The 70,964-nt window shown below is 45.8% G+C and overlaps 1 protein-coding gene and 1 long non-coding RNA gene across 2 annotated transcripts; one reads left to right on the top strand and one right to left on the bottom strand.

The window, feature by feature from the left end:
* Positions 1-10,513: 10,513 nt before the first annotated feature.
* Positions 10,514-39,943, bottom strand: FBXL19 (F-box and leucine rich repeat protein 19). Its single transcript, XM_083378073.1, has 13 exons — positions 39,118-39,943; positions 38,883-38,933; positions 32,344-32,548; positions 30,378-30,521; positions 30,213-30,299; positions 28,748-28,957; positions 26,462-26,494; positions 25,226-25,366; positions 20,425-21,137; positions 16,373-16,536; positions 14,671-14,832; positions 12,025-12,243; positions 10,514-11,126 (listed from the first exon to the last, which is right to left on the bottom strand). The coding sequence occupies exons 3-13, from the start codon at positions 32,515-32,517 to the stop codon at positions 10,912-10,914; spliced, it is 2,262 nt and encodes a 753-aa protein (XP_083234199.1). The 5' UTR covers positions 32,518-32,548; positions 38,883-38,933; positions 39,118-39,943; the 3' UTR covers positions 10,514-10,911.
* A 7,366-nt stretch (positions 39,944-47,309) lies between these two features.
* LOC310648568 lies at positions 47,310-50,235 on the top strand. Its single transcript, XR_014494107.1, has 3 exons — positions 47,310-48,064; positions 48,423-48,484; positions 48,575-50,235. It is a non-coding gene; the product is annotated as an uncharacterized lncRNA (long non-coding RNA).
* Positions 50,236-70,964: the final 20,729 nt, after the last annotated feature.

Below are 70,964 nucleotides of genomic sequence, written 5' to 3'. Positions count from 1 at the left end.
AATAGGAGGAGGAAAAGATGCTGGATATTATTGCTGCCTAGAGTTATTTGTAAAAAAATAATAAAGGTGGGATGTAAATAAATAAAGTAAACCTGGAAACCTCCAGCACACCCAAATTAAAATCTTTTCCTCCTTGGGCTTCCTTATGACCACCACTCGAATTCTCAGAGATGGCTTTGTTCATTTGGCTGGGTTTTTTTTTTTTTTGGTAGCTGGAGATCAGTTTTGTAGAATCCTGCATCTCATCTCCAGTCATGGAAATCCACCCTCCAGGTCCAAAGAAACACGTTTCTCTGCCACTTCAGTGTTTTATGCAGCTATCATTTGTTATTGAAAGCAGGCCAATGTGGGAAGCCAATCTGGGAGAGAAGAAAGAACTAGAGAGAGCAAATGAATGGGGCGGGAGGGTAACAAACTAAAAGATTTAAGTTCAGTGAAAGGGAGGAGTGTCTCTGGGCACGGAGTGAAAGGGAGGTAAGTCAACAGTTTTCAAAATCGGGTGTTTGGGTGTGAATTCAACAGAATGAAACTTGAAACAAGGGCGGATCAACTTCAAACTGCGACCGCCCCCCCGTGGCAGACATGGGAACTGCAGGGAACTTTGAAGAAGCTGCCATCCCCAGGACAGCTAACACTTGCCATGTTTTTCCCCCAGTTCAAGCAGCTTCTAATGAATTTCACACTTTGTCTTGTATGTTCAACAGACAGGTATGAGCAATCTATCCAAATGGTAGATACAGGCTGCCTTGCCTAAACTGTCAGAGCAGAGAGAAACAGATGTCATTGTAGAAACAGGTTCCCCCTCCACCATGCCATCACTCTGCTGAACAACTAAGCAATTCCCACAACACTGTTTTATGCCATGGGATGTCCAGTTACTAGTAGGGCTGTATTACTATCCTTCTCATCTTTCCTATTACCTATTTTCTTAGCTTCTTATGACTATAACTTTGCTGTTTGTATCTTATGATTTATGTTGATTGCTTTTATTAGTAGTCTACTATGATTTATGTCTATAGTTTATTTAGTATCCTGCAACTGACAATGAGTGTTGTATCTTACCATTTATGATGATTGTATTTTATAATCATGATTTATCATTTGTTACTTGTATGTGCACTGAGAGCTTATGTACTGGAGTCAAATTCCTTGTGTGTCCAATCACACTTGGCCAATAAAGAATTCTATTCTGATCCGTTCCGTTCTGTTCTGTTGTTCTGTTTTATCCTACCCTATCCTATCCTATCCTATCCTATCCTATCCTATCCTATGTCAAGTCCACACCTACAACTTCTTAACATGGGGGGAGGGGGAAATAATGAAATTCATTTTTTACACAGTATATATCCTCTATGAAGCTTTAAACTTATAAGAACACCAGGAGACAGCATGTGACTGGTTTCCTCCTATTATTGGGACTTGTCAGGTGTATACAAGCAGATTTGAGGATTTGAGCCTTGGCTAGTTTTGAGTCTGATGAGTCCCAATATAAGGCTGGAACTAGATATTTGCTGCCCCCTGGTGGTCATTTAAGGTAAAGGTAAAGGTTCCCCCGCACATGCGTGCTAGTCGTTTCCGACTCTAGGGGCCGGTGCTCATCTCCGTTTCAAAGCCGAAGAGCCAGCGCTTGTCCAAGGACATCTCCGTGGTCATGTGGCCGGCATGACTAGACGCCAGAGGCGCACAGAACACTGTTACCTTACCACCGTAGTGGTCCCTATTTTTCTACTTGCATTTTTACGTGCTTTCGAACTGCTAGGTTGGCAGAAGCTGGGACGAGTAACAGGCGCTCACTCTGTTACGCGGCACTCGGGATTCAACCCACCAAACTGCCGACCTTCTGATCGACAAGCTCAGCGTCCTAACCCACTGAGCCACCGCGTCCCTGGTGGTCATTTAGGACATGGCAAATGTATTTATATCAGCTCTCATCTGTGGGCACCAACCACTCAAGCACTGGACAGTATTTATTGATCAAGCTATAATCTCATCTTTCATTCAGAAGCCCAAAAGCAGCATATACAGCTCTTTCCTTCTGTTTTCTTGCAGAACAACAACCAAAGGGGACCTAGGAAATCCATAAAGTTACTGAATCTTTCCTGCACCTATTGGTCATCTTGGTTGTTCAAGTTCGATGATGACCGATGTTTCTTGAAGAACTGGGTTGAGGAGAAGATAGTCTTCACAGAAGAAAACTAATGGCTACCTTAAGAGCGATCTGAATTTGAGCAAAGCAACCACAAGTCTTGCAGTATTATAAAAAGTTCCTTCTGATCTAATGCATCATTGATTGCCATCAACTCAGCCAGAAATATAGGGTGGGATCCCGAGAGATCTCAGTCAGACTGACATTCAAGCAATGGATGAAAGTGAACAGCCTTCTGCAAAAATTAGCCCTCCATAAATGTGCTTTGCCTCAAGAGACCCACCTGATTCCTGGTTGTTTTTCCTAGCACTTGGAAACCTCACGGAAAGTGTAGAAAGTCACAACTGGACATGGGGGTATAACTTCAACCATTACCCATGAAAATAGGTGCATGATGGAGAAGACCTTAGGAACAGAGGCAACTGCCTCCATGACAACAAGACCTTTGTGTCCATTAGGCTCAATATTGCCCAGATAGGAAGGTGGCATCTCAGCAAGATTTCAGAAGGATGTCTTCTTCATTCTTACCTGGACATAACAGAAATCAAACCTAGGACCTTTTGCTGCCAAGTATGCCCTCTTCTGCCAAGCTACATTAGTTCATATTCCATTTGAACAGGTTCCTAGAACCTCACCTTGCAAAGTCAGGTCTCCAAGACAGCATTAGCTTGTAGCCTGCCATCAAAAGTCCCTCGTGTTGTTGTGACAGGATACCAACCTGACATTGCAAGGGAAACAAGTAACAGAGAATTAAAGAGGTATGTCACCTCTGACTTTCCTTAGAATTTTCCTTCTTAGCAAAAATATAAAGTAAAAACTGGATGCAATATTCCACGGATGGCCTTACCAAGGCATTATCAAGAGGTATAGTCACGTCATCTTGATTCTATCCCTCTGTTAATGCAGCCTAAGACTTCAAGCATATCTGATCCAGCCTTGTTCTGAATGCATCTACATCTCCAAATGGACTGAAAAGGACCACTGCTTGTAAAATTGTGCTTTAGAGCCATGCAAATCCCTCCCCAAAGTCCTGTGCAATGGATTGGAAACCAGTCTTTGAAAGAAGTAGCCCCATTTTTTTCCCCCTTCAGAATTGCATACAGCAAGTCACAAAGCTGCTTCTTCACAGCAAGGCCAAGGGGCTGCGTGCGCACATGCAGGGGAGCAGCTTGCAAAGGCTGGGGGTAAAAAGAGGTACCTGCTTTAATAATTCAGGGAAAGGTATTTAGTGCACACTGCTACCCTTTGCAGAATAGTTCTTTGGAAGGACTGACACAGACCTATTATTTTTATTTTTATTTTTATTCCATTTATATCCCGCCCTTCTCCGAAGACTCAGGGCGGCTTACAAGCTTAGCAGTAGCCTTCATTCTATGTATGTATATTTATTTATTTATTTATTTATTTATTTATTTATTTATTTATTTTAATTCCATTTATATCCCGCCCTTCTCCGAAGACTCAGGGCGGCTTACAAGCTTAGCAGTAACCTTCATTCTATGTATATGCCTGCTTATTAGGGCTTTCACACACCCCCAAGCAGCATTATTACAAAGTCAGCTTAATTGCCCCCAACAATCTGGGTCCTCATTAGCGACATTGGTCTTTGGATTTTCCTTTTATTTTGGCTAATCCCCCCCACACACACCCCTTCTAATGGGGTAGATTAAATATCACTTTTTTCTTGCACTGCTGCATTGGATTCATCCTAACCGCATCTGGAGTTTATCTTCCACATCTCACATGTAAGGAGGGGAGGGAGATTGAAAATAATGGTAATAAGCCCAAGTCCTGCCAAAGCATCACACAACTAAGAGTGAAAAATTTGAAGAGCGTTATTGCTATGTCTTAATCCCTTTCAACTGGAATCTTGGTTTTTGGCATGCTTGCAACTGTCCCTATGTTGTTGGCCAGAATTGCACCACCTGCTCTCAGCCATAGAGCATAGAATTAAGGGACCTTGCAGATCGTCTAGTCCAGGGGTCTTCAAACTTGGCCCTTTTATGACTTGTGGACTTCAACTCCCAGAATTCCTCAGCCAGTGTGCCTGGCTGAGGAATTCTGGGAGTTGAAGTCCACAAGTCATAAAAGGGCCAAGTTTGAAGACCCCTGGTCTAGTCTAGTCCCCTGACTCAAGGCAGGAGACTTTATACCATCCTGGACAAAAGGCTGTCCAGTCAATCAGTCAGTCAATCAATACATCCTGTTTTGGTCACCACATTACAAAAAAGATGTTGACACTTTGGAAAAAGTGCACAGCAGAGCAACTAAGAGGATCAAAAGTCTGGAGACTAAAACATATGAAGAACAGTTGCAGGATTTGGGTTTGGCTAGTGTAGAGAAAAGAAGGACTAGTGGTGACAACAGCAGTATTCCAGTAATTGAGGGGCTGCCACAAAGAAGAGGAGGGGGGGGGGTCAATTTATTTTCCAAAGCACCAGAGGGCAGGACAAGAAGCAATGGATGGAAACTATTCAAGGAGAGAGGCAGTCTGGAATTAAGGGGAAAGTTCCTAACAGTGAGAACAATTAACCAGTGGAACAACCTGCCTCCAGAAGCTGTGAATGCTCCAACACTGGAAGTTTTTAAGAAGAGACTGGACAGCTATTTGTCTGTAATGGTATAGGGTCTTCTGCTTGATCAGGGGGCTGGACTAGAAGACCTCCAAGGTCCCTTCCAGCTCTATTCTATTCTAAAGATACAAGCCAGGTTCTGCTAAGACTTACAATTAGGTGGATGGTAGTGAAACATTCCAAGCTGGGTTTTGCTCATTCAACTTTCAGTTGAGCTTCAGACTCTGGATAAGAGACATTCAGCATTAGAACTCTTTCATTCATTCTTTGGATCGGAGTGCTGGGACAAAAATGAACATGATCAGAAACTGGCCTCCATATGAACAGGCAAGGACTTTTCATTTCCCACTAAGCTTTTGGCTAATTCAACGCAGAGGCAATGCAGACAAGTGAAAATGTCAAAATAAGCTTTGTGTCCTTTGGGGAACCTAGTGAGATCTTTGGATCTCAAAAAGACATTTTACTTTTATTCATGGGACCAAATTACAAACTACGTGGAGGGCGTTGCAGGTACACAATCTTAATCAAATCTGTAAGACTGGTTAAATTTTCTTACTCTGAACTAGCTGATCACAGCCTAGGGATAACAAATCCTGCTGTTGTTCTTTTGATTCGCCGTTATGCCAATCCAGAACATCAGGCTTGATGCCATCATGATTAATACGTGGGTAGGCTAATCATAGAAACACATCCAGGGTGTAGAACTAAGCCCAAAGAGAGGAGTGCTTCTAATTGTTCCTAAAATGAATTAAAGCTACACTGCAGTAACAGCTGTCATCCTAACCAATCCTCAGAAGGCTGTTGTGAGAAAAGGAAGGAGGCTTTGTCCATCATCCTTTGCTCTTTTCAAGATGAACATTTAATCCAAAACAAGGGCTGGGAATCTTACTGATTCCCTTGCCCTCTTTTTAATTTCCCTTTGGAAGTGCCTAATTTTGGTGCCAATATACGGAGAATGCTAGAACCTCTTCATCTCATGCTGTGACTCTTATTCTAACAGAGCCCACCCCCCTTTAAAGAATCGGGGCACTGATCCACACCTAAGGCTTTCCTTCGATTTTAATTTTGATTAAAGGTACCCCCCTGTATCATCAGCCCTGAACCAGAACCCCCTCGAGGCAGCATGCTAACAATAACAGAAACGGAAAACAAAATAAAACCTTTGAGAAAACCAAAAGAAGAGTTTATAAAAAAATATTTCCAGAAAATATAAAATAGAAACCCATCGAAAATGAAAAAAAGAAAATAATAATTAACATTCCCCCCAAAACATACTTTTTTTTTAAATTCACAACATTTCTTTTGCAAGGAGATAGAACTGAATATATGTTTGAATGTGCATGATGTGTGTGTAAAGGAAGGGGGAAGGGAATAATGAAAAACAAGACTTTTAAGATCAAAACACTTTCGTTTTTTTGATATTTTTTTTCTTTATATAGCAAACAGTTATTATACAATAATAGAACCCCTGAAATTCAGATTGGAACCTGATCTTACGTCCCCCTCCCTCCCCACCTGTAGAGTCCCAAGGGGCCGGGATGGAGATGTGCAGATCAAACATCACGGAGACACATCGTTCCAAAAAAACTGGATTTTTACATGTTTATTTCACCCCTTTGCTTTATTTCCCATCCCCAGCAGTCTTTTGTCTCAATTTCTAGGTGAGGAGCAATCCGAGTCTATTGAAGATTAAAGTTGTAGCTGGAGGATAAACAATTAATTGGTGGGAGATGATGGTGGTGGAAATATAGCTTTGGTCCACTGAGTTGGGGAGATGCCTGGGCATGTGTGTGTGCGTGTGTGTGTGTTTCTGTGGGCCTGGGAGACCTATGGAATAACTCAGCCTTACCCAACATGATCATCTCTAAGGGACGGTGGACCACAACTCCCACCACTTGCAGCCAACAAACATGCTGGTTGAAAACACCGGGAACGTAGACTCCAACCCATCTGAGATTCAAGGTTGACGGAGTCTTGGAATACTTTCTGAAGCTACATCTGGGGGTAGGAGAGACACCGGACGTTTTTCTCCATGTTCCTTTTCCATTGCGATTGAGAGACGGGCCTGCACACTGTTGCAAGCGCCTGTCTTTGGAGTGATAATGGGTGAGGGAAACTGAGGTGAGGGCTCGGGCGATCACTGGTGTCCATCTCTACCCAGCACTGAGCCATGGATGCCTCTCCACACTAGTCCAGTGGGCTTCCCGCCCAACACGTGCAGTCCCTAAAGCGGCCATCTAGAGCAGGAGCAAGCAACTACGGACTTCAACTCCCAGATTTCCTCAGACCAAGGTGGCTGGCTCAGCAATTCTGGCAGTTACAAGTTCACGGGGTCGTAAGAGGGCCGTCATCGCCCACCCCTGCTCTAGAGTAGTGCAACCTTGGGAAGACATTCCCACATTTCCCCTCTCACTCTTCACCGTTTCTTTTTAAACCTGAGGTATTTTTCTTATCTTTTCTTTTTTTTCAAGAGCTAAACATCCATTAAAAAAAACAACACAATGGTTAAAAAAAATAAACAAAACCTCAAAAGATATGCTTGAAAAGAGCACTTCCCCTTGGCTGCTGCCATGCTCTTGTGAGGAGGAGAAGCTGACGATGGGAGGGTCACCATGGCAGAAACCCACCCCCCCTCCACAAATATCTGAAGCTAGATGGCTCTTCCCCTCCTAGTGTATACTCCTCCTTTTGCATGAAGGAGAAATGAAGAGTGGAGGCCCCAAACCAACGAGGAGGCTGGCTGCGTGGAATGAAACCTAGTTTTCTTGTTTGCACCATGGGAGTGTAGGAATGGGACTGGGGCAGGACAGTAGGAATGGGGCTGGGCCACTAAACTGAAGGTAGCCCATACAGTACATATTTATGCTGTGCCGTAAGATCTGGAAGAGGCCCACTGACACCTTCCCTCAAATATACAATATTTGCACCCAAACGTAGCCCCAAAGCCTCCACTCCTCAAAATTGTTTAATACTTGCTCTGTAAGAGTTGTGAGTAAAGGAGAGAACTCTTAGGCAGAAGGGGGGTAAAAAAAAATCCTCCAGAAATGGAGGTGGAGGAGGAAAAATGGATACCTTGGCCCTCTTTGGTTAATGGAGAAGAGAGGGAAGGACTTTGTTGAATCAGACAAATGGAAAAAAAAACCAAAATAAAAAAAGTAACGACAAAACCAATTTTCTTAAAATAATAAAAAAAGCACCCAACAGAACCGTAAAAATAATAATAAAAAAAAACACAACCCAACACCGAAAACCTCGCCTCCGATTCCACAAGCTATCGCTGCGTTTTTTTTTCAAGTAATGCTTTAGTAATAAATGAACGTTCAAGTATATATTAAAAGAAAAAAGAAAAAAAATTAGATACGTGACCAAATTGGGAAAAAAATCAAGTCTTGTGCCATCCTCCCCTCTCCCAACGTGCACAGGAAGGTCGTGCGTTGTCTCTGATGCCACCTGAAAAATCCAGATGAAGCACACAGGGTGAGGAGGACGGCGGGCAGGGTGAGGGAGGAAAAAAAAGAAAAGAGAGAGAAAGAGAGGAAAGGGAAGGGATAGAAGAAGGAGGGAGAGAAGAACGGCTTCTGAAAAAATAAAGAAAAAAAACAACGTTCAAGCCGAGAGAGGATTTAGGGTTTCTGGACCGGACGAACCGTTTGTTTGCTGCATTTCTTCCCCACTCCAGTCCAGACTGTTTCTAGCGAGACGAAAGAACAGGAAAAATTTTTTTAAAAATTTTTAAAAAGGGAGAGATGGGAAAGAAGAAATGAAAGGGTGAAAGAGAAATGGACAGAATTGGGCACCTTTTAAGAGAGCGCGAGTCCCCCACCCGACCCCAAAGACGAACGTGGCCAAAGGGACGGAGAGCAGCATTTAGCACGTGCTCCCGCCTCCGTGCAGAAGGAGCAAAGAGCGACCGACAGCAAGCCCAGCGTCGGTCCAGGACATTCGTTTTGCACCACTTTTCTTTTATACAGTATTTCTCTCCCCGCCCCCCCCACCTTTCAAAGAAAATAAGAGAGGAGAGGGGATGGGGAATCCCACATGCATACATACCCAAGCGCACACACACACACACGCACACACGCACGCACGCATACCCGAACAGCTGGACGGGGGGGGGTGTTCAAGTTTGAGATTCGGAGGCAGCGGAGAGCGGCTGGAATTAAGAGAAGGCCCGGCCGACTCCTGCTCAACAATAGTTGGCACTGTGGGTAAGGAACGCAGGCAGCCCCCTGCTCCCCCTGTCCCCCAAAGTGGTTATTTTAAAGCTTATGGTCCAAAAAATAATAAAAAAATAATAAAAACCCAAGGAAAGGAGGGGGAAGATCGGAGGGGGAAGCTGCGAAGACTTTCCTGGACAGAGTTGAAAAGGAGGAGTTCGAAGAGAGGAGAAATGGGGAGGGAGGGAGCCTCTGGGGGAGAAGTGCCTCAAGATACGCTGGGAAGAAACAGGGAAGCCTTGGGGCAAAGCGACGGGCGCAGAAGGTGGGACGACAAAAGAGTTGAAAAGAGCTGCCAAAGATCTGACCAGCCTGCCGAAATGGGATGAAAACAGTCTGGGAGGGAATTTCCTCCAGGAACAGCCCAGGGACCCGACAGAATACTATAGACTTTGCGTTTTTGTTTTTTTTTTCAACCTAGGCAACTTTTAAGGTGTGTGGACTTCAATTCCCAAGATTCATGCTGGCTGGGGAATTCTGGGAGTTGGAAGTCCACGCAACTTAAAGGCTGAGAAACAACGTGCTAGGCAGACCCGAGAGCTGAGGGAGGGGAGAGGAGACTTTTAAGGCCTTTCTTTCCCGAAGGATCCCAACACACAAGAAGTGAGACAGGAGGTTTAGTGTCTTCCTTTCACGTATGCTAGGGTCCTCCTTCCTTTTGGACAAAATATTTGGCCTTGTCCCTCTGCTCCACGAGCAAAACTCCTATTTCGCCACCTGCAGTCCACACTTGGCCAAAAGCAGTGGAGACGCACCCAGAGCTTTGGGTGGGATGAAAGCAACCTGGCTAAGGAGGAGAGGCCTCCAGCTTGGCGAGGGACTCCGTCCGTAGGTGTGGCTTGCAAGAGCATGCATATGCAGGTTTAATGCATAAACAAGACAGCAGCAGGTACGCTGTGCGTACAGAACACAGCACGTGTGTTTCACGGTATGGGCATCCAGTGAGGCACCGGGATCAACATCTGGTGGGGCTGCCTCCACAGGAGGCCTCAGCTGCATGCTGGAATTGGCAGCCGGAGAAGAAAATCTAAAGGAGGCCAGGAGAGATGTTCCCTGGCTTCCTACTGGTGGGTGAGGAGAGAATGAGGGGTACAAAGGGCATTGGTGCAGAAAGCAGATCAAATGGGTGGGCCGGCTCCAGCAACCACCCACTGCTGTGGGAGAGAGACAGCGGGAGTGCCCCAACAGTGGGAAAAGACAGGGCAAAGGAATCTGGAAATCAGCTGCCTGGTTCTTGCTTGGCCCCCTTGGGGAAAAAACAAAACAAAACACCACACTGCAGATGCACAAGTGGGGAGGGAGTGCTGGGGAAGGGAGCTGGGTGGGCAGGCAGACAAGCACGCACATGCACGCACGCGCACGCACCCTTTAAAAATCAACAAGGCAGCATGTGGGAAGGGAGGGAGGACCGATGAGGTTGGAGTGCACATTTGCATTATTGGGTGAGGAACGGGGCAGGAAAAAAACGTAATATATCCCACCCCATCGAAGAAGCTGCCTTCCTCCCCAGTCAGCATTTCAAGGCTGAATGTCAACTCCCCCCCCCGCTTCCCCCCCCCACTGCCCGCTGCCACGAGATAGCGGGGTGTACCAATGGTGGCACGGAGGGACATTTGGAGATGGGTGGGGGGAGGGCAGGTAGAAGGGGACGACGCAGTGCATGGTGGGAGGAATACGCATTTCCCCAGCATTGTAAAGCGACAAGGCTACCTCGGACCCCACTTACTCCGCGGCTGTCCAAGAACAAGTGGATGGAGCAAAAGGCCACCTGGCCAGACTCTGTAGGCCAGGCCTGGGGAAGGGGGGGCACGACCCCCCCATCTCCCGCACCCTCTTTGCTGCACAAGTAAGGGGGGTGGAGATGCCACTCTGGTTCAGTGCATGGCTTTAAGTAAAAAAGGTTCTCTCAGAGTCCGTGTCCGACGGTCGGATTGGTGAAGCTGAGTCTGTCTGCGCCTCCACCCCAGGGCGAGTATTAGCTGTCCTTCAGCAGCAATTTCTCCTCAGGGCAATGAAAAGGAGGTGAGGATGCGGGGGCGGGGGGCACAGCACCACCGCTGGAGACCGAGTCCTCGGCGAATCGAGCACAGGCCTCCGTCGTGATGTGGTGACAGGAACGCAGGTCGATACGGGAGAGGCGTGGGCAGCGGCGGAAAAGGGGCAGACACTGATCCGTCAGCCGGTTACATCCTACAAGGGAATAAAAGAAGGAATAACACTTAAAAGACTTACATATACCGCCCCACAGTGCTTCACATCACTCTCTTGGAGACTTACAAGGGCCCTCATTTTACCCACCTCAGAAGGATGGAAGGCTGAGTCAACCTGGAGCCTGTCGAGATCGAACTCCCAAGCTGTGGGCAGAGTTTGCCTGCAATACTCCATTCTAACCACTGCACCACCAAGGCTCCTCCAGAACGGGAGACCGTGAAATACCACTGTTTGGGAGCACGTTCTGAGATCATGAGATAGCACTGGTTTGTTCAGATCCTGCTGTGGGGAGGTGGGGACTGCCTCAGGAGACTGGGCAGGAATTGGGGCTGTTTTTACAGGGGGAAAGACAATTCACCCCAACAAATTAGCAACAGGCACATTCTTTGGAATGTACATAATGGGTGGCACGGGGGAGGGAGGGGTAGAGACAATGTCATGGCCACTACAGGCAATCATCAACCCACGACCAAATTGTGCCTGGAATTATGGTTGTAATTCACGGTGGTTGTTAAGCAGATTTGTTCAACCACCATGTGATTTGCTTAATGCCATAAAAATTACCATAAAATTGGGTCTGGCTTGACTTACGAGTGCAACAAGCTAAAGCAGAAGCTCCAGTCCCAATTGAGATCCCTAAATCGAGGACTACCAATATTGTCCAAAGTCCCTATCCGGTAACGGGACCTGGACAAGGGGAGGCAGGAGGAAAACAAGGCTGCAAGGATGCCACAGAAGGAAAAAGACCGAGAAACACTGGGACAGATGTTCAACTCCCTAACCGCTACGCTGCACTGTCCTTCTCTCAGGAGGCTGCATCGTTTTCGGTGCCCAGTCCAGCAGGAAAGGTGGAATCGCCAGTAGAGATTTAACTCACCGGTGAGGTTGAGTTCAGCGAGGGTCTCTCGGAGTGGAGAATTAGCAGCGGTCAGCAGGTTAACAGACTGGTCACCTACATGGTTGCAGTGGCTCAGGTCCAGTTTGGCAAGCTGAGGGGTGTGCCGGATTACCAAGCGCAGAGACGCATCTGTGATGTCCAGACCGGAGAGCCGTAGTTCAGACACATTCTGGAGCCGGCCCCGGCTATCTGTCTGGCCTAGCAGGGCGAAAAAAGAGAGGGGCATGAGCCTCGTGGGAGAAGCCGGGACCTCTGCCCTAAACGGCAGACGCACAACTCTGACAGGGTATTTAACAGGCTTGGCCAAAACAACACACATTTGTTTCACTGGAGTGACTTGGACCATGGAGACAGTCAAGATTTCCTTTCCTGAAAGGAAGATGCCACCCGGCTCTCCCCACCAGGCGTAATCGGGTGCCAAGAGCTTCTCGACAAGAGTGGATCTGGGAGGTTCCTCAAGTGTCCATGAAGATCTGCGGTGCTCCCGACGGGCCTCCAGGCGAAGGATCTCCAGTGCACGATGCATTTGCTGAAGCTCCCCAGCCTGGAAGCACTCGAGCGTCAGTGCAAGGAAGGACCCTCTACGTCAGGGGTCCCCAACCCTCAGTCCGTGGACCGGCACCGGTCTGCAGCATGTTAGAAACCGGGCCGCACGAACAAGTGAAGCCCCATCTGTGGAATGCAGGGAGCATGCAAAACCACTCTCCCTCCGGTCCACGGAAACACCTCTCTCCACGGAACCGGTCCCTGGTGCCCAAAAGGTTGGGGGCGGCCGCTCCAAGCCTTCTCCCGCACCTTTCGGCCCTTGCTCACCTCTTCCTGACAGGAAGGTCATGAAAGGAGATTTTCTGCCCTGCTGCCTCTCCCAGCCAGGGTGCAGGGTGAGTGACATCCCATATATGCTGAGGGGGCTACAGGCTAACCACCTCTATCACTTGCGGTTTTAGCAGCCCAACCTTAAAGGCTCCTTAGGGCATGGAATGGACTCTGGGCTTGGTGCCGCAAACAAGCATGCAGCGGCACCTGCGGCCGTTCAGCTCTGGGACACCTCAGTTCATGTATCAAAGAATCCCAACTGGGCTAGTCGGGCCTGCAGTACACCCAAAGGCCCCTACATGAGCTGAGAGATTTCTGAGACACAATAGCTGGGGAGGAGATAGCAGGCAATCCTGTGCTAGAAGTGATAAGTGCCAAGCCTTAGTGTGCAGAGAAGTCTCTTAGATTGGGCACTATTGCTATGTGAAGAAGACTTGGGCTTAGCAGAACAGCCTGGCAACTGTACCAGAGCTCCACGGTGTGGTAGATCAGAAGGTTTGCAGGATAATTGAAATAAGTTTTGTTTCAAGGAGAAACGTCTTGGTGGCGAGATCTGTACATCTGTGAGTTTTCCATCCCTACAACTATTTAAGAAGAGGCTTTACAAGACACTTCCCATCATCGGTTTAACTGGTTCACCTTTATGTCGTAGAGCAGGGGTCCCCAACCTTGTTAACTTGTAAGACATGTGGACTGGCTGAGGAATTCTGGGTGTTGAAGTCCACAAGTCTTAAAGTTGCCAAGGTTGGGGACCTCTGTTGTAGAGGACTTCACTAGATGATCCCAGTCATTTCTTCTGATTATACAACACCTTGTAAGGAGACGGCCAGGCTGAGCACGAGGGAGGGGTCCAACGCGCCATCAGTCACGAGTCCCTATGCGCCCACAAGAGATCTAAGCACGGCCCATTGTGAATTCCTTATTTACCACCAAATTGCTTTAACCATTAGCCGTTCAGATTCTTCTGGAGAGCTCAGACTTGTAATAAATCTTTATACCCATCTGAACTGCCTGTATCTCCTGATTTCCCTGGCGCTTAACAACATCCAACAAAGCAACACAAAGGCCACCGTAGCACTCTGAATCGTAACCTGCCCCCTCTGGGCTGCGTTGTGCGATAGGAGAGGTTAAAATGGGAATGGCCACTAGTTTGCAACTCAGTGCGCTGTTTGAATACAGCCCATGCAGGCCAACTCAGAGCAGGCGCTGACCGTTTTTCCAGAGGCTCATATTTAGCCTCTGCCTGCATAAGGTAAAAGGTAAAGGTTCCCCCGCACATGCGTGCTAGTTGTTTCCGACTCTAGGGGCCAGTGCTCATCTCCGTTTCAAAGCCGAAGAGCCAGCGCTTGTCCGAGGATGTCTCCGTGGTCATGTGGCCGGCATGACTAGACGCCAAAGGCGCACGGAACGCTGTTACCTTCCCACCGTAGTGGTCCCTATTTTTCTACTTGCATTTTTTAACGTGCTTTCGAACTGCTAGGTTGGCAGAAGCTAGGACGAGTAACAGGCGCTCACTCTGTTATGCGGCACTCGCTATGCCTGCATAGCGGCTTTTAAAGGTGGGGGGGAAGCCTTGAGATTTTTCATGCAGCGACGTCAACGTCCCACAAGATTTCAGCCGTTCTTACGTCCAAGTGTGTTAGGACACTTCTTTACTGTGGGGAAAGGAAAAGGCAAGGGTGCCGGAGCGGGTGTAGGGATTGCCCTGCAGGTTTTCCCCGCTTCCTTGGGGTGGGAAGAAAAGACGGTTAAAAACCAGCCCAGATCTCTGCCCTAGAGACTTTTCCCTCCAAGGAGAGGTAGCTTTACCAGGCTTGGCATCTGCGGCAGGCAAGAGCAGTTCGCGGAGGTGAGAGTCCTTGACATCCTCAATCCAACGCAAATCTAGGAGCTGTAGGGAGGGGAAGTTGGCTGTGCTGAGGGCCGACACGGAGCACCAAGAGCAGCCTGTTAGGATGAGCTCCTTAAGGCCTGTTTGGGAGAAGAGAATGTTAAGTGTGTGTGGGGGGGGAACCTCGCACACAAGCTGTTCCTCTCTGCTTCTAAAGAAATCCAGCACTCCTTCCTCTGTATTCCCACCATGATCTCACCCTTCCACACACCCCCCCCCCCCAAAGCTTTGACTTCTGGCTTCCAGGTCACATCCGTTTCCTTCCTTCGCTTTCTTGCGGGCCGGTCCTTTTCTTTTCCGCAAAAAGCAAGATGGCTGCCCCGCGTTTGCTCGTATCCTCACATTCCAACCCTTCCCACAACTGAGCTGGGTGACCTGTGTCAAGACCAAGTTCTCGGCCACGTGCTACATCCCTGCCTCCGCTTGAGGATGCAAGTGGGGACGGGGGGGTGGAATAACAAAATTCAGAGCTATGCCTTATAAAACCTTCCCTGTCCACATAGAAAGCTTAAGGTTGTTGATTGTGGGTTTTAGCTACGTGCAGAAAAACAGCAGCCTTGTCTTTGATCACACCACCATCGCCACCTGTCGTTTGAATTAGGGCACCCGGGGCCATTGCGGCAGTGGAAATTAGCCTGGCGCAGGTCCTTTGCTTCTTGAATTTGTTTTAAATTAAGAATTTCCTGTGCCCAGAAATTCTGGCTATCTGTCCCTTGTCCTTTGCCTAAACCAGTTACCTTTTCAACATCCAAAGTGACACAAAGTGTGGGGTTCTCAAACCACACACACACACACACACACACACACAAAATCTCACTCCACAATGCCCCAATTTCCTAAGGGGTTAAGCCAACTTAAAGAGAGGGAGCTTTGAGGATTTTGTTCAGATTTAAGCAAAGCCCCTGGATTCACTTTTCCTTAAATAAATATGCAGAGTTGAACACTCCGGAATAACCTTTGGGATTCGCACTTCTCGATTCGAACACACCCTTGCTCCAAATGGAATTCAAATCTGGTGACATTTCAGCTTCGCTATAGCTAGTCCTCGACTTGCGACCAGAAAAAAAGAGCCCAACATTTCTGTTGCTAAGCGAGACATTCGTTAAGTGAATTTTGCCCCGTTTTACAAGCTTTCCTGCCACAGCTGTTAAGTGAATCACTGCAGCTGTTAAGTTAGTAACAAGCTCGTTAAGTAAATCTGGCTTCCCCACTCAGTTTGCTTGTCGGAAGGTCACAAAAAGGGGATCGCAGGACCTAAGCGTCCTAATTATGAGCCAAGCATCCAAATTTTGACCATCTCACAATGGTTGTGAGAAAAAACGTAAGTCATAGGTCACTTTTTCCGGTGCCGTTGTATCTTAAAACCTTCACTAAACAAATGCTTCTAAGTCGAGAGATTTCCTGCCGTGATTTTGGCCACTTTTTTTAAAAAAATGAGTGGGTTCTCGTCTCTGGGTGGACTTTGGGAGTTTTGTACAATTGTCAAACCCTTGAACAACTGGATTTGGAAATAAAAGGCAAGTGCTCCAAATAAGTAAGCTGTGGCTACCAGCTAATCTCTCTCTCTCCTAAGCCCCACCCACCCACCTCTCCCCCATCCCCAATTCATCCCCCAAATACCTTGCAACCTATTCAGGAGCCACATTAGCTGCTTCTTGGAGATGCTGGTCCAGCTCAGATCGAGACTGGCCGGCTGTCGTCGGATGATTCCGCTCAGCATGGAGGGAGTGATTGACTTCCGATGGCTCAGGTCAATGTGTGTCCAAAGCCGCTTGTCACAGCACCTGGGAGGAGTGAAGTCCGGCCAGAAGGAGACAATGGTCACTGAACTCCAGAATCATTTAAGAGTTGGAAAGAATTATTTGTAATTTCTCCGAGGCGGAATCTAAATGAAAGCATCCAAGTCAGAGGATCGTTCAGCCTCCATTTCGATGCACGCTTGAATGCACGCCCACCACTCCTCTCGCTGCTTCCATGGCTGAACTGTTTTGATAGCTAGGAACTCTGTTTTAACCATGAATTGAAATCTGCCACCTTATAACTTAAATCCAATAGTTTGGCCCCATAGTCTGGAAAGTTGGAACTTTCTTCTAAGTGACATCTTTTTCAAGTACTTGAAGAACGCTACAACAGCCCCATCTTTTCTGAAGGATAACCATACTCATATTTATCAGCCTCTCTCTGTAAGGCTTATTTTCAAATTGCCTATTTTTTATTATTATTATTTTTTGCTGTTCTTGTTATAGTGTGGTTTCTCCAAACTAAACACAGTCTTCCAAAACAGGCCTGAACAAAGCAGGATAAAAGAAAATGATTTGCTTCCCACAATTTTGAAAGTATACTTCTACGAGGGCAATGCGGAAATTAACCTCCGCTTGGTTATCAATGACCGACACTCGCAGATACGGAACTTTTTATCATACACGTTAGAAAATTGCAACGTTACATTACTTTTTGACGTAGGATTAGGGTTAGTACCGTGTTTTTCCCCAAAATAAGACCTACCTAGAAAATAAGACCTAGCTTGATTTTTACACCTGTGCCCAATATACGCCCTACCCCCCAAAATAAGCCCTACTTAAAACCCCGCCCACTCCATTGCACCTGGTTGCATGAGGTGGGGCGAGGCACACGGGTAAAAATCAAGGTAGGTCTTGGGGATGGGCGGGGCATGGAGCTGCACCCTGCGCCTGGTACCCACTTACCTTAGGACTGTTGCAGCCAGAACTCCCATGCCCCAACACCTGCCTCGCTGGCCCACTTCTGTGGCTGCTTGCGCGTTTCACCCCCAACCTCCGTTTCGCTGTCAGAGGCCTTCCGGAAAGGTCTCTGCAGCCGAGAAAGGAGCTCCAGATTGACACGCGCAATGCCCCACAGCCTCCGTTTTGCCATCAGAGGCCTTCCTGGAAGCCAAGGGGGCACCCTGCGTACGTCAATCTGGAGCTCTTTTTCTCGGCTGCAGAGGCCTTTCTGGAAGGCCTCTGATGGCAAAACGGAGGCCGGGAGTGACAAGTGGCTGCAGAAGAAGTGGGCCGATCGAGGCGAGGGAGGTGTCGGGGAGGCCTGGCTCCGACAGTCCTAAGGTAAGTGGGTAAGACATCTCCCGAAAATAAGACCTGGTGCCTCTTTTGGAGGCAAAAAATAATAATAATGTAAGACCGGGTCTTGTTTTCGGAAAAGCGTGGTAGTAGTCGCTCGGCACCAAATTTGGGCTCTAGGGGAGGTTTATCAAAAACATCCCTAGCAGTGTGCAGCTGAGCATTATCGTGAACCAACACCACAGCGGACGTGGTGCCATAGAAAATCCCGCCAAATGTGAAGATGCCAAAGGAGTACTGCTAGTGAAGTTCATGGAGCGTGGTTCGACCTTTGATTCAGAAGTCTACTGTGAAACGTTACGAAAACTGAGACGAGCCATCCATAACAAGCGTCGGGGCATTGCTGACTTCCGGTGTGGTGTTGGTTCACGATAACGCTCGCCCGGACACTGCTAGACGCACCCAAGAACTTTTGAAGCAGTTTTGTTGGAGTGTTTTTGATCATCCCCTCATAGCCCAGATTTGGCACCGAGCGACTGCTACTAAGGAATTTCAAACCTTACAAGACGTTATGACAAGTGCCTCAATTTGAATGGCGATTACCGTATTTTTATGTCTATTAGATGCACCCTTGAATAAGACGCTCTGGCAGGCGAGTTGCTCCGTGCCGATCAGCTGTTCAGCGGAGTGCCAAACAGCTGAGCTAGCAAATCCTGAAGTTCGCCTGACGATCTTGCCCCCTCCCCGCTCCCGTTAGTGGCAAGCCCACAGGGGCTTGACACCTGTACCAGGCGGCATGGCAACCCACACAGACATGCCCTGGGCTGCAGAGGTTACCATGATTTTTCTGTGTATAAGACGCTGCACTTGTATAAGACGCACCTGTTTTTTGAACAAGGTGCCTGCAGGAAAAAATAGTGTCTTATACAAGGAAAAATATGTTATGTCGAAAAATAAATGTAACGTTGTAGTTTTCTAATGTGTATAATAAAAGTTCTGTTTCTGTGTCTGTCATTGATAGCCAAATGGAGGTTTATTTCTGAATTACCCTCGTACTAATGCAATCCAAAACTGCACTTCTACGTCTCATTGCTGGTTTATCTTCCAAAATCTTTTTTTACAAGTTGTGTTACCAAGCCATATATTCTTCTTTCCATCCCAGTACATTTGCTCTTTCTGAACAAAATTTAACTTATTTGAGTTAAATTTCATTGTGACTGTTTTCAGCAAATTTGCTCCACTTATCAGGGCTGAATTTCATTTCTCAAGGATATGTGACAGTTTCTCTTTCTTGGCTGCGTTAACTGCATTTTTGTGTGATTTTAGCCAGCTGCTGCATATTTTATTTTTTTCTATACACTTTTTACCTAATTTTAAATTGGTTAGCCTCCCATGCATTTGAAATGGTGATAGCAATCTAATAAATTGTACAAAATACATTACCCAAGAAAACAAAACAAAAAACTTTTGCCCTGGCCCCATCATCTACCGGGCTATGTGGTCTCTGACATGCTATTCATCACTGGAGGTTTTTAAGAAGAGGCTAGACCAGGGGTAGGTAACCTTGGCTCTTTTATGACTCATGGACTTCAACTCCCAGAATTCCTGAGTCAGCTATGATTCAGCTATGCTGACTCAGGAATTCTGGGAGTTGAAGTCCATGAGTCATAAAAGAGCCAAGGTTGCCTACCCCTGGGGTAGACAGTCACTTGTCTGAGACGGTATAGGTTCTCCTGCTTGAGGAGGGGGCTGGACTAGAAGACCTCCACGGTCCCCTCCAGCTTCTATTCTATTCTATTCTATTCTATTCTATTCTATTCTATTCTATTCTATTCTATTCTATTCTATTCTATTCTATTCTATTCTATTCTATTCTATTCTATTCTATTCTATTCCTATTGCATTCAAAATACAAACAGAGCCCTCTGCATAAAAGTTGGGTATCCCTATATTCAAGCTTTGATTCATTGATAAAGTAAAAGTAAAGGTTCCCCTGCACATGCGTGCTAGTCGTTTCTGACTCTAGGGCCCGGTGCTCATCTGTTTCAAAGCTGAAGAGCCAGCGCTTGTCCGAGGACGTCTCCGTGGTCATGTGGCCGGCATGACTAGACGCCAAAGGCGCACGGAACGCTGTTACCTTCCCACCGGAGTGGTCCCTATTTTTCTACTTGCATTTTTTTTTACGTGCTTTCGAACTGCTAGGTTGGCAGAAGCTGGGACGAGTAAAAAGTGCTCACTCTGATTTATTGATAGCCAGACTATATTCTGAGGGAGCACAAAGTTATTCAGAAGCAGGTACATAAGAGATTGCCTTTATCTATGTACAACTCTTTTGAGGTCAGCTGGAGCAGATGCATTACTGTACAGATTAGTCTTCAAACCTGACAATCTGCTTGTTGAACCCAAGGCTCCCATCTCACTGGAAGGAAGGCTGGCCAAAGGAAGTGGACCAAGACAGCCCTGAGGTCCGATGTTCATGGCAAGGAAATGGGCCAGGAGGCAGCCATCAAATTTTATCCCCTATTAATCAAACCACACAACACACACACCCCGTGTTTCCCCCCTCCGTTACTTCTCTAGGTTGCCAGGTCACCTCTTTTGCTTGCTAGCCCGCCCGCCCGCCCGCTCACTCACCAACGGCTCCATGTCCGGCACACCCTCATGCACACGCATAGCTCCCGATAGCTGAGGTACTGGAAGACGGCCAGCCAAACGTCCCGCTGCATGATGTGGTCAGAGCCGCTGTCCAAGGGGAGGGAGTCAGGTTCAGGGCTGTCTGGGGGAGGCCGGATCACGTGCCTCTCCAGCTGCAGCAGAGGCTTGGGAGGGGACGGCACCAAAGGCCAGTTAAGAAACTGAGTCCGGGCTACCATGCGGAGCCCTGTCTGTCCAGCAGGCCGACCGCCTTTCCGGCCTCCGGCCTGCTGCTTGGCCCGTTCGCTCCCCCGGCTGGACGGGCGATGATTGTTCTCTTTCTCCTGAGAGTTCGCCCGAGCTTTGGGCTGCTTCCCGTTCCGCGTCGTCTCTGAGCCGCCGTTGCGTCGCCCACCCTCCTCTTCGTCCTCCTCCTCCTCCTCCTCTTCCTCGCTGGCGCTGAAGCCCAGGGCAGCCAGGCGCTGCGAGCGGGTGGTTGGGGAGTTGGCTCGGCTCGACACCCCTCCGCTAGAACCGTCGGAGCCCCGGGAATCCGTGTCAGAATCCGAGTCTGAACTGGAACTGGAACTGCTGCTGTTCTTCACCCGCTCCAACATCTGGCACATCTGCTTGAAGCGCTCCAACTTCTCCCGCTGATGGGACTTGTCTGTCTGGGCAGAGGGCTCCAAAGGCCCAGGAGGTCCCTTTGGTTTCTGGCAAGAAAGGAAGGAGTTGTGGGGTGTGTGTGTGAGAGAGATTTCATAACCTATTAAATACAGGGAGTCCTCGGCTTACGTCTGCTCATTTAGTGATCATTCAAAGTTAAAAAAGGCGCTGATAAAAATGACAGGTGACTGTTTTTCACACTTACGACCGGCGCAACATCCCCAGGGTCATGTGACGCAAATTCAGACACTGACTCATAATTATGACGGCTGCAAGGTCCTGGAGGGGTGGGGGGGGTGTCACGCGATCAGCTTTTGCGACCTCCTGACAAGCACAGCCAATGGGGAAACCGGATTCGCTTAACAACCGTCTAACGGACTGAACAACTGCAGTGATTCACTTAACAACTGCTGCAAGAAAGGTTGTTAACACGAGGCAAAACTCAACAGCTATCTCACTTTGCAAGAGAAATTTGGCTTAATTTGGCTTTTTGCAACCTCATCTCCTCCTCCTGGCTGACGGAATCTGTGTCTCCGCTCAACTAATACAGCTACAGCCATCATGGGAGGAGGGGAAAGAGGACAGCAGCAGAAGAGGGAAAGAACCTGTAAGGTCTTCTGAATGTTTTGGTCCTTAAGGGAGTCAACAACATTAAACCTAGAAATTTGGACTCTAAATATGAGACATCTTTAGGATACCTCTTACTTGTTCCTATAGACCACATGTCCCTTCCCAGGAAAAAGATGAAAAAGACGATAATACCACCGCACTCCAGTCAAGCCTTATCCACACTCCCTTTGATTTTTAGCTTGGCAAAACAGCCGGATATCAACGCGTTTTATAAATAAAATTCTCCAGTATGAGAAAGCATTCTTTAGTCGGTTCTCCAAATACGCTAACCACAGTTCATGGCTAGATAAGTCAAGGTTACTATGACTGTGTTTATCCATGGGTTTGCCAAGCAAAAAGCATTTTGAAATTCTGGTCGGTCAGATCTGTAAGGGGAACATATGGTAGAAAAGTAAAATAAAGATAACCATGAAATAAACAAAAGCCGCGTGCAATTCCCCAGAGCTCAACTTTTAGAAGCAGTAGGCAATTGGTTAAAGCCAACGGCAGACTCGAAGGCCAAGAACTGGGCTTTTAAGAAATGTTTTTTTTATATGTTATGGCCTGCTCGAAGGGTTTATTATGGTAGAGAAATTATAAATCAAAAGCATGTAAAATCATGCCGTTCTCCTACAGACTAAAAATTTATTTTGCTGTTTCAGTAGAGTCTTGTATGCTACTCGGAGACACTTTCCGCGAGATGGGCAGCCGTATAAATTTGATTAAAAATCAAAATAAAGATGCTTCTAACATTGATGGCCTTCAAGAAGGAGAGCATTTCTTTCCCATCTGGTGCATCTATGCCCACTTGAGATCATTCAGCAGGATGCTGGCCAGATCCAGAGAAAGAGGCTCATTACTTCCACAATGGCTAGGGCATGGGTAGGCAACCTTGGCTCTTTTATGACTCGTGGACTTCAACTCCCAGAATTCCTGAGCCAGCCAAGCTGAGGAGAAAAAGAGAGGTTTCCATGCTGAGCCATGCTGGCTCAGGAATTCTGGGAGTTGAAGTCCACGAGTCATAAAAGAGCCAAGGTTGCCTACCCCTGGTCTAGGCCTTTGGCCGCTTTATGACTTGCGAACTTCAACTCCCAGAATTCCAGAGCCGGCCAGGCTGAGGAGAAACGGAGAAGTTTCCATGCTGAGCCATGCTGGCTCAGGAATTCTGGGAGTTGAAGTCCACGAGTCATAAAAGAGCCAAGGTTGCCTACCCCTGGCCTAGGCCTTAGGCTGCTTTATGACTCGCGGACTTCAACTCCCAGAATTTCTGAGCCAGCCATGCTGAGGGAAAAGGGAGAGGTTTCCATGCTGAGCCATGCTGGCTCAGGAATTCTGGGAGTTGAAGTCCACAAGTCATAAAAGAGCCAAGGTTGCCTACCCCTGGCCTAGGCCTTAGGCCGCTTTATGACTCGCGGACTTCAACTCCCAGAATTCCTGAGCCAGCCATGCTGAGGGAAAAGGGAGAGGTTTCCAGGCTGAGCCATGCTGGCTCAGGAATTCTGGGAGTTGAAGTCCACGAGTCATAAAAGAGCCAAGGTTGCTAGGGCTAATAGTGGTCCTTGTTACACTACAGTTCCTTCTAGAAGCCTAAGAAAAGTTGGGGCGGAGCATGAAAAACCGACACCCACTGAAAACTAACTATGCCACAGATATACACCTCTAAACCCCCATTCTAGTTCCTTGCTCAGAATGCGGTGTGCGAAAGCATGGTGGAAGCACTGGAACCAGGGGATGTGAATCTTGTGTAGTTTTTTTTTTTTTAATCCCATTTTTATCCCGCCCTTCTCCGAAGACTCAGGGTGGCTTACAATCTAAGTACAAATCAATGTGCTTAGCAGTAGCCTTCATTCTATGTATATGCCTGCTTATTAGAGCTTTCGGGGGCCCCCAAGCGGCATTATTACAAAGTCAGCTTAATTGCCCCCAACAATCTGGGTCCTCATTTTACCTACCTCGGAAGGATGGAAGGCTGAGTCAACCTTGAGCCTGGTGGGACTCGAACCTGCACTAATTGCAGGCAGCTGGTGTTACTTAAGGAGGCATTAGCCCACTGCTCCACCAAGGATCTTACAAGTTACTGGAATCAACCCTGCACTCGTAACAGATTGGTTCCCAGTGGTTCCCAATCTTTTCTATACCCCGCGCCCCTAGAATGCTTCTGATATATTCTCACGGCCCTTACAAAAGTTCGGAATAATGGCAACAAATTATGCACACTATAATTGTGCAAAAAACCCAAGTTTTCGCACTCCCTGGAATATCGTCTCACACACACACACCCCGGTTGGGAACCCCTGGGCTAAACAAACCACAGCTGGATGGGTTCATACAACGTATTCAGCCACAAACCAGAACTGGGCAGCCACAGCCTTCAAACCCATATGCTCATGTGGGAAAGTCGTGCAGACGAGTGTGATGCCTTGAAAGACCGCCAGCAAGGTTTTAAAAAAAAACACGACGACAAGCAAAAACTCCCAAACTTCCCTCCCAAACTAGGTGGACATGAATAAAGTGGATTCGCCCACTTTTGTTTCTATTTCACAGACACAAACATACATGCGCGCACACACCAATACTAAGCACAGCCCTCGGCCACCCGAACTATAACTGACAAAACGGAACAGCTGGGTTACCCCCAAGAGGCTAAGTCAAAGGCAAGCGATGGGACTCAACAAAGCTAAGCGGAATCGCAAAACGGGCCTGAAAAGGAAATAGCTCCCCGCTGCCATGCCAAGCCCAGGGCTAGGAGGAGGAGTAAACAGAAGGCAACTCTGAGCAGAGAGCACCAACTCCTCCTTTTAGGCAGCACAGTAAATTAAACCTTTGGGGGGTCAAATGCACACTCTTACATGGCGCAAGACAAAGTGAACTCAAGGTAAAGAGGAACACACGCGCCCCTAACAATGGCGGCTGCCCAGCTTGGCAGCCAAGTGGTCATTCACGATGAGGGAAGGGGGCAGAACACTAGTGGCCCACCACATCTGCACTTTCTACTGTTCCCCTGCAACCCACGAGCCCAAACACTCATGGTGGCCTGGTCGAGCAGCTGAGCTGTATCCCCGCTTCTTCAGAAGCTATTCAGACTAAAGTCTTTAAAAGTGACGAATCGTTGCAACTGAATTAGCTAAAACTACAGTTTGCTTTCGTACATTTTACCTGGTTAGGCTTGCCTGACTCGCTACGCCAATGCAAAACGAGCTAGATTGTGGCTTACAGCAAGGGTCCCCAACCCCTTGGCGGCGGACCAGCACCGGTTCACGACGTGCCAGAAACTGAGCTGCTCAAACAAGCAAAGCCCCCATCCATGCATGTGCGGGGGTGCAGGCAACAGCAAAAACACACACACACACACGCACCCCTCCAGTCCGTGAAAAAAGCTCTCGTCACGCAACCGATCCCTGGCGTCCAAAAGATCGGGGACCGCTGGTTTAGGGCACTGTGTGAATGCAGCCACCCTCTCTTGCCCCAGACTTGCCAAGGTCTTAAGTAAGGGCAACAATTTCTGCCTGGGGTATGAGCTGCTCACCTCTAAGTCACTGGCTGTGATTTGGCTCAGGTGAATAGACGGGTGGGAGATGGCCCCCTTCACCTCGAAGTCACCGCCGCCCATGCGGCTCCAGGTCTGTATGGAATCCAATTTGTTTCCATCAAGTGGTTGCTCAGCGCCCTGCAAAAAAAAAAAAAAGCACGCATGCAGAAATAAAACTGGCTGTGGGAAGAAAAAAAAAAAAGCAAGTGAAAAGGCGAGTGAGAGGCGCGAGTCAGCTTCTTTCACGCAGCTTTTTTTTTTTTAAAAAGAGCACCGTGTTCCATCATCCGCTTGGCAAAGCTGGACACAGCAGCTGCCTGCAAAGGTGGCCAGGACCGAGTCGGGGGACCCTCGGACGGCCCCGGAGGGTTGTGAAAATTGCTTCTGATACTGGCGCCAAAATAAAAATAAAAAAAGACATCTTTTGATGACTCAGCTCTTGGGAAAAGGGCCAAAGTTTCACAAGAATTGGCAACGAGATGTCAGCCATTACTTAATAAATAAGTAAGTAAATAGGATCGTGGGGCGGGGGGAGGGCTTGTGGATGCCCTGAGGGTAAAATATCCCTCTGGCAATGATCTGCCTGGAGAAAAAGACTTGAGAACCACATTGTACCGCAGTCTTCCTCAGCTTCCAGACATACTACTTAATTCCCGCTCTTATTAGCCCCGGCAAGATCGGGCCCTGAACAATGCGCCAGCGCAAAGCTAATGAATGTCATCTAAGCACACCCTCTGCATGGGGTCCTCGGTTTACGACCACGTGTTTAGCGATCGTTACAATGGCCCTTTAAAAAAGGGGCTTTTCACACTGACCAGGGTTGTAGCATCCCTGTGGTCACGTGATCAGAATTCGGACGCTTGGCAACTGGCACGTGTGTATAACAGTTGCAGTGTCCTGGGGTGGGGGGGGGGGTAGGGGGGGGTCAAGTGATCCCCTTTTGCGACCTTCTGACAAGCAAAAGTCAATGGGGAAACCAGATTCACTTAACAACCGCGTTACTAACCGAAGGACTGCAGTGATTGACTTAACAACTGTGGCAAGGAAAGTTGTAAAATGGGGATCCCCAGATGGGTCCATGACCTGCCTGGCTCTTATATCAGGGAAATTCTTCCTTTTCTTTTCTTTTTTCTTAAACTTCCCCCTTGGCATCTTATCCAGGGGCCCTTCTTTGCATAATGAAATCCAGCCAGGTGAGGGGGAAAAAAACACAAAAAAACCTAAACCACTCACCTTTTTCAAATGTTTTTCCCGGGTACCTTTTAACTGGGAAGAGAAAGAAAGAACAAATGTGAGAATTATAGACCAGAGCACGTTACTTAAAAGTAACCTCTTCCGTTATCAAAAGGAAGGAATTTGGAGTTGAGAATATTGGGGGGGGGGGAGGGGGGAAACCTGGAGAGCCAAATTAAGCACTTAAAAAGTTCAGAGATCCAGAATGTTTTTCCACTGGCTAGGGAATTCTGGGAGTTAAAAAGTCCACGAGCCTTAAAGTGGCCAAGTTGGACACACACACACACACACACACACACACACACACACACACACACACACACACACCGATTTTGTGCACAGGCAAAAGAAGGATGACTTGCCAACACATTTTTTTTTGAGTTGTCAGAGCTTTCCCAGAATGAAAGTGGGCAAAACCACCTGGAGAACTGGGCTCCCAGTCTGACCAATTTTGTCGGGACTGTGACCCTCAGCATGCCGCACATAAGCCCAGGGTGACCCTCAGATCCGCAGCACTTAACATAATCCATAATCCAGAGATTCCTACTTTTAAGACTGGAGTGGAAAGAGGCGTAGTTTGTAGAAGGGATACAAACTGGGATAGTGCATTAGGGTTAGAGGCCGAAAGTCGTAAGGCAAGACTGGTGTTAGTTAGCATGGTGACTTCAGAGAAGTAGGAAGTTTCACTTGATCATCAACTTTGGCAACAGTAGTACCAAGACCGCAAATTAGGATGTAGCCACGTGATCTCAATGGATATGGATCACCCATGCTCCCCCAACAGCATCATGTGACCCACCGAGGTGAGGTCAGAAGAACTGAGTAGCCAAGATGCCGAAATGTCACTTATTAACAGTTATTTGTATGCCGCATACTCAGCTGGCAATAAAACAACAGAAGCATTGCTAAAACCATTTAACAACCAACCAACCCCGTAACAACTTCTGTTGCCCAAGCCAACAGTTGCCCCAACAAATATGCTATCCACCGCTCCCCCACCAAAAAAAAAACAACACTTTGCGGAGAAGCATAGCCTTGACTGCTTTGCTAATTAACAGTTAGAACAGAGAAGGGAAAACAACCGAATTGGGATCAAGTAACAGATGTCAAGAACTTTTGGAAGGGAAGTGGAGTAGACACAACAATGATAAAAAAATTGACATCATTAGGAGGCATGAGGGTGTTTGGAGACAAAGGGACAAGAACAAAGCTTTGGGTCTTCAAAGCCTCACTGCAACGGCCCAGGAGCCTGTCAGGCACAGATCTGACGGGTAAAAAAAAAAGTGGGGGATTTTTGGACTACATGGGAAAAGTTGAAGAGAGCTAAACAGAGTTGGAGAGAGCTAAACAGATCGAACAAAATTACTTGGCCACCATGAAGAATTAAGTGAGTGGAAAAGGCTACCACAAACTGCAATGGAGACTGTCAAGCCGAGGTGAAGCGATTGGATATCCGTGCTGTACACTGAGTCTATCAAACACATTCCTGATGACTGTTTTTTTTATACCCCTCTTGTAAATCTGCTCAGATCATCTAGCTGACTAGCGTAAGAAATAAGACCTTAGGAAAGTCTAGGGAGAATCTTGCTGGCAGCTTCCCTGTCCGCTGTATGGATTGGAGGACACTGCCCTTCATCTCTAGCCAACATACCCAGGATGCTGAGGAAATGCCTAGTGACCCTGTGGTGGCGACCCTCTCTGTGGGCACGCGCACCGTCTCCCCAGTCCTAGGCCCTCAGCTGGGTATTATAAAACCCTTTTTTGCTTTAGGCCTCCATCACCGCGTGCAAAAAAAAAAGGTTCAATCAATCAATCAATTTCATCTTCTCGCGGGGAAAAAAAAGATCTTGCAAAGTTGGAATTGATTAATGGAACTTTTTAGTCCCACCCAGTCTGCCGTTACCACCGCAGCCACGCCCACCCAATGGGCCACGCCCACCCGGCACCCGACGATACATAAGTGGGTTTTGCGTTGCAGTTTGGGCACTCGGTCTCTAAAAGGTTTGCCGTCATTGGCCCTAGTCTGACGTGTCAAGGAAGTTTTAAGCTCACCTGACGAGGGCAGATCGACTAGTCCAGGGGTAGGCAACCTCGGCTCTTTTATGACTCAAGGACTTCAACTCCCAGAATTCCTGAGTCAGACTCAGGAATTCTGGGAGTTGAAGTCCATGAGTCATAAAAGAGCCGAGGTTGCCTACCCCTGGACTAGGCTAAAGGGCGAGAAAGATCCCAGACTGGCAGACACATGAGGCCTAAAAGTCATAGGCTGAGCCCGTGGCCATTCACCTTCTTCTTGGGTCCCGTCTCAGGGGCCGGGATCTCCTTTTTGCGCTTGTGAGCACCCGTCTGGACCGGACTCTCCTCAGAGGGTGGCGGGGGCAAAGGCGGCGCTGGTGGCAACTTCTTCTTGTTCTGAGCGGGCTCGTCGGTCAGCTTCCACCGGACCCCTTCCTCACCGTTGTCCGAACGCCGCTTCCCTGTGCCATCCCCCGAATCCTGAGAGGGTAGGCAGGAGAGAGGCAGGAGAAACTGGCTCACACACACACACACTGCGGACAGCTTCCCCTTTTTTTGAGTCACGTTTGGCTAAATCAGCCACAAAGGGATGTCTTCCCCAGGCACGCTCGGTCAATAACAAACCACCGTATTATGGTTCAACCCAACCTATCGAATCCTCGCCAATCCTCTTAGGACGTTGCTCGGAGGCAGCGCTGAGGAAAGCAGGCCAGAGAGGGATTTTATGGATGGCACATCACACGGAGCCAAATAATTTTTTTCTGCACAAAGACCTCTAAGCAGAGGGGTCTCTCTCTCTCTCTCAAGAGAGAGACCGTCCTCATCCTCACAGGTAGTCCTTGACTTATGACCGTTAACGGAGCCTGGATTGCAGTACGTAAGTTGTGCCAGTTGTTAAGCAGGTCATCGCATGACTGACCCTATTTGACGATATATTTTTTTTGGTTGGGATCGTTCAGCGAATGTGGTAGTTAAGCAGACTCATTGTCTGCAATGGGCATTTTTTATTTTTTTGTGCCAGAAACCTGAAGTAAATGCCGGTTCCCAGCCAAAAAAAGAAAGCCATAAATCATGGCCACATGACTGCAGGATGCTGCAAATGATCATGGTGGGAAGAGGCAGAAAAACGTCCAAAATGTGATCACATAACTGGAGAAGAAAGGTGGTAGTCGTAAGAACCTTTCGGGGGTCCGTTGGTAACTCTAAACAGTCGCTAAGCGACCAATTATAAGTAGAGGACTACCGTGTCTTAGCTACAGAGAATTATTATTCTTCACATCGGGGGGGGGGGGGGGGTAGAAACTATAGAAAAAGGGTGTTAGTCCAAGGTGTGGCTGTGAATAATGAGAGCACAAAATAAGAAAATACTCCAGGAGTATTAATTGTTAGAACAATTAAATCAGTGGAACAATTTGCCTCCAGAATTTGTGAATTCTACAACACTGGAAGTTTTAAAGAAGTGACTGGACAGCTATTTGTCTGAAATGGTATAGGCTTTCCTACCTGAAGAGGAGGTTGAACTAGATGACCTCCAAGGTCCCTTCCAACTTGTTACGATGATGATGATGATGGAGACCCAAATGGGCCCTCCTATGTCTCCCCCTCCCGCTTTGCCCTGGCTTCAAAGCCAATGACGCTGTGGGGCTTCTACCCCACCCACTCTTTGATTCTCCCTTCTCTAGGATGCTGTTTCCCCCCGCCACACACACACGCACACACAAACCAAACCACCTACTTTCATTGATTTGCCTTCTCTCTTGCACTTGGGACATTCCCAGCAGTTTGGAATTTCATTGTTGATGACCCCTTCAGCGATTCCCATCTGCAAAGAGAAAGACCGGTGGAGGTGAAGACCGGTGGGTGAGGCACTCCGCAATTTTCTAGTGGCTTCTCCTCTCACCTTCAAGCAGCCTGGATGCACAATCTCATTGCAAATGGTACACTCCATGAGTGACAGGTTGAACTTCTCCTCTTCAGCCTCCACGGTGTCCTCTTTCCCGGCCTCCCCACAGACCAGGCACACGGCCGTGTGAGGTAGAACTGGCTGCAAGGAGACAGGAGTCAGAAGTAAGTGATACAAAATCAAGCAGGAAAGCTCTTCCTACCCCTAGTAGACATCCATCATCTTTCCTGGAGGCAGCCGAGTCGGGGGAGGCCAGTCGGGACACCGGCCGCAAACCCTCCTGTGCCCACCTTTTATGGCAGGGCTCTTCAAACCTGGCCCTTTTATGACTTGCAGACTTCAACTCCCAGAATTCCTCAGCCAGGCATGAGGAATTCTGGGAGTTGAAGTCCACAAGTCATAAAAGGGCCAAGTTTGAAGACACACACACACACACCCCGGTTTTATAGCAATGAGTAAAGCTGCATCTTAAAAGCTGCACTTAAGACGTTACAAATTCCAAAGGAAGGACGGCTTTCAGTTCTCGTCCCGTAGGAAGTGTTCCAAACAGGGTGCTTCCAGCTTAAAATATTTTCAGCGTGAAACGTTTTGCACCTCTTGCTTTTAAAATGTTTATGTTTATTGGACTTATATACCGCCCTTCTTCCGTAGGACTCAGGGTGGTTCACAAGGAATTTAAAATAACAATACAAATTACAAAAGTTAAGGACAATTGAAATGATTAAATTTAGTCCTTGAATAAAATATAAAACCCCTGTTAAAACTCCAATTAAAACCCAATTAAAATAAAATTACAATTAAAATTGGCTGGAAAGCTCAAAGAGCCAGGTCTTCAGGTCCCGGCGGAATGAACGAAGGTCAGGGGCAGTCCTGAGCTCTACGGGCAGCTGTAAGGGCTAGGAAGAAATAGGACAAGATGGAAAAAGGAGACGGGAGGTGGGGCTCACAGCAGCCTAGTGGATGAAACGTGACTTCAGTCACGCAAGATACCACAGAGCTCTACACCTGATCTTTCAAAGCAACTTCAGATGTGGAGAAAAGATCTTGGATGACTCAGTTTCTGGACTGCACCGTGTCAGCGAAGGGGAGTTGTATGTGGGAATGTTCAACAAAGAAATGGCTGCATGCAGAAAGCTAACGTATGAACTGGGCAACCACCTTAACCTCCTAGCTTTTTCGACACAATATGGATCGTTTCTTCATTTTGCGCAGTACATCTCTTATTTTCCTCTGTTTTTACTCACAGCTCTCGGCAGATTTGAAAAGCTAAGGATTCGCAATATTAAACCACACCAGTCTGCAGACAAGAACTAAATGGAAAAACCAGTAGTGTCAAGAAAACTAGTTGAAACTCTTCGGGCAAATTAACTTTCCAGGAACTTTAAAGCTTTTTTTTTTTAAATCCACCGAGAAATATATGCAAACCCTAGAATCGGGATCCTGAATACAGTTTAGGGATGAAATGTGCATTCTTTTCCTTTTTATTTAGGCTGTCGGAGAGCTGGAGGCAAAACACGTGTCTCTGTTTCTTTTCTATTCCAATTTGACGATTTGGGGATAGGTAGAAGAGGCATGGCAGATCTGGAGCACATTTTTCCCCCACCCTCAACGGGATGAGGGATCTGTGCCCTACGACAACTCGCCACGGCCAACTTGCCGTGGGAAAAGAGTATCACTAATATTGAAGAAATAGCGGAACAGAATCATTGAAGAGAGGATGTCATAGGAGGGACAAAGTGAAATGTGAATGACAAAAATTAAAATATTTTTAAAATTATTTTAAATAATTGAATTGAATTATTGATTTGTCCCGCAACGAGTTGGCCATGTCGAGTTGTTCCCCAGTGAGTTGGCCGGGGGGAGCTGGGTGCTAGGCGGGAGTAGAAAAGCCAGACTTTGCACGCAACAGAAATCCGTGACACGGGTGACCGTCAGCGTTGGCTGCCCTGTCTCTCTCACTCACCGCTGTGCACTGCCTCTGCAGGCAGGACTGCTTCATGCGTCCAGGACCCCCAAACTTCTTCATGTCCTTGCAGAAATGGCACTCCCCACACTCTGATCGCAGGCACGCTTTACACTTCCGGCACCGCGTCCGCCGCCGGCGAGCTCCAGCCCCTGCCCCTTTGCTGGACGACATTGGCTACGTCCCGCTTCAGCTACTCTCTGGGCTGCAAGGAGGGAAGGAAAAAGAGGCAAACCAGGCAGGTAAATATGGGGGTCCAGATTGGCAAGCTGAAACTGGCAGTGAAGAGAAGGACGTGCAATACGAAGGAATCAAGATTCTCATTATCAAGGTAGCCCTCGATTTGCAAACAGTTCAGTGATCGTTCAAAGTTACGACGACACTGAAAAGGTTGACTTATGACCATTTCCCCCACTTACGACTACTGCAGCTTCCCTTTGGTCCTATGATCAAAATTCAAGATGCTTGGCAACTGATTCAGTTGCAGTGTGCTGGGGTCATGTGATCACCCTTTGGGACCCAGATTCACTTAACGAGCATTTTACTAACTTAACAACTGCAGTGATTCACTTAACAACTGTGGCAAAAAAGTGGGGCAGAATTCACTTAACAAATGTTTTGCTTAGCAACAGAAATTCTGGGGCTCAATTGTGGTCGTAAGTTGAGGACTACCTGTATATGCATTAGGGAGAAAAAGAAAACACACTGCAAGGAGAAATACGTCCTGCAATCAAAGGCACACATGATCAGCCGTCACCAACGTTGGGCAAGGGGAAAAAAATAAAAATAAAATTAAGCACAGCAAAATGAATTTGAGTTAAGAAAAATTGCATCTCTTTTTGATTTAGAAGACTGGTTTAAAATCAGTCGTACAACTAGTTCTCAACCTATGACTACAATTGACCCCAATTTTTATTCAGTTTTGTCCTATTTTACGACATTTCTTGCCACAGTTGTTAAGTGAATCACTGCAGCTGACACATTAGTAACCTGGTTGTGAGGTGACTCTGGCTTCCCCACTGACTTTGCTTGTCAGAAGGTCGCAAAAGGGGATCGCGTGACCCAGGGACACTGCAACCATCATAAATACATGCCAGTTGCCAAGCGTCTGAATTTTGCTCATGTGACCATGGGGAAGATGCAACAGTCGTTAAGTGTGAAAAGCAGTCATAAGTACAAACCAGTTGCCAAGCATCTGAATTCTGATCATCATGGGGATGCTGGAAAAGCTATAACTATGAAAAATGGTCATAAAAAAACTTTTTTCAAGTGCCGCTGTAACTTTGAAGTCACTAAACGGACTGTTGTAATTCGAGGACTATCCCAAGCAAAATAGTTGAGATGATATTAACTAGCACACTGATCAAAGAACCATCAGTTCTATGAAAAAAAGAGCCAAATCTAAGGGAATACAGAGTTGGATTTAGTTCTAGCAGTGCCATCCAACACCATTTTCAAGTGTCATTCTCAAGTTTTCAGTTGATCACAGATCATGAGTTGTCCTCGTCTTGTGTGAACACTGAGGGTTATGCAAAGAGCTCAAAGGCAGGAACTACTGGATAGCAAAGCAGAATTTCTCTGCTACCTCAACCTTGGATAATTTAGGACAATGTTTCTCAACCTTGGCAGCTTGAAAACATCTGGCTGGGGAATTCTGGAAGCTGGAAATCCACATATCTATAAGTTGCCAAGTATGAGACACACTGGTTTAGGAGCTAGCTTGGTGAAAACTCCTGCCTCATTAAAGAACTCTGGGACTGCCTAATAGTTGTTTAAGAAACATTGGTTTAATCCAGCGATTTTCAACCTTGGCAGCTTTTAAGATGTGTGGAGGTCAACTCCGAGAATTCCCTAGTCTGAAGGTCATACATCTTAAAGTTGCCAAGTTTGAAAAACACTGAATTAATCGAAGAGCAGAATAGGCTACTCCTTATACTGCTACATACAACAATGCTCATTCAGTTCTGCAACAGGAGAAATTACCCAAACTCACTGGAAGACGGTCTTGACGGGCACAGAGAAACAGTTTTCCTGTCAAGAACAACATCAAAACTTTTGCGTGTTCCTCAAAAACCTATTTGGGTGTCAGGGATAAACTATTTTGCTAGAGCAGGAAAAAAATGATTTTTTTTAATAGTCGCCTAATTTCCAAGACATTTTCTCTACTAGGGTATAGCTAAAAACAAGAGGTCAATCTTAACTACATCATGGTTACAAAGGTGGCAAAAGTAAAAATAGATTTGTGACAGGTATTGTGCAAGTTCTGTTCTCCAAGATGAACATATCATGGCAACTGCTGCTGTCCAGGTGAGGTGAATAAAATCCAATCATGTTTTTCCAAAAACATTTATACAGTTAGTCCTCGACTTAACGACAACTGAGCCCAAAATTTCTGTTGTTAAGCAAGACAGTTGTTAAGTGAATTTTGCCCCATATTATGACCTTTCTTGCCACGGTTGTTCAAGTTAATCCCTGCAGTTGTTAAATTACTTAACACAGTTGTTAAGTGAACCTGGCTTCCCCATTGACATTGCTTGTCAGGTGGCCACAAAAGCTGATCACATGACCCCAGGACACTGCAACCGTCATAAATATGAACCAGTCTTAAGGGCATACGATACACACAACCCATTCATATTTGGTTCTGATCAGTGCTTTTTTTGTAAAAGAAAAAGGTGCCGGAACTCACACATGTCATACAACCCGCCTTGCCTACCCTACAAGGTTCCATCCAAAAAAGGTGCCGGAACTCCGTTCTGAGCGTTTTATGAGAAAAAAAGCCCTGGTTCTGATAGCCCCCCTTAGGCATAGCATTCTGAGCACCATTGTGGGCAAAACATTTGGTGGAACTGTATTATATGACACTGAATATAATCACCTATAGCCCCTGTATATGAAGCAGTTAATGCCATCAGTTTTCACCTTGTTAGGGAGTTCAGAGAGATAAACCCATACAGATTACAGGCGATGTATAATAAAGCTGTAGGTGGTTAAAAAGAAATTGGACTTAATTAAGACTCTTTGAGGGAGATGGGCAGCTCAGAAATGTCTGTGTGTGTGTGTGTGTGTGTGTGTGTGTGATAGAGAGAGCGGGGGGGGGATGTGTGTGTGTGTGTGTGAGAGAGAGAGAGCGGGGGGGGGGAATCCAATATTTCTATTATGTTAAATCAAATGATAGGGCTCTTTGATTTTTCTGCCGTCTCCTCTCACAATGTAACAGAAGTCACCAGGGTTTATAGATATTCGAGGGTGCTCGTGAGACATAAGATTCTCACAAACACCGTTTTATGAAAGAAGCCAAAAAAAAGTAAATAGGCCAATTTTTCCCAAGACACAACAAACAGGAAGGAGGCAAAAGAGGAGACACGAATCTGTAAGTTAAATAAAAAGAGCTGTTTTCTGTATTGCTTTAGAATAGTTTCGAGATATGCAGATTCTGTTTTGATGTCATTACCCAAAACAGGACTCTCAAATAATAACAACAATAATAATAATTATATCCCTGACAGCAATTATTTCAATCTTATGAGAGGCAATATAAAGAAAGAAAAAAAGAATAAATTTGTTGTGCAAATGGAGAAGAGTACTATGATATCCCAGAAATCCTTAGAACCATTTTAAAACAATTTTTTTTCCAGGAATATAGACATGCCAAATTAGAGGCTTAATAGGGAAACGCAAATAAAAATCAGACACAAAGCTGAAATTTATTCTAGCCCACTGTTTCTCAATTGCAGCAGGGTTAAATGTGTGGACTTCAACTCCCAGAATTCCTCAGTCAGCATGCTGGGAGTCGAAGCCCACGTTATCTTAATGTCTCCGAGATTGAAAAACACTGGTCCAGACTGATTACAGAGACGTAAGATCTTGAGTTCTACTTTCAGAAGAAGAAAGTGCAGCTGAAAAGGTGAAAGTGGAATTTGAGGAAAGTGTCAGGAGACTGAGATAGGACAAGGAAGACCAAAAAAAAAAAAAATCAACTGGAAATTTTGCAGATCAATCCTCAGTTAGGTATACCTTGCAGACCTGTCAATCAGAAAGTCTGCGAATTATGGAGTCCAACGGCAAGGCATCTAGAAGGCAAAAGCGTTCTCTCTGCCTTTTTTTAAAAAAAAATCGCCTAACAGAAAAGCAATATATTTCTCAGGAATTTTTTTTCTGATATTCAGAAAGCTAACAGAAGGATGGAATAAAGGAAAAACAGGAATTCAGAAGGAAGCGGGCAAAGCAACTTTCTGTTATCAAACGCAACTACTACAAACGACAAGCTTACATATAAAAACCGCCTCTGATGAGTGTGTGGCTTAATAACCTAAGAAAAAAGACATAATTCAGGAACCTCTCTACCACTGTAACTTAGGCCCGTCAAGTGAGGTCTGAACCAAACATCAAAGATGGGTGGCTCTGATGATGACTTTTTTTAATCCTATTTTTTACATGAATAACCAACGGCATTTAGGTCTTATCACTGCCAACCAATGGTATGAGGCGGACAGGAGAATACAGGATGCTACCAGGTCAGGGAAAAAAATTATTTATTTATTTATTTATTTATTTATTTAATAATATTTCTATACCGCCCTTCTCCCTGAGGATTTCAGACTTTATGAGAGAAAAATACAGTGGCCATTTTCAAATCCCAAGCTGCTTTTTTTCAGTTTCTATTTTTTAAAAAACAAAAAAACAAAAAAACAAAAAACAAAAAAACAAACATGCAATTTGGCCCTTTAATTTTATTTGCCATTTTAGCATATGGCCTGGCCCTTAGATATTTGACTACGAGAGGGGGAAGGGACACTGCAAAAAGAATTAACTAAACTGGGGACACATCTCATCTGAGGCTCAGAAATGAAATAAAATTCCAGGCTGAAAAGGGAAAATAGTGAAGGACTAAAATAAAAGGCAAATGTTGTGAAGAGGAGATGATGATGCCTTCATACGCTGGCATGGGATCTGCGTGTTCGGTTCAGCAGCATCCCAACAGAGCTGGGGGAAAAACCTATTAATTTCTTAGAAGGAAGAAGGGGAGAGAATGAGACTCAATGGTATCTATAGTGAATAAACCGTTTTCTATTTCTAAGAAAAATAAAATAAAAATCTAAGCGTGGGCTATTCTGAGGATTAACCCACGAGAGAGCAAGAGATAAGTAGGTAGAAAAAGAAGGCACGTAGAAAGAGAATGAATGAGGATGAATGACTCTCTCTCTCTCTGCCCGGCTTGAGCTGCCTGTACTCATCCTAGCTAACATTTACACACATTCTATTGATGGAACATTTTGTCTCCTACCATCATTTCACCTCACCCCCTCCCTCTTTCTTCCAAGCAGGCAAAACACTGAAAGGCAAAACAAATGTAGGTATAAAGGAACTTGGCTCCGATACCTCATCACGCCCTGGCCTGGCTTCAGAGCTGACAGGCCCGGTCTTGGCAAGGGTTCCCACACACCTCAACCTGGCCTTCCATGATGCCAGTTGCTGGGTTCCCCCTCAATTCTCTCCGCCAGCTGCAATCAGCTTGACACATCTTTTCTGCTTTCCCTCCCGTTGAAAAGCCTTTAAGTCAAGCTGTTTGGTGGCGGCGGCGGATCCTCCTCCGCTCAAATCCTTCTGGATCACACCGCTTCCTGACGGACATAACCGGAGCCATCCTCTGTAGAGGGCCCCCTGAAATCGGCTTGGAAAGGCACCTCCCCTCTTCTCTTCTCTTCCTTTCCTTCTCCCCCTCCCCGGTTAAAACATGAGAAATACACAGAGGCAAGAGCGTTTTACGGCTGGTAATTCCTTCCCCTGGAAATCATAGAGGAGAAACTTTGGTTCCACGTTTGCCCCTGCGTACCCCAAGCCACACTGCTCTCGTCCCCTCTTCTCCCTATCTCACAGCTCAAGTCGGACCTAGAGGTGACCAGATCCCTTGAAAAAAAACACCTGGCAAAATGATACACCCTAATCTTTCTTATTTTCCCTTTAGAGCGGGGCGAACAACAACAAAAATCTAAACACTCAAGGTGACAGAAGAGAAGCTGGAAAGGAAAGAATATCCAAGAAAACAAAACAACAAAGGAGATTAAAATGAATAAGAAAAGGAGGAAAAACAATAGTAGATCAGGCATGGGAGGGGGGGGGCGAGGAAGGGGAGGCAACAGAAGCAGCTCTAGATTCCACCCTCAGCAAAAAATATTTGTGCAACCAGCCTGGTAGCTTAACATCCCTCCCTGGCTTCTGCATCTGAGTTGTTGTGATGCTTTCACATGCTGTGTGCGTTCACCCACAATCTACCATGTACAAATCTGTATTTTGGGAAGTGGGTTTGCAAAGCATGGGCAGTCCTGCTCAAAACACCGAGCTCCACAGGGTTGGAAGGAGAAGAGCTAATTAATTTGGAATGGGGAGATTAAGGTAGGGGGAGGGCAGGGAGAAAGAATGTGGCCCTAAAAAAGAAGAAGAGAGAGAGAGGGGTTTTATTCCTTGGAAAAAAAACATTATTTGGCAAAGCCAATGGGGGGGGAGGGGGAGGAGGCAGTGGAAGGATACAGACTTACCTTTGGGAAGCGCATCTAGGCACCAAAGACTCTTCCCCGTCCATCAGCAGCCTCCAAGAGAGAAAAGATGCAGCACAGCTTACAATTGTTACACACATCTACACACAACCCAGGCAGGCACCAGCAAAAAGGTGCCCAGAGGATGGGAGGAGAATTGGAGGCGGGAGCCCCGCTCCCCGATCCTAAAAACCCAATGAAAGGCTTGGAAGTAAGGTAGGGGAGATGGGTTACTCACCTGCTGTGTGGCCATGGGGTGGATGGCGATTCTAATGCTGGATTTGTTGTCATGGTGGGAAGTGAGGGTGAGGGGGGGGGGAAGAAGAGATCCAGCCAGTTGCTGAAGGAGCTGTGTGTGCGTGAGGCTCCTAGTCTCTCCCCCCACCTCCAACCAAAATGAGGAGTGGGGAGGAAAAAGGGGAAGGGGGGGCGGGACAATCTCCCCAAAGAGGCTATTATAAATTCATAGCAGCGGTTCCCCCCCCACACACACACACACCTCTCCCCCTCTCCAGTTCTACCCTCCACTATTTCCTGCTTTGCCCTTGGGAGAAAACAAGGGAATGATATGTGGGAGAGTTCTGCCCCCCCCCACACACACACACACCGTGCGGGAAGCTAACACGCTGTGACACACACACACACCCCTACTCGGGGACCTCCTGCACCCCTAATTTGGGACAGAGCCTTGGCATTCCCTAGGTGGGTGCACCCTCCAGTCCCCCCCCCCCCAGCCCTCCTGGCTTCCTCCTGACTCCTCCTCCTCTTCTGCCCACCACTGAGATTTTCCTCACTTGCCTGAACACCCACCCTCCCCTTTTCAAATGCAGGCAGACCACTCCCCTCGCTCTTGCTGGAGGTGGAAGAGGAGGAGGAGGAGGAGGAGGAGGAAGAGGAGGAGGGGGCTCTGCCCCTTCTGGCTTGTTCCTCCAACTACATCTCCCTTCACTTTGCAGCAGGAAGGGGAGGGGGGGGGTCTAAAGCTGCTGCCACCCCCCAACCCCAATTATGAGCTCAGCCCGTGCTCCCTTTTCAATCAAAGGCTCATCTATGGCATAGCTGGTTCCCCCCTCCCCAGAAAGAGTCCCCTTCTTTAGCCACCTGGCACCGCGGGGTCCCCCCCCCTCCAAAGCAATGCCAAGGGGTTTTTTGGGGTGGGTGGGTGGGTGGGTCTGTTCACCTTGCGAGACCCTGCGGATTGGGCGGGATGCTCTCCCCCTCCCCGACCCCCCCCCCGACCCCGGTGCCCCCCCCTCTGCTCCTTCCCTCACGGGGGCTCTGCGCTGCCCGCAGGCTGTCCCTCCCCCCACATAAGGGAGGGTTTTAAACCCACCCACCCCCCTCCAGGTTGGCAAATCGGGGAGTGGGCTTCAGACCCCGCCACAACTCCTCCGAGAGGAGAGAGCCAGGCTCCACGGTCCTGGTGGGGCCCCCTTCTCCTGTCTCTCTCATTCTCTCCCCTTCCTCCTCCTCTTGCACATTCACTCGCTCACTCGCTCACGCATACTGATACACACATCTCACACACGCATTCGCATACACACACACACACACACACACATACACACAAAACCATCATGGCGTCCCCAGGAAGCCCAAAAGGGAAACACTCGCCGCGCGCGGGTAGATGGGAATGGTAGTTTTTTCGACCCGGCCAGACGCATCCGGCTCTATGAGCGCGGGGGAGAAATGGGGACTACAGTGAAGATGGCAGGCAAAGATTCCACGCAAGGAAGTATGGGGAGTGTGGTTTTTTATTTTCCGGCTCAACGCCTCGGGTGCCTTAGTCGCTATGGCCAGGAGAGGTGTTTTGGACTACAGCTGGGATGGCAGGCGGCAGCTGGAACGGTAGTGCTTCATGGGAAAGGTAGTTTTGCTTACCCACCGTATTGTATTGCGTCTTGCTCTCAAAGAGACGTATTTGGACTACGGTGTAAGATGGTCGCCAAGGATCATGGGAATGTAGTTCTCTCTTCACGGCCCTTTCCTTCCTATCTTTATGCCATTAGTTCCTAAAACCTCAAGAGCGCCTGGACTACAATTAACATGGTGGGCGGAGGGTGTGTGTGTGTGTAAATTCAGTGGGAAGTGGTTTAAAAACGCTGGCCAGAGTCTCACTTTCAATTGAAATTAATAATTAACTGTGGTTTATCTTAATTGACAATTTACACCCTACTACACCAACCCACATGTGTAGAACCGCCCTTTTCTGTTTTGGTCTTGATTATGTCTGAGCATGTGCAGGGTTTTTTTTGTTTTTTTTACACAGGGAAAGATATTTGCATTTTTTCTTAAAGAGGAAAGAACTTGCAAGTAAAAATGGATCGGTTGCCAAAGTGAATTCAGAAAAATAAAAATGTCAGGAAAAATATTGGTTTTTAATACCGTGAAAACATTTCATGTTCTACAATGGAAAGCACAATTCCAACCTGCTAAAAACTCAAATTTATAATGGCCATTTTAATTTGGACTAAGTAATTAATCCATTTAAAATCATCAAATTGTGTTCCAATGGATTTAAACAAGATACAATATTTAAACAAGATACAATATGAGCAATATTTCAAATAGTGAGATAAACATTTCCATTATGAATGGATGTTCTGATTGCAACTGAACAGCAACATACCCAGAGCCGGTGCTTTTTTTGTAAAAGAAAAAGGTGCCAGAACTCACACATGTCATACAACCCGCCTTGCCTACCCTACAAGGTTCCATCCAAAAAAGATGCTGGAACTCCGTTCTGAGCATTCTATGACAAAAAAAGCCCTGCCCAGAGCTAAAGCCTAAATCTGAATTTAAGCTTGCTTGTGGCTTGACTATTTCCAAATAAGAGTGTTATTTGTATATCAGAATCAGCTGGGAAGCAAGATTATGAAATAGTGAAAAATGTCAGTCTAACATGTTTGTGTGAACATATGTATGCATATTGGCAGACTTGACATCAAAATGAAATCAATAATGTGCATAAAATGATCTCAAGAAAAGTGATTACTATATAAGTATAGAAAATTTATGGAGTATTCTCCTTTAAGTAGAAATACATGTGAATATTTTGTGTGGATGTTTGTTTTATTATGGCTGGTCACAGTCAGCCTGATGTTTAGACTGGATTTTGCGTGTTTGTCCACATATCAAGCCTTTCCCAAGGACCTGGGATAGGCATATGCACTTGTTTAATTAAAGATATCATAACACAATGTAAGTTGTTGCAAGTAAAGTTGTGTTTTGCAATTGACTGATGGTGATTTTGCCAACGCTGTTGGTGCTCAGCTGGTGCTCCAGATGTTTTGGGTTTGCACCTTTGGTATTATTTTTGCTTTCTTTTGCCACAATCATCCTACCTCTATCTGTGGGTCTTTGTATTTTGAATTTTTTCTCTTCTGCTGTCCCCAGCTACCGTGACCTCTACTATTCAGACTTTTCTGTCTTTCTTATTGACAATTATTGAATATGGGGTGCTTTATGGTGTTATTATTACTATTTCTTCACAACAATATAATGTTACATTTGACACTGGTAGTTGGTCTTCCTATGCAATGATTTCTTCCCAAAAAGCTAGGTTGTCACAATTTATCGGTGTATCTGTGGATCCAAGCAGTGTGTGGCCTTTTGCAATTGACAGATGGAAATTCTGTCAATGCAAATTTTTTAAGTGCCAGCCAAGAATTTTTTTGGCAATGTGCCAATAACCCTGGGACTACCACATCCAATTTATGCCATACTGTAAGACTTCAATTTCAGTTTCCAGATCTTGATACTTTGCAATCTTCTCCAAATCATCTTCAATTCCCTGGTATTGCCACATCAATTATCCATGCTTTCTTTTCAACCAGTTGTATCTGGTGTGTTTATCATTATTAGCATACTTATTCTGCTAACTTGTGCAGACCTCTACTTAGTACCTTGAATTTTCTCCCTTGAATCTCAGGGAAATAAACCCTAACTAAATGTTGCCTCCTAGTGGTGAAACCTTGTGATTCCCAATGTGAAATATCTTAAGTTTGAAAGAGCTGTTCCAACCAAGTTGCAAGGTTGAATCACCTGTTTTGAACATGGAACTGAGCTGTTTTGACTTTAAAATACTTTTGGACTGTCAAGACCCCATAAGGACAAAACACCCAAGGATATCTTGCACACCACCAATGCCCCCTACTAATATTGGCTGGTTCTATGGCCTTCAGTATTTCAGGCCATCTGAGATTCAGCCTGAAAATGTTTTTAGTGCTGATCTTGGTTGTTCATTTGCAGACATTTTGTTAGCCAACTAGGGGCAGGGGTCCCCAACCCCCCCCCCGTCCATGAACCAGTACCGGGCCATGGCATGCCAGCAACCGGTCCGCACAAATAAGCAAAGCCCCCTCCGTGGGATGCAGGCAGCACACAAAACCACTCCCCCTACGGTCCACGGAAAAACCTCTCTCCATGGAACCGGTCCCTGGTGCCCAAAAGGTTGGGGACCTCTGAATTAGGGTATCGCTGTTATCAGCCACAAACTTCACCCTCGCATTCGTGATGTTCCTTAGTTAGGTAATGAAATGTTTGCTGTGAACAATCAAGTGAATGCTCCAACACTGGAGGTTTTTAAGAAGAGACTGGACAGCCATTTGCCTGAAATGGTATAGGGTTTCCTGCCTGAGCAGGGGATTGGACTAGATGACCTCCTAGGTCCCTTCCTCCTCCTCCTCCTCCTCATTATTATTATTATTATCATTATTATTATTATTATTATTATTATTATTATTATTATTATTATTATTATTATTATTCTCAGATAGCACCAGGAACTCTACAGTTCCTCTGAGCTATAAATATTCTACTGATAATGATTTAGATTTAGAACAGGGGTCTTCAAACTTGGCCCTTTTATGACTTGTGGACTTCAACTCCCAGAATTCCTCAGCCAGGCATGCTGGCTAAGGAATTCTGGGAGTTGTCCACAAGCCATGAAAGGGCCAAGTTTGAAGACCTCTGGTTCAGAAGATGCTTCCTTGTGATCAGGAAAGTAGATGATTCACAATCTCAACTGGGGAAAAAAGACCAGGAGTCTTTTAGCATCTTTTCCAATGAACACATTTTATTAAGCTGAGCCCACTAAAACCTCTGTCCATTAATAAAATGTCAGAAAAGGTGCTATTCCCTCCAGAGGCAAGATAGCTATCTTCCTTCATTGTCCACTCTACAACAATGAATACTGAGAGTTGAAGTCCGCACACCTTAAGGTCTCCAAGGTTGAGAAACACTGGCTTATGTGGATATCTTGGTCACATGAAGCCCGCTGGCACCTTAAGAAATTGGTCCTTATGAAGACCTTTTAATAACCTCTAAAACTGTCAAACAAACGCCCAGGAGAATTGGTATCTTTGAAGATTGGTTACCAAAATTTGAAACCTGGGTACTATTAACTGCACAGAGTTCTAATTCAGTTGACCATTACTAATCTCCTTTCTCCTTTGCTGCATTCATACGGCTGGTAGACAGGTCTGTTCTCTTAAATTTCCAGGGCGTTATCAAATAATCATGGGCGTGGTATTTCTTGGACAGGCAGGAAAGATATACTAAAATTGAATATTCTCAGCTGATCCATTCATTAAATGAGAAGGAGTGTCTTGCCTGGAGCAGCCTATTGCTTCATGGAGGGCTAGTAGAAGAAGCTATCCTTCTGCTTTATTGACAGCCATTTCCATATCCTGCCTTGGAGTAACCAGTAGACCTGGGAGGTAAAAGAAGATGGAGACTCTTGCCGACATGTGTCTTGATTGATGACTCACTTGTGGAGATGGTTAGCAGCATCAAATTCCTGGGTGTGCAGCTAATAACTAGGCTGGCTTGGTCACTCAACAGCGAGACACTGGTGAAGCGGCCACAGCAGCGCCTGCATTTTCTGCATCACATGAGAAAAAATGCATCTTCCATCCCCTGTCCTGACCACTTCCTACAGAGGGGCGATCGAGAGCATCCTGTCATATTGCATTGCAGTCTGGTTTGGAAGCGTTACTGCTTCAGACAGGAAGGCGGTGCAGAGAGTGGTGAGGATGGCAGAAAAGATTATTGGCAGTTCCCTCCCCTCCATCCAGGACGTAGCACATAAGCGTTGCTTGAGGAGGTTCGCAGGATTGCCTGGCACGCTACACATCCTCTTCATGACCTGCTTTCCTTGTTACCTTCTGGGAGGAGGGGGCTCCGTGGTATCCGAAGCAGAACATCCAGATTCAGTCACAGTTTTGTCCCATACAGTAATCAACCTTGTGAATTCTCAAGCTTCCTCTTTCCACTATGTATCCAAGATGAACAATGATTAATATTTATAGGTATTTATATGTAAGGATGTAAGGTAAAGGTAAAGGTTGTCCCGCACATGCATGCTAGTCATTTCTGACTCTAGGGGCTGGTGCTCATCTCCGTTTCAAAGCCGAAGAGCCAGCGCTTGTCTGAGGACGTCTCCATGGTCTTGTGGCTGGCATGACTGGACGCCAAAGGCGCACGGAACGCTGTTACCGTCCCTATTTTTCTACTTGCATTTTTAGGTGCTTTCAAACTGCTAGGTTGGCAGAAGCTGGGACGAGTAACAGGCGCTCACTCTGTTACGCGGCACTCTGCCGACCTTCTGATCGACAAGCTCAGTGTCCTAACCCACTGAGCCACCGTGTCCCTATGTAAGGATGTAGGGATATACATATGTATATAGTATGTTTATATGTGTATTATGTGTCCCACTTTTGAGAACAGGCAACAGAATTTCGTTTTTAATGCGTGCCAGTGTACCCACAGTAAAAAATGACAATAAAGGTTATTTATTTCCCACAGTGCCCTGGATATAGTACAATACTGTACTACAGTAGTACTTCTGCAGTATTGTGAGAAGTTGATGTGATGGCTTACTACAGCATCCACATGGAGTAATGCTGGTTAATATTAATTTTTCTGGAGACCTGTCAGATAGTTCCCTGGAAAATAAACTAGTTCTGACCATCAGTGCAACAATCACAGAAAGTGTTCTACATAGTGGTCATATCTTAATTGAGAATGTTAAACTGAGATGGGAAAACTGCTGACTTATTCAAATTCTCACTCAGCCATGAAATTTAAGGAACATCTGGAGCAGATAAATTTAAGCAGCATCTTTGTCTTAGCCTGAGCACTCCTGGAAAAAACTAAATACTCTAATTTAACTTGCTTGCTATAACTTAACTAACACACCTTGAATACTGCAGTCAATTTTGGTCACTATATCACAAAAAAGTTGAGAGTTTGGAAAAAATTCAGAGAAGAGCAACTAAGATGATCAAAGGCTTGGAGACTAAAACGAAGAACGGTTGCAGGACTTGGGTTTGTTTGGCTAGCTAGCCTAAAGAAGAAATAGGGGAGACATGATAGCAGTGTCCCAGTATCTGAGGGGCTGCCACACGGCAGAGGGGGCCGGGTTGTTCACCAAAGCACCAGAGGGAAGACTAGAAAAAATGGTTGGAAACTGATCAAAGAAAGAAGCAATCTGGAATTAAGGAGAAACTTCCTGACAGTGAGGACAATCAACCAGTGGAACAGCTTACCCCCAGAAATCATGGGCGCTCCATCACTGGAAATTTTCAAGAAGAGACTAGACATTCACCTGTCTGAGATGGTATAGGTTCTCCTGCTTGAACAGGGGGCTGGACTAGAAGACCTTTAAGGTCCCTTCCAGCTCTATTCTATTCTATCCTGAAGATTGAATAGAAACACAGCAAAAACTTGCTCCCTAGCCACTGTTTGCAACCTAAAATTCTATCTTAAAGGAAGAAATAGGAGAGGATGCATTTAATTATCACAAAAAGGGAATAAGGAGGAAACAAGGATATATGTATTGGGAACATTTTTGACAAAGGAAAATAAAGCTTTTTAAGTAGACAGGATGCTCCTGCAGAAAGAATATTAATTTTTAAATAGTTCTTCATAAAGAGGTGGGCTGGATAAATGCTGTGGTGAGGAGCTTCCACAAATGGGTAATGCTAAAGAGGGTTTAAGATAAGCTTTTACCAGCCTGATGCCCTCACTACAGGAATCATCATCTAAACCAGTTGATTAGGCTTCCAAAGGAATAGTGGAAGATGTTCTCCACCAGGAAGGGAACTGGAAGACACTTGCTGCTGGTGGTTGATTCAGGCCAGTATTTCTCAACCATGTCAACTTTAGGATGTTACTGCTTTAAGTAATGGCTGGCTGGGGAATTCTGGGAGTTGAAGTCCACATAACTTGCCAAGCTTGAAAAACACTGGTCTGCGGGATTCCTGGAAGCCTGAGTTCAACTCAAAGGAAAGCTTACTTTTAGTAAGAATGAATAGCAATTAAATGAGCTTCATAGGCAGGTAGCAACCAAGCACACACCTTTTCATGCACACCACACAACTGCAAAGTAAGATTTGGGGTCACGCAACACCCAGTGTCCAAGCCCCCCACAATTTACTAATGTGGAAGTGCAAGGCTTTCCCACTTTCATTCAGGTTCACAGGCCACATTAAGGCAACGTGTTGTTTTGCTTATTTGGTTGAGCAGGTTGTGTGGACCTGCTCAAGTGTGGCCAAAGCCCCATAGCATGCACCCCTAACCGCAAGAGTCCAAATCCTCAATGGGAACCGTTTCTTCCCAAAGCCGCAATGCACATTCAGGAAATTCTGAAGGCGGGATTTAATTAACAGAGTTGGGTGGGACCTTGGAGGTTTTCTAGTCCAACCCCCAGCTCAAGCAGGAGACTCATACCATTTCAGACAAATGGCTGTCAAGTCTCTCTCTCTCCCTCCCTCTCTCTTTTTTTGCATCCTTTCCCCCAAAAATCTGGTGCTGAAATGCACCCTCCCTTGCCGGTGGTCCTCTGACCCAAACGATCAGATGCCAAAAGCCAACCTGGGTCAGAAGGAAGAGTTAAAGTGATAGAGCTGAGAGCCTCCTCCTCCACTTCCTAGACAGAAAGAAGGCAGCCCATGAAGCTCGGAGGGACGTTGAATTGGGATGGGAAACTTCCTGTCGGCGAAGAGAAGGGCGCGCGCATGCGCAAGCGCGTAGTGGAAGGCAGGGGAAACTGCCTGCTTTTCCAGCAGCTGGGAGTGGGGTGGGGGTGGCTCCCTAAGATCCCAGTCCCCTGCCCAAGAAAAAAAGCGGGCTTGGTGGATAGAAGAGCTGGATCCCACCCCGCAAAGAAATATTTTTTGTGCGTGAGTACTGTAGGCTTTTCCCAGCACAAGAGCCCTGCAAAAGCTAGGCTGGGCGGAGTTTGGGCACCAGGTAGAATATTGGGGGTGGGCGAGGAGGAAGTTCTTGGCCCCTCCGCCCAGGGGTGTGTGTGTGTGTGTGTGTGTGTGAGAGAGAGAGAGAGAGAGAGAGAGAGAGAGGGAGGGAGGGAGGGAGGGAGAGAGGGAGAGGGAGAGGGAGAGAGAGGGAGAGAGAGAGAGAGAGAGAGAGAGAGAGAGAGAGGGAGGACAGCCACTTGTCTGAAATGGTAGAGGGTGTCCCGCCTGACCAGGATAGAAGACCTCCAAGGTCCCTTCTGTATTGTATTCTTTCTTTCAACAGGTGTGATGGAATAAGGCAGAGCCAACCTTGGGATCCTGGGAATTCCCGTGGCTTCTTGTCAGGTAGGTAGGGGGGCAGCTTGTCAATGCCCGCGTGGGCTGGAGGGGCTGCCCCATTCGATGCCGGTCAGTACAACTGGCCTTTCTGTGTAGTTGCCCCACAGAGGAGGGTGAACTGCTCCTGGGTAATTAGCACCCCCCTATTAGGGCATCATCGTTCTTGGAGACAGGAATAGCAGAAGTGGCACCCTAGCAATTGGTAAGAGATTGAGAAAAGACGCACCAAGAGACCTTTTGTGAAATGGTCAGGGGGGTTGGAGAGACCCTAGTGTACATGCTCCACTGTGCAAGCCTGGAGGAGGCCACGTCTGTTGCCAACCCCTTGAAGTTATTGTGGGGTTAAATGTGAGGGGAGAAATCTTCGGGCTCCTAGAGGAAGGATGGACATCAATTAATTAAACACATATATGTATCTTATATCAGTAGAAGAGAATATATGTAGTTCAGGATTGAACGGTGGAATCCATGGTGCTTTTTGAGCTTGATTGTTTTCTTGCAGACATTTCATTACCTAGATAGGTAACATCTTCGATGCTCAAAGGGAGGGTTTTTTCCCCTCTTACTTATGTACAGCTAGGCCTCAAATTATAGCCATTCATTTAGTGACCATTCAAAGTTACATTGGCACTGAAACCGTCCTGAATGAGTCAGTTGGCAAGTGCCCAGGTTTTGATCACAAGGCGAAGGGGAGGCTGCAATGCTCAGAAGTGTGAAAAATAGTCAGCAGCCAGTTTTTTTTCAACGCTGTTGTAACTTGGAACAGTCACTAAAAAAATGGCTGTAAACCGAGGACTACCTGCAGCACATCTTCAATCCCAACTAACTTTCAGGGTTGTTGAAAGGATAAAGTAAAGGAAGGAATTCATGTTAAAAGTAAAATAAAATATAAAATATAAATAAACTTTTTATGAAAGAGATTGGTACAGATAGTAGAAAGTTTGCTCCAAAATTCAACTTTGAGATTGGAAGCAAATTTTTGATGCTGGTCAGAGGTGGCTGGATAACCGAAGAATATATTTACCTTTTATTAAGCTTGGAGGTAGACCTTGATGACCAAGTAAGGATTTGAATTCGGTCGTCTCTGGTCTTTTATCTTCCACTTTTGCCTCTATGTTATTCTGGGTTGGACAATGGTCCATCCATTCCTTCATCCCAGAAGATGGCCAGCTAGAGATGCTTGTGAAGAGGAAAGAAGAAGAGGGCCGGTCAATAGAACGGGGAATGAGCACATTTCACAGCTTATTTCTTTCTCTTTCTTGGGCAGCGTTTCCTGGGATGGAGATCCAGTATGATTTCTTTGATGGAGGAAAGGGAAGAACTGCAGGTTGTGAAAGAAAACCTGGGCCAAGAACCAGAAGAAAAGGAAAGCAGACAAGATGCCCACACAGGTTACGGCAGCGAGACTTTTAGTAGCGCAATATTGGAAGAAGGAAGAACTGCCGACTATAGAAGAATGGACTTTAAAAGTTTCCAATTTGGCGGAAATGGCAAAGATCTCAGCGTACTTGAAAGACCAGTCGCAACAGAGATACATTGTGGAATGGAGGAGATGGATTGATTATATTCAGAATAAATATGGGACTAAAAAGTTTCACTTAGCATTTGAATACGTAGCGGATTTATATGATGTATAACTAGTTAGTAGTTATTTTATTAAGAGTTAAAGTGCAATAGAATTTAATATTTTATTGTTGTTTGCATATTTTAGATTATGTTTGTTTGTATTTTTATACCCTGTATTTAGCTCTGGGAAGTCGGGGAGGTGGGAGGGGAGGGGAGGGGAGGGGGTGGGGGAGGAGGGGGGTTGTTTGTATTCAAAAATCTATTGTAAAACCTTTTCAATAAAAAAAAAAGATGCCCACACAGGTGAGTGGATAACAAAACTCTGAACTGAATGAACAAATGAACGGATGATATCTACATGCTCTTGGCAGTAGAAACATAAAATGGAGTTTAAAACATTTATTGAATTATTTGTACGGCAGGTTTAGAGCCCATCCATTTCCCTCAGCAACTGAAAATATAAACATTTTAATAAAAAAAAACCACACATATTTATTCCTTTATAATCTTTTTGGGTCTTACTAGAGGTTGAAAAGACTACAGAGAATGAAGACTGAGAAGAGGAGGAGGAGGAGGAGGAAGACGAAGAATCTCTAGTTGCCAATGAGAGCCAGGATCCCGAAGGTCCACTTGAGGTCCCCTCACAAGTCCTGGACTGGGAGGAGGTGTGTGAAGCTCTACACAGCAGGATGGGGTCAGGAAAGCCAGTCCCCAAGGGGAAAACACCTCCGGGGGAGATATTCCTGGGGTTACCAACATTATCGTCCCAACTTCTGTTGTACGTGTATCATCTCCCCCCGATTCTTTCTGCTGATTGTGGGAAGCTGATTCCCACCTGATCCGTCCCCAACGGGTACACACTGGGGAGAGACCTTTTGGGTGCCGATCCTGCACCAAGAGCTTCCCTCAAGCTGTACCGGTGCACCCAGTGTGGCAAATCCTTCTCGGAGAGTTCCCATCTCATCCGCCACCAGATGATGCGTTCTGGGGAGAAACCTGTGTGTGGCAAGCATTACGGGGACAGCTCCTACCTCACGGTGCACCAGCGAGCCCACACAGGAGCTCGGCCTTACCGCTGCGCTCTCTGTGGTAAGAGCTTTGGCCGATCCTCATCTCATTCGTCACCAGTGAGTCCACGGGGTCCCAGCGCCTCTCCTTAGGGACAAACCTCGTCCCCGGGGCATTTGGATAGCATTTGCCTGCCTATCGGGCGATGGGGGGACGCAGAGCAAATTCTCCTCAGAGGAAATCCACGTCACGGGCGCCATCTTTTGCATTATCTGTGCTGTCCCTGCCGCCCCCTCCCTGGATTGACCCTTGTTCCATGAGGACTATGGGATGGCACTGGGAGAATAGAATAAAAAAAAGGGCAGTCAAATGGCAGAGAAGCACAACGTTGTCGAACCTGCTGGAAGAACGCAGGATTGGATGGATAGCGGAGATCACCTTGGTTGCTAAGGCGATCCGATGGAGGAATAACTCCTGATTTTGTGACAGCTGATGGACCACATCAGAAAGGCTGACGGAGGGTGGAAGAAGCTCTTGGCTGAGATTATTTTGTGGTTGGGAATGATGACAGTTAGATAACTGGAGGGCCTTTGGCTTATTAAAGTTGATTCCACATTATTGATTATTAGAACGGCACAACAGGATCGTATTCCAAAGCCAAGGATCAATTGCCTGACTTACAAAATTGAGTCCCTTGGTTTGGCTGGGGTAATTAACTGCCGGGAGAGTGATGTGTTGATTGCTAAGGTAATCCGTGGGGCAATAATTTGGTTTCTGAAGCAGCACTGAAAAAGAAAAATGTTGATGACCCGTCAGTTGACTAGGTTATTTGCTTCCTAGGGCCAGAATAGGTTTTTTGGGGGGGCAGCAGGTAGCTGAGAAAAGAATGCTGCCTTGGTATCTAGGTAACTAAAATCGTGGAAATCTTTAGTAAACCTTTGCTTGTTGAAAGAGGAAGATTAAAAAAAAATGGCCCTGTCATTGTACATGATTGGTTGTCATGGTAATAGAAGAACATTACATGGGTTGATGGCTAATGAAGTGGAAAGCAAGGAACCTGACAACTAGCTTTATTTATTTAGCTGCTTCACCAAAGGTAGAACTTGATTGATGGAGATGAAGTTCGTCAGTTCTGTGGTTGTGCTTACAGAAACATCAGCTATGCTTAATGCTATGTTTGCTGATTTGGGATCCAAATGCATCTTGGAAATTGTCTGCTTTAACCAGTTTATTATAGGCATCTGTCCCAATCTGGAGCCTTCCAGGTGCATAGCACTACAACTCCCATCACTCTAGGTCAGCATGGGTAGTCGCTAAGTTGCCCAAATTAAATGGAAAGTCAGGGGAAAGCTATACTACACAATTGTCAGGCTACTTCAGTTTGTATCTAAGTTTCACCACTTTTGGCTGGCCTTTTGGAGACAGGCCCATGAGAAGGGAGCAGATAAATGATCATTCAACTCTGGTACTGTCTACATCAGAGTTCCCCAACTTTTCGGGGTTGGCAGCCCAGAGTGTGGGGTGGGGGGAAAGAAGGGATGGTTTTATTGGGGGTGGGGCTGAACACCTGAGATGTTTGCACGAGTGGGGCACCAACATGATGATTGTGCTAGTGGGGCCGCGAACACCCACAATGCTTATGATGCTCGCGCAAGTGAGGCCATGACTGCCTGTGATGCTCATGACGCGCGAGCGGGCTGCAAACACCCGCAGGGCTCATGACATGCAAGTGGGGCCGCAAACCCCCGCGATGCTCTTAGTGACACTTGGGCCAGTGGGGCTGTGTGCGTGTACACAAATGCACGCACCGGCCAGCCACTGAGGAAACGCAGTGGCCAATAGGCCACAGCTTGGTAGTGGTCTGTGGCCCACAGGTTTTGGGACCCCTGGTCTATGTTGCTTGGGGGTGGATCTTCAGGGAGGTTTTTTCTTGATCGCAGAGTCCTCGGCGCTCTCTGAGCTTGGCTGTTTGCTTGCAGACGTTTCATTAATACCCAACTAGACATCATCATCACCCGGGTAGTTCAAGCTAAACTGCGCATGTTCTCTTCTGTTGGAACTTTCCTTGACTTCCTCCTGGACGTGCCACGAAGACTTTCTACTCTGCCCTGCAGGATTCCACAGTTGCCTGAAAAGATTGTATGTGCAGAGTTGCGTGAAGCTACAGAGAGGGTGAGGAGGACACCATTGGGCAGTTTGTCCTCGGCTTGTGACCACAATTGAGCCTCCCCCCCCTCCTCCCATTTCTGTTGCCAAGGGGGACATTTTCTAGGTGAGTTTTGCCCCAATTCACGGCCTTCCTTGGCACAGTTGTTAAGTGAATCAGTGCAGTTGATAAGTCAGTAACACGGTTGTTAAGTGAATCTGCTTTCCCCGTTGACTTTGCTTGTCAGAAGGTCGCAAAAGGGGATTGCATGACTCCGGGACACAGCAACCGTCATAAATATGAAACAGTTGCCAAGTGTCTGAATTTTGGATCACGTGACGATGGGGATGCTGCAATACGAAGAACGGCTGCGGGACTTGGGTTTGGCTAGTCTAAAGAAAAGAAGAAACGGGAGACATGATAGCGGTGTTCCAGTATCTGAGGGGCTGCCACAAAGAGGGGGGTCAAATCATTCTCCAAAGCACCCGAAGGCGGGACAAGAAACAATGGTTGGAAACTGATCAAAGAGAGAAGCAACCTGGAATTAAGGAGAAATTTCCTGATAGTGAGGACAATTTACCAGTGGAACAGCTTTGCCTTCAGAAATTGTGGACACTCCATCACTAGAGGTTTTTAAGAAGAGACTGGACATTCACCTGTCTGAGACGGTATATAGGTTCTCCTGCTTCAGCAGGAGGCTGGACTAGAAGATCTCCAAGGTCCCTTCCAGATTCTATTCTATTCTATTCTATTCTATTCTATTCTATTCTATTCTATTCTATTCTATTCTATTCTATTCTATTCTATTCTATTCTATTCTATTCTATTCTATTCTATTGTGTGAAAAATGGCCATAAATGGTAACTTTTTTAGTGCTGTTGTAACTTCAAATGGTCACTAAATGAAGTGTACATTGAGGACTACCTACCTGTCTGTACTAATTATAACCCTTAACTGCAGTGATTCACTTAACAACTGTAGCATGAAAGGTCATAAAATGGGGCAAAAATCACTTAACAGATGTCTCACTTAGCAACAGAAATTTGGGGGTCAATTGTGGTCATAAGTTGAAGACTACCTGTATCTTCCTACAAACCCCATTGGAAGCAGAAGGGATGAAAATGGCTGTTGCTTGAAAATGGCTGTCTGCCAGGTAGAGAATTCTGGGAGTTGAAGTCCACATGTCTTCAAGCTGCCAAGGTTAAGAAACATTACCCTAAGCAGAAGGCAGAGGAGATATTCAGCTTTGATGGCCATCTTTGCCATTTACCACAGGTAGTCCTTGAATTACGACCGTAATTGAACCCTGCAATTACGATCTTTAGTCGTGATGGTCAAAAAGCAGGTCATCACGTAACTAGATCCGATTTTATGACCTTTTTTTGAAGCTTTCGTTAAGTAAGCCCATTGTTCTCTATGGGGCATTTTTTGCCAGAAACCAGAAGTTAAAACAATGATTTTCCTCCCCCCAAAACCTTGTAAATCACAGTCACATTGACTGCAAGTCACTGCAAACGAATGTAAAGTGCCTGAAATGCATTCCCGTGATGGGAGGGGAAGGGAGAATGAGCAGATGTCAGAACTTGAAAACTGGGTTGTAAGTAGCTTTTTTCAGATCCATCGTAACTTTGAACTGCCAGCGATGCCCTCGATGTGATGTCCCGTTGCCTGGAAGCAGTACAGATTTGGATGGGGAAGAACAGGCTCCAGCTCAACCCGGCCAAGACTGAGTGGCTTTACGTACCGGCATCTCGACTTGTCCAAGAGGTTCCATCTTTGGTTATGGGAGGAGAGGTGTTACCTCCCGTTGATAGGGCGCGCAACTTAGGTGTCCTCCTGGACTCACGACTCAGTTTTGAAGATCATATTGGAGTCGTGGCCAGGGGGGCATTTGCCCAGGTTCGCCTGGTGCACCAGTTGCGCCCCTATCTGGACCGGGATGCTCTACGTACGGTCACTCATGCACTCGTTACCTCCCGGATAGATTACTGCAATGCTCTCTACATGGGGCTGCCCTTGAAGACCACCCGGAGGCTCCAGCTGGTGCAGAATGTGGCTGCGCGGGTAGTGATGGGAGCATCCCGATACTCCCATATTACACCCCTCCTGCGTGAGCTGCATTGGTTACCGGTTGTCTTCCGGGTGAGATTTAAGGTGCTGGTTCTTACCTTTAAAGCCCTACATGGCTTGGGCCCGGGATATTTGCAGGACCGTCTGCTGCCGGGAACGATTTCCCATCACCCAGTGCGCTCACACAGAGAGGGCCTCCTCAGGGTGCCGTCGGCTACACAATGTCGGCTGGCGACCCCCAGGGGGAGGGCCTTCTCTATGGGAGCGCCAGCCCTGTGGAACCAACTCCCCCTTGAGCTCTGGATAGCCCCGGATCTCCGGTCCTTTCGCCGCGACCTTAAAACTTTCCTTTTTCATCAGGCTGTCCTGGACTGACGACAGGGTTTTTTAAAGGTTTTTTAATTTTTAATTGTTTAGTTTAACTTATTTATTGGGGTTGTTTATTTAATTTCTTTTAACTTTTGTGTTGTTGTTTTTACTGTTGTTAGCCGCCCTGAGTCCTTCGGGAGATAGGGCGGCATATAAGTCCCAAAAATAAATAAATAAATAAATAAGTTGAGGACTATCTATATAATGACTATTTTTCCCTTCTAATTTAGGGGCCCCCTGCTACAGTTGTTAAATTTCCAATGCTCTCCATTCTCCAAAGCAAATGACTGTCCTGAATTGTTTTAGAACGCCTTTCTCCAAAGGACCATAGTTCAAATTGTTCTTTTAGTTATAGGAACTGTAATTCAACACACCTGGAAATTGTCAAAAAAAAAAAATTAGCTCCTGGGAAAAAGAGGAGGATAAAAATGGTTTAGTGTTAATGTTGGGGCTGGTATCCAGCTTGAGAACAAATCCTTTTTGATTAAAATGATTAAGCTTTGGACTTTCTCAGTTCTAGAAAACAACAAATATATTTATGGCTGTTTGGATATTCTTTACCCTTCTTGTTCTCCTGCACAGTAAATACTTAGTTTAACAAGACATCAGATTTGTCATTTAACAGACATATATGACAGACAAAACCTGTCCTTGCTCAAGATGTGTTTGCCTGCGTGTAAAATCCCATCTGCCACTTGTAAAGTACACACACATGAAATCCCACTTGGATTTAGTGGACATTCAGCTTTAATGGACGCTTCTCGGCTCCCATCAGTTCATTAAATTGAAGGTTTGCTCCATTTCTGCCCCAAGTATTAATTTAGACTTAAGAATCAGTTTAGAGGAGGAACTTTTCGTTGAACAAGTTATAATAATTGAATAGTGCAAAGACAGGGTCTGAAAAAGCCACTTGAGGTTTATTGTGCAAAAAAAAAAAAGACTTTATGGTAATACAATTTTTAATCACAATTTTTATCCTTAAAGCTAATTTTAGTTAATCAGGTTTTATTTTTTACCTTCTGCAGCAGATAGAAGGGCTCCATTTATTTATTGTACCTCACTTTCATGATTTTTATAAATAACTCAGATGGTGAACATTTCCAACACTTCCTCCTGTTATTTCCAACACTTTTCTTATTTTCCCCACAACAACAACCTTGTGAGGTGAATTGGGCTGAGAAAGAGTGACTGGCTCAAAGTCACCCCAGTTGGCTTTCCCGCTTAGGGTGGGACTAGAACTCACAGTCTCCTGCTTTCTCGCCTGGTGCCTTAACCACTGGACCAAACTGGGCCCCATACGTTTTATCCATTTGTAGTACAAGCCACCTTGAAAGATCTGAGAACATTTACATAGAAATTCCAAATTGCCAAGGGTTTTCTGGTGGTGAATTTTCCATGCAATATTTTTTAGCGTTGAGTGCCAGGAAGGAACATATCACTGTGAACGTATAACTGTGAAAGGGATCTCGGAGTCCTAGTGGACAATCACTTAGATATGAGCCAGCAGTGTGCTGCAGCTGCCAAAAAGCCAACACAGTGCTAGGCTGCATTAACAGAGGGATAGAATCAGGATCACGTGAAGTGTTAATACCACTTTACAATGCCTTGGTAAGGCCACACTTGGAATACTGCATCCAGTTTTGGTCACCATGAGGTAAAAAAGATATTGAGACTAGAAAGAGTGCAGAGAAGAGCAACTAAGATGATTAAGGGGCTGGAGGCTAAAACATACAAGAAACGGTTGCTGGAATTGGGTATGTCTAATGAAGAGAAGGACAAGGGAGTACATGATAGCAGTCTTCCAATATCTCAGGGGCTGCCACAAAGAAGAGGGAGTCAAGCTATTCTCCAAATCATCTGAAAGCAGGACAAGAAGCAACGGATGGAAACTAGTCAAGGAGAGAAGCAACCTAGAACTAAGGAGAAACTTCCTGACAGTTAGAACAATTAACCAGTGGAACAACCTGCCTCCAGAAGTGGTGAATGCTCCAACACTGGAAGTTTTTAAGAAGAGACTGGACAGCCATTTGCCTGAAATGGTATAGGGTTTCCTGCCTGAGCAGGGGATTGGACTAGATGATCTCCAAGGTCCCTTCCAACTTCTTTTTTTTAAAGATTTGGATGAGAAACCACCAGGTGGGGTCCCCCCCCAGTCTCTACTTTTGCTCCTTCGCTCGCCAAGATGTCCCAACCAGAGAAAAGGAAGTCAAAATTTCCACTCTCACCTCTTCTGAATTCTCCCCTCGCATAAATGGTTTCACTAAGCAAGCGAAGCTCTTCTGCTTCCAGCGGTCAATTGTACCAGTCAGTTGATAAGACCTGGATCCTTTTCTCAGTTAGTACAACGCAAAGTTTGTAAATATGCTACCTTGTTCAGAAAAAGCTGGCAGCTTGTTCTGAAGTCTAGTCTGTTGGGGGAATTAGGCTCAGTGCCTTAGGGGCCTAGAATATACTCCCAGCGATGCAGCTTTTTGCTGTGAGTGCCCACAATATATACTCACAATGGTATGAGACATGCCCATTGGCCACCAAAGGTTGGAAACTCGGGCTTGTTATTGATCGATTGATTCATTTTATTGTTGTTAGCTACTAAAAAAAAAGGGATGCGGTAGCTCAGTGGGTTAGGACGCTGAGCTTGTCGATCAGAAGGTCGGCAGTTTGGCGGGTCGAATCCCGAGTGCCGCATAACAGAGTGAGCGCCTGTTACTCGTCCCAGCTTCTGCCAACCTAGCAGTTCGAAAGCACGTAAAAATGCAAGTAGAAAAGTAGGGACCACTACGGTGGGAAGGTAACAGCGCTTCGTGCGCCTTTGGCGTGTAGTCATGCCGGCCACATGACCATGGAGACGTCCTCAGACAAGCGCTGGCTCTTCGGCTTTGAAACGGAGATGAGCACCGGCCCCTAGAGTCGGAAACGACTAGCACGCATGTGCGGGGGAAACTTTACCTTTACTTTACCTAGCTACTAAAAAAAACCTTCTCTCTGTTCCACAAGGTTCATAGGCAAAGTGGTCTTCGCTTGCAAGATTTTATGGGTGCCGATAGCTCATCCATCTGGAAGTCTCCGGCACAGAGAAATTTTATTTGAATGACTTATCTTTCTAGCCAGATGTTGTGCAACTGGTCCACCAGGGGGCAGCACTCGGATACAGTATCACAACTAGGAGATGTTTCAATGCAATCTGTATAATCTGCAATAGCAAAAAAAAAAACAAACAAAAAAACAAAAACACCATTGTTACTGAATGAAAGCGCGGCTGTCTCTGAATGCTAACCGTGCATTTCTTCCCATTGAAGTCATAGAGGGTGGGTGGGAATTGTTTGGATGAGTGTCAGGTTATGAAGTCAGTGGGAACCCTGTGGCTGTTTCAGTTCCCAGGAAGAAGAATCATTTGTTTTTGAGACGAGAGGCTGCATAAAACTGATAGATAAATAAATAAGCAAGGGAGTGGCCCATGCACCGTAGCAATCGGATTGATTTTGCTTAAAAACTTCTTTAGCTCCAACCATTGTAGGCCTGTAGTTTAGCCCAGTTTTTTTTTAAAAACAAAAAATTACCAATTTTAAGATGAATGGACTTCAACTCCCAGAATTCCTCAGCAGTGCCCATCTTAAAATTGACAAACTTGAAAAACTGGTTTGGCCTATTGGGAACCAGGATTTGAATCAAACCACGATTAGGCAAAGTATGCTCGGGTGCAGTGTGGGAACATGGCAAAGGTATAGGGCAGGGGTAGGCAACCTTGGCTCTTTTTATGACTTGTGGACTTCAACTCCCAGAATTCCTGAGCTAGCATGGCTCAGCTTGCAAAGTCTCCCTTTCCCCTCAGCAAGGCTGGCTCAGGAATTCTGGGAGTTGAAGTCCACAAGTCATAAAAGAGCCAAGGTTGCCTAGGGTATTCTCCATTTTGAAATTCCTGGCATGATCTACAAACGGAGAAAAAGGTAAGACCAAAACTGGATGAAGTATTCCAAGGGTGGCCTTACCAAGGCCTTGTAAAGTGGTATTAATACTTCACGTGATCTTGATTCTATCCCTCTGTTAATGCAGCCTAGCACTGTGTTGGCTTTTTTGGCAGCTGCAGCACACGGCTGGCTCATATTTAAGTGATTGTCCACTAGGACTCCGAGATCCCTCTCACAGTTATATGGCTAGATGTTGGTTAAGGATCAGGGAGACCCAGTTTCTAATCACCCTCCAGTAAATGGAAGCTCCCTGGAGAACGTCAGGCCAAACACCCTCTCTCAACCCAACCTACTTCACAGAGTCGTTGCAGATAATTGCACGTGACCAGAATGAATAGTACTTAGTACTTAGACTTATATTCCGCTTCACAGTGCTTTATAGCCCTCTCTTAGCGGTTTACAGAGTCAGTATATTGCCCCCAACAATCTGGATCCCCCCCAAAGGTGCTTTTTTCTTGAGGCAAGTGGACTTTCTTGCTGTTCTTTGAAGACATTTCTCTTCTCATCCAAGAAGCTTCTTCAGCTCTGACTGGACCGTGCTGTCAGAGCTGAAGAAGCTTCTTGGATGAGAAGCGAAACGTTTTCAAAGAAAAACAAGAGAGTCCACTTGCCTCATGAAAAAAGCACCTTTGGGACAACCGTGACTTGGATGACTGAGAATCTCCATAGACAATCTGGGTCCTCAATTTACCAATCTCGGAAGGATGGAAGGCCAAGTCAAACTTGAGCCGGTCAGAATCGAACTGCAGGCAGTTGGCAGAATTAGCCTGCATTCTAACCACTGTGCCACCATGGCTCTTAGGACAATTATCAATTAATTTATAGCAGGACAGGAAATGACACCACAGCAGCTGCTGTTCATTGTCTTTTTTCCAGTGAAAACTGGAAGCCATTGTTGGACGTTTGCTCTACACATGTGCTGAATACCCAAACCTCTGGCACCTGGGTGTACAGCAATGGCGATATGGCAGAAAGAGGGTGTCCAATTATTCACCCACTGATAAACTCTCAGATCTAAAGCACACCCACGCACATCGATCACCAAAAGTGCCCTTAATTCAGGCTTTATGCCTAAGCAGTAGGAGGTGACTAGCTTTCCTTTCTCTGGACATGCCTCCTTCATATTCAGAGAATATTTTCCTGGGTGTTGTGTCAACCATGCTGGAGTGATCCTGAAGAGCCTAGTTGTGTCACCCCTACACAATGTTTATCCTTCTGCTTCTCTTCTTGGCTTGGCCACCCTGTCGCATCCAAGTTCTTTTGCATGGGTTTGCATTTAGCAAAATGCAGTTTGCTTTGACTCCATCCAGGGTCCTGAATTGGAGCTTGAAACCCAGGTCAGATTCTGTGCAGTTTAGTTGTTGACAGTTTCACACGTTTGGAGGTCACCTGCTAGCTTAGAACTGGGCCAGGCACTCCCAGTCTTTTAAGCGTCAGATTTTCAGCAGTGTCCACACAAGTGCCAATGCATCAGTAGGTTAAGTTAGGCCAGGGGTAGGCAACCTTGGCTCTTTTATGACTCGTGGACTTCAACTCCCAGAATTCCTGAGCCAGCCATGCTGAGGGGAAAGGGAGAGTTTCCAAGCTGAGCCATATTGGCTCAGGAATTCTGGGAGTTGAAGTCCACAAGACATGAAAGAGCCAAGGTTGCCTACCCCTGAGTTAGACAGTCCTCATCCCATTATATACGGCTTTAGTCAGACCTTTAGTAGTCCTTGACCTATGACCATTACTGTATGTTGCTAAGTGAGAAATTTGTTTTGACCCATTTTACGGCTTTTCTTGCCACATTTGTTAAGCAGATCACTGCAGTTCTTAAGTTAGTAATCCGGCTGTGAACTGAATCTGGCTTCCCCATTGACTTGGCTTGTCAGAAAGGTCTCAAAAGAGGATCACGTGATCCCAGAATCCTGCAACCGTCATGAAGATGAGCCAGTTGTCAAGTATCTGAATGTAAATCACATGACCACGGGGATGCTGCAACGGTCACAGTGTGAAAAACGGTCCTAGCTCACCTTTTCCAGTGCTGTTGTAATTTCAAACAGTCACGAAATGAACTGTTCTAAGTCAGGGACTACCTGTACTGTGTCCAGTTCTGGAGGCATGCTAAAGGTAAAGGAGTCCCTGTGGATTTTACTCTGCTAATCGTTGCCAACTATAAGGTCCAGTGCTCATCTCCGATTCAAGGCCATTGAGCCAGCAGTGTCCAAAGACATTTCTCTAGTCATGTGACCAGCATGACGTCACAGACTGCTGTTATTTTCCCACTGATGTGGTACCTATTTATCTACTCGCATTTGCATGCTTTCGAACTGCCAGGTTGGCAGGAGCTGGGGCAAGGATAGTAGCTCACCCTGTTGCTTGGTGCTCGGGTTTCGAATCCTGAACTGCTGGCTTTCCAGCTGACAAAATGGTTTTATAAGTTTGAGCGAGTCCAAAGACAAGCAACAAAAATGGTGCAAGGGGTGAGTGACAAAATATCAAGAGAGGCTGGCAGAACTGAATATTTACAGCCTGGAGGACCTGGTGGGGGCACGTTTGAAACCTTTAAATATATTGAGGGTGTGAATAAGGTTCTAGAAGGCAATAGAGCCTTGGTGGAGCAGTGGGCTAATGCCTCCTTAAGTAACACCAGCTGCCTGCAATTAGTGCAGGTTCAAGTCCCACCAGGCTCAAGGTTGACTCAGCCTTGCATCCTTCCGAGGTAGGTAAAATGAGGACCCAGATTGTTGGGGGCAATTAAGCTGACTTTGTAATAATGCCGCTTGGGGGGGTGTGTGTGAAAGCCCTAATAAGCAGGCATATACATAGAATGAAGGCTACTGCTAAGCTTGTAAGCCGCCCTGAGTCTTCGGAGAAGGGCGGGATATAAATGGAAATAAAATAAAAAAATAAAAAATAAAATAAATATTTTCAACATTAAGCAAAAATCAAGAACACGGGGGCATAACCTCAAAATGACAGGAGGGAAGTTCAAAAGTCATGTTAGAAAGTGTGACTTCCCAGAAAGAGTAGTGGAAGCTTGGAACCAACTTCCAGCAGACAGAGAGGCTTGATCATCAGTAAATGAGTTTAAACAAGCTTGGAATACACAGATGTCCATCATCCAATAAAATATAATAAAAAATAAAGGGCAGACTTGCTATCAGTTTTCTGTTTCAATGTTTCTGACTGAACAAATTAAAAAGCAAGCTAAGTCTGCTTTGGGCTGCAGAAATGTCCAAAAATTCCACAAAATCCCTTAGAATAAAATAGAAAATAGCCAGTGGGCTGCAGCACTCGCCCCTCATGGACTGTGTGTGTTTGTGTGTGTTTGAGAGAGAGAGAGTGAGAGAAAGAGAGAGAAGAGTTGTGATTTGCTACCTGAGAAATAGGTATTTTCTGATTGCACACATGGTCTGTGGCTCCCTTACCAACTGTAGTAGCCAATTCTTTGCCTACTATATTAACTTGACTAGGATTAGGGATATAGGTTTTTAGCCACAAATGATGGTTGACAAGCCACATTGTCTGAATTAGCACAACATGCTGAGCTCAAAGGAAATAAAGGTAGGCTATAGGGTTTTCAACCAGATCTGGTCAAACCAATGTCTGATCACCATTCATCTTGGTTATCTTCTGCACCTCAGAAGACTCTGAAATTTGGTGTATCTAAGCCAAAGTCTTGCGCAACAAGGTAAATCCAGGGTGATGAGGCAAATCAATCATTTCATGACACAAAGATACTTTCTTTCAAAGGACAACTGGATTTCCTTGTTTTTCCTAGATGTTTCACTTCTCTTGCAAGAAGCTTCTTCAGTTCTGACTGAATGGTGGAGAATAGAAGGATTGTTACTCCTTGCAATCATGTGGTTGTTACGATTCTTTCTCAGAGTCGTTGAGGCCACTTGGAGGTTTATCTGTGCCCTCAGGGTCACCTGACTCCTGTAGTCTGCAATTTTTTTCTGGAAATCCTTTCATACTCTTGCACACTCCTGTACAAAAGGATTTCCAGAAAAAATGCAGATTACAGGAGTCAGGTGACCCCAAGGGTACAGATAAATCTCCAAGTGGCCTCAATGACTCTTAGAAAGAGGGCTAGTGACCACATGACTTTGAAGATACTGCAAATCCTTCCATTCTCCACCATTCAGTCAGAACTTGGGTGAGAAGTGAAACATCTTACAAGTTAACCATCTGATGTAACGTATGATGTAATGTTGGGAATGACTCAGCAGGGTCTATGTCCCTTTAAGAGCAAGCAGGGTCTGTATCTCTTTAAGAGCCTCTGTATAAAAGGGAAGGCTCTGCAGATGTGTGCTCTGTCTTTTGTTTTCCTGCTGTAACTGTTATGTGTTGGAGCCTGCTGTATTAACCCATGTATGTATATTGTTCCTGATGTATGATATTGTAGATAGTTTAAGATAAACTACCATTTTAATATAGACCACTGTTTACTGTGTTTACTCCTGGGTTATCCCAGTGCAATAAGATTGTGCATGCTCTGACAGTTCTCTGCTCTGTATCTCTGATACATATCTCCATATCTCCCTGTATTTGAGGGGCTGCCACAAAGAAGAAGGTGTCAACCTATTCTCCAAAACACCAAAGGGCAGGACAAGAAACAATGGTTGGAAACTGACCAAAGAGAATTAAGGAGAAACTTCCTGACAGTGAGGACAATTAATCAGTGGAACAGCTTACCCCCAGAAACTGTGGGTGGCCCATCGCTGGAGATTTTTAAGAAGAGACTAGACAGTCATTTGTCTGAAATGGTATAGGTTCTCCTGCTTGAGCAGGGGGATGGACTAGAAGACCTCTAAGGTTCGGTTCTATTCTATTCTATTCTATTCTATTCTATTCTATTCTATTCTATTCTATTCTATTCTATTCTATTCTATTCTATTCTACTCTACTCTACTCTACTCTACTCTACTCTACTCTACTCTACTCTATTCTATTCTATTCTATTCTATTCTATTCTATTCTATTCTATTCTATTCTATTCTTTAAACCTGTGTTTTTCAGACTTGCAACTTTAAGACTTCAACTCCCAGAATTCCCCAGCCAGTAGTTCACCAAGTAAACCCTTTTGGAAGAGCTTCATTTGCATGACTTTTTCTAAGTAATTTTTCCCCTTTAAAGGTATAACAATGATTCATTCTGCTAAAAGGAAAAAGAAATCTATTTTTAGCCCTCTAGCATTCCATCACAGAGCTGAGGGACAGTCATTTATTTCTCGTTAAATCATTAAAGCATTTCCGGCTTTGGGCAGTAAAGAACGATTTGAAAAATCCACAGGTCTGGCCCATGCTGTTTATCAGAGATGTTCTGTTGATTGATGATTAAAGTTTAGGGGATTCTTGCTTCAGCAGTTGTAATCAGTTTGTGGGTTGTTTTTTTTTAAGGAAGTGTGGAAAGTCAGCCTCCCCCCCCCCCCGAGAAAGAAATATTTTTGGAAATATTGAAAAGGTCAGAATATATTTCCCTAAAGGATTTTAAAAGCAGAAACCAACAAACCGCCCCCACGTCTCTCTGTCCCAAGCAGAAACCAAGTCTGCAGAATTGGAGATGTGATAATCTTGTCAGAAAGACTGGAGTCAGGGATTGGGAAGAAAGGTCCCTTGAATCAACAATCCCTCACACCAAATAATCCAACAGTCATCAGCCACAACCCCAGGGAAGTGGGATATGACCTTTGGGACATAATAGGATTAACCCACCACCATCAGAATACCAGAAAGGCACACTCAGACTCAGGTCGAAGTTCATGCCACAGGAACAACTCCAAACAAAAGGCTCAAGAAGGTATAAAAACCCACTCCCTACATGTGCTCTCTCTCTCTCTTTGCTTCCAGAGCCATCTTTCTGTCTGGCTCTCCTCTTCAATAAACTGCAACCTTCTTTCTAAAGCAGTCGCCATGTTGTTTATTCCCGGCTTGGACTGAACCATGATGAAGACTTTTCCTTCAACAGAAAAGGAATGGGAAATTTGTTCATTTTTTGAGATAACGTAAAATAAGCATGTTGAACCAAAGGGATGTTCTGGCCTCCTTTTTTTTTTTTTTTTGAAGAGGAGCAGAAATTTAGTGGCAAACAAGAATTTGGGGAAATTGAGCCAAAGAGCCAACCATAGGTCTCTACGATCTTGGCAAGACTAGCCCTCTGCTATCTCTAATCTTATAATGTTGCGAAGTAGGTAAGCAGTTGTTAAGCCTCTGAGATCATTGCTGCCTCCTCTGGCTTGAACACCAGACAATGAAGAAGTGAAGAAATGTCAGCTTGTTTGAAAGCATGGCTTGATCTTCTCAGGAATTATGGCACCTGAGTAAACCAGAAATTGCAGTTTCTGAGTAGATTGGAATCTTTGGGTGGATATTAGGAGCTTCCGGGATGAATATGTTATCCTGGCCCTGTTCAAAGTGTAGAATGATATCTATGGTAGCTTGCCTGGGAATACTCTATGCCTTGAAGTTTGAGTTGACCCATCTGCAGCAGTGCTTCTCAACCTTGGCAACTTTAAGATGTATGGACCTCAGCTCCTAGAATTCCCCAGGCTGGTCTAGACATTGATCTGGTCTAGTCATTCACATCTTAGGTGTGGTTGGCCTAAGGAGAATTTAACAGCCTGTTGTTAATTCCCAGCAACCTGTCGGGAATTCTGGGAGTTGAAGTTCAAACATCTTAAAATTACCAGGCTGAGAAACACTGACCTAGAGATATTTTAACTTCTGCCAGATCCTTCCTTCCTTCCTTCCTTCCTTCCTTCCTTCCTTCCTTCCTTCCTTCCTTCCTTCCTTCCTTCCTTCCTTCCTTCCTTCCTGGCATTTAGGCCAAGAGATGTAACCAGCTTTGTTTGAGGATTGACTTTTTTCATTTTTCCTGTTATCTCAGTCAATTTTTTTTTGGATTGCTATTTTTTACTGTTGGCTTTACTGTAATCCTTGTAGATTGTCCAGATCCATGGCACTGAGATGGGCAGCTGTACAGATTGTTTAAATCAATATTGCCAAACTTTCCAATGGGTTATGTCTGGTTTGTGATAACCTGCTAACTGAACCCGTTATGTCTACTTCAACACACATTGGTTAAAGCCAATTATGATTTATAATTAACAGAATGACAGAGTTGTAAGGAAACTTGGAGGTCTTCTAATCCAAGCCCTGCTCAAGTAGGAAACCCTATACCAGGGGCAGGCAACCTTGGCTCTTTTATGACTCGTGGACTTCAACTCCCAGAATTCCTGACCCAGCATGGCTCAGCTTGGAAACCTCTCCCTTTTCCCTCAGCATGGCTGGCTCAGGAATTCTGGGAGCTGAAGTCCACGAGTCATAAAGCGGCCTAAGGCCTAGGCCAGGGGTAGGCAACCTTGGCTCTTTTATGACTCGTGGACTTCAACTCCGAGAATTCCTGAGCCAGCATGGCTCAGCTTGGAAACCTATCCCTTTTCCCTCAGCATGGCTGGCTCAGGAATTCTGGGAGTTGAAGGCCACGAGTCATTAAAGAGCCAAGGTTGCCTACCCCTGCCCTATACCATTCTGGATAAATGACTGTCCAATCTCTTTTTAAAAACATAACAGTGTTGGAACACCCACAACCCACAATTGTGTATAAATCAAGAAATATCCCTGATCTGAATTGCCAAAAAACGGTGACCACGAGTTAGATTTCCATAGCTTTTGCTGCCATTTAGTATCGTCCAGATTTTTGCAGGCCGAATATGGTTGTCTTCCACACCTCTCTTGTAATCAACATAGTTACCTTTGTCACCAACATCACAGGGAATATCTGATTCATTAGATCTGCCGCTTAGAATCCTTCCCACCTCTAGCAGTGACTGTGGAGAAAGTGAAACCAATAAAGAATATAAAATAATCATTTGGGAATGTAACATTAAAGGGATGAAGTGTAACAGGTTATTTGTTTTACAAGCTATAAAAACATAAACCTCTTTCCTCCTTGATTCGGGCATAATTCCTCTGAAAGTCATTTACAACAAGCGACAGCTTCGGGGAGAGAGGAAAATTTTGTAAAAAGTCCCTTTTGCTTTGCTTAGTTAGCTCAGCACTGTGGGACATAATTCTCCCCCCTGCCCAGAATTTCCAGACAGTGGAGATTAATTCTTTGATTCCTCTGGCCTTTCCAATTCCTCTAAGATCTGTTTGGGTCCCTTAAATCAGGGCTTTTCAACCTTTTCACCCATTGTACCACTTTTAGGATATGGCAACATCCGAGTACTGCCAGTCGCCTAGCAAGGGGTCAAAAACTTGATGACCCCTCCCCCCAAAAAGGAAAAAAAGGGATGAAGTACAGGTAGTCCTTGACTTACAACAGTTCGCTTAGTGACTGATCGAAGTTACAATGGCATGAAAATAGTACCCCCCCCCCCGAAGCCACAGCCGAGCAAGACACCTGCCTGCCCACCCGGTGGTGCTCTTCCTCCTGTCCAAGGTTTTCATTGTTATGAGCATTTCTGTTGAGGATTGGCAGCGGGGATGGGGTTGGGGGTGTTTGGTTTTTATTCCCTCCCCTCTGCTGGGTGGTTGCAGCAGGTTTTGGTCACTTCACATGACCCTGGGACACTGTGACCGTCATAAATATGAATCAGTTGCCAAGCATCTGAATATAAATCACAAGACCCTGGAGATGCTGCAACATTCCAGCTGATCGGCGCTTCTTCTGGGCTCAGCAAAAGTGCTGGGATCAGCGCCGAGCTCCAGCTGGACCCTGGTGCTGATCCTGGTGCTTCCACTGAGCCCTGACAGCCCCGAAAAAGCGGTGATCCTGGCCTCTTCCGCTGAGCCCTGACAGCCCTGCAGCTCCAGCCATCTTTCATTCAGGCTTGTGCGGTGCTGCCACCGGTTCAGCTCATTCCCCTCCCCCGCTACCACTTTTCTAGGATGGTCACATACCACCTGCCAGGTGCCAATGTACCACAGGTGGTACCTGTACCACTGGTTGAAAAGCCCTGTATTGTGTAGTGGGTCCGACACAAGGAAGAGACGCCAGCCGGTGTGTGAGTTCAGCTCTTTATTGGAGTGGGGTAGCGAACTGGGGAATGAGGGTTACCTGGCCTCCTTAAATACCTAGCCAGGTAAGCAGACAGCCAATGGGGTTGGCTCTAGGTTTCCCGCCGAAACTGGGTTTCCCGCCGAAACTGGGTTTCCCGCCAAAACCGTTCAGGCCAACGCCCCCTGGTGGCTGTTGCTATGCAGGTGCCTGCATACATACCCTGCCTTAAGTTTCACATTTGCAAAGTGATTTTATCCATGGATTTTCATTTTATTCCTACTGCACGCGGTTGGGCTTATTCTCAACATGAGTGTGGGGAATGAATTGTATGTGTCTCTGAATCTTGGATAACAACTCCCATCCTCCCAACTCTTCCTAGAGATGCTGGGCCAATGAGCGTCCCACCCATTCCCTATTGTGGGAAGAATTTAGAGAAAGAAATACTTTGGGGGGATATTAAAAAGGGCAGAATATTATATTTCCTCAAAGGATCTTAAAAAAGCAGAAAGACATGCCCAGTTTTTCTTAATATCCCCAAGTCTCCCTCCCCCATGCAGAAACCAGCTCTGTAGAAATGCAGATGTGATAATCCTATCAGAAAGACTGGCACCTGGATGCTTAGAGCTGATGGGATTAGAAAAACAAAGATCCCTAGAATCAACAGTCCCTCACACCAAAAAAATCCAACACAGGACATAGTCATCAGCCACAGCCCCAGGGAAGCGGGATCTGAACCTTGGGACATAATAGGATTAACCCACCACCATCAGAATACCAGAAAGGCACACTCAGACTCAGGTCAAAGTTCATGCCACAGGAACAACTCCAAAAAAAAAGCTCAAGAAGGTATAAAAACCCACCACTCCCTACTACATGTGGTCAGTTTTTCCCAGAGCCATCTTTCTGTCTGGGTCTCCTCTTCAATAAACTACAACCTTCTTTCTAAAGCAGTCTCCATTTTATTTATTCCCGGCTTGGACTGGACTGTGATGAAGATTTTTCTTTCCGCAGTAAATTTGGTAAAGTAAATATATGCAAGAGAGTTGCTATTTTTATGCTAGATAATATTATTATAATATTATTAATATTATCTTTCCAGAGCATGATACCATAGTCTCTCAAGACTAAAGGATGCCAATGATGATGATGAATATTATTATTTCATTTGGTCTCAGCCCACTGTGTGAACCTGGGGATATACCGTAGTTTATGACCCCTGTTTCTTAGGTCTGCACAATCTGTGGCTTGTTTGACAAACTGTGGTTAAAACAAAGGTGGCTTAATATGTCTGATTGCAAGATCTTTCTATACATATAGGCTATTTATACATTTATACGATGCTATATAGATACATCGTAGAGTTAAATAAGAAGAAATAAAATACACAAGGATATTTAAGAAAGTACAAAGCAGAGCGAGGATGATACAGCAAATGTAATTCAGAATTAGTTTGCTAGCATTTAAGGTGCAACCAACCAATTTGTTGCCTGGAAGTCGTTAGTACAATGTTTATGATTTAATAATATTTTATTATTATTATTATTATTTGGACTGCAGGTATATCTAATTGCAGTACATGGCCAGTGCTCACCACTAATTGATGATAATGAATTCTAAAGAATTCAAGCCTGTTTGTCTTTCATCTTCCACTTTTTATGCTTCAAACAGAGTCAAGGAGGTTGAGGAACGTGACTGGCAAAAGGAGGTGGCAGAGACCCATATCTCCTGATACTAGGCCAGCTCTTTTAACTCAATGTTTCTTAACCTTGGCAATGATAAGAATTCCCTAGCATCTTTGGGCAACATCCTTGACTATCTGTAGATGTATACCTCTACTTCCTACTTACCTTCATCTACCTGATAGCACATCCTAATGGAGTACTGAACTATAAAGGTAAAGGTTCCCCCGCACATGCGTGCTAGTTGTTTCCGACTCTAGGGGCCGGTGCTCATCTCCGTTTCAAAGCCGAAGAGCCAGTGCTTGTCCGAGGATGTCTCCTCGGTCATGTGGCCGGCATGACTAGACGCCAAAGGCGCACGGAACGCTGTTACCTTCCCACCGTAGTGGTCCCTATTTTTCTACTTGCATTTTTACGTGCTTTCGAACTGCTAGGTTGGCAGAAGCTGGGACAAGTAACAGGCGCTCACTCTGTTACACGGCACTCGGGATTCGACCCGCCAAACTGCCGACCTTCTGATCGACAAGCTCAGCGTCCTCACCCACTGAGCCACCGCGTCCCCTACTGAACTATACAGGTGCACAAAAATGCTGTCTAAAACGCACTGCCCTTTCCTGTTTGATAGTCGTTATGTCCCTCTGAGAAGACAGCTAATTCTCAACTTCTGACCACAACTGAGGCCAAGATTTCCA

Source organism: Vipera ursinii (genome assembly GCF_947247035.1).
Source record: "Vipera ursinii genome assembly, chromosome: Z".
In the NCBI taxonomy this organism is placed as follows: Eukaryota; Metazoa; Chordata; class Lepidosauria; order Squamata; family Viperidae; genus Vipera; species Vipera ursinii.
The sequence above is the reverse complement of the archived record's forward strand: the minus strand, read 5'-3'. Positions and strand labels throughout refer to the sequence as shown.

Excerpts from the sequence above, each read along its gene's own strand:
- FBXL19 (XM_083378073.1), bottom strand. The coding sequence starts at position 32,517 with ATGTCGTCCAGCAAAGGGGCAGGGGCTGGAGCTCGCCGGCGGCGGACG. Across the intron at positions 26,495-28,747 it reads AGACGGGACCCAAGAAGAAG|TTAAAAGGTACCCGGGAAAA; the intron begins GTGAATGGCCAC and ends TTCTCTTCCCAG. Across the intron at positions 21,138-25,225 it reads TCACAGCCAGTGACTTAGAG|AAACCAAAGGGACCTCCTGG; the intron begins GTGAGCAGCTCA and ends CTTTCTTGCCAG.